Source organism: Cajanus cajan, chromosome 10 (assembly GCF_000230855.2).
Source record: "Cajanus cajan strain Asha chromosome 10, NIPB_CcT2T_4, whole genome shotgun sequence".
NCBI lineage: Eukaryota > Viridiplantae > Streptophyta > Magnoliopsida > Fabales > Fabaceae > Cajanus > Cajanus cajan.
The window spans coordinates 30,110,493-30,182,581 of record NC_138526.1 but is presented as its reverse complement, the minus strand read 5'-3'; the positions used below and the strand labels follow the sequence as shown (position 1 = coordinate 30,182,581).

The 72,089-nt window shown below is 33.8% G+C and overlaps 4 protein-coding genes across 8 annotated transcripts; 3 read left to right on the top strand and 1 right to left on the bottom strand.

The window, feature by feature from the left end:
* Window positions 1-17,759: 17,759 nt before the first annotated feature.
* Window positions 17,760-22,240, top strand: LOC145952605 (uncharacterized). 4 transcript variants are annotated; one of them, XM_083065348.1, is made up of 6 exons: window positions 17,760-17,934; window positions 18,023-18,094; window positions 19,424-19,557; window positions 19,660-19,721; window positions 19,892-20,008; window positions 20,815-22,240. In XM_083065348.1, exons 3-6 carry the CDS (start codon window positions 19,431-19,433, stop codon window positions 21,784-21,786), a joined length of 1,278 nt encoding a protein of 425 aa, XP_082921474.1. In that variant the 5' UTR covers window positions 17,760-17,934; window positions 18,023-18,094; window positions 19,424-19,430; the 3' UTR covers window positions 21,787-22,240. The 4 variants fall into 4 exon arrangements, with proteins under 4 accessions (XP_082921474.1, XP_082921473.1, XP_082921471.1 ...); XM_083065347.1 differs by having other exon boundaries at window positions 19,424-19,721; window positions 20,821-22,240; XM_083065345.1 differs by having other exon boundaries at window positions 17,761-17,934; window positions 19,424-19,721.
* A 3,616-nt stretch (window positions 22,241-25,856) lies between these two features.
* On the bottom strand, window positions 25,857-28,215 carry LOC145952606 (B2 protein-like). 2 transcript variants are annotated; one of them, XM_083065350.1, is made up of 3 exons: window positions 26,726-28,215; window positions 26,562-26,623; window positions 25,857-26,391 (listed from the first exon to the last, which is right to left on the bottom strand). In XM_083065350.1, the coding sequence occupies exons 1-3, from the start codon at window positions 26,850-26,852 to the stop codon at window positions 26,191-26,193; spliced, it is 390 nt and encodes a 129-aa protein (XP_082921476.1). In that variant the 5' UTR covers window positions 26,853-28,215; the 3' UTR covers window positions 25,857-26,190. The 2 variants fall into 2 exon arrangements, with proteins under 2 accessions (XP_082921476.1, XP_082921475.1); XM_083065349.1 differs by having other exon boundaries at window positions 26,562-27,993.
* Window positions 28,216-29,024: 809 nt separating this feature from the next.
* LOC145952422 (uncharacterized) lies at window positions 29,025-32,067 on the top strand. Its single transcript, XM_083064785.1, has 2 exons — window positions 29,025-29,427; window positions 29,618-32,067. Exon 2 carries the CDS (start codon window positions 29,623-29,625, stop codon window positions 32,065-32,067), a length of 2,445 nt encoding a protein of 814 aa, XP_082920911.1. The 5' UTR covers window positions 29,025-29,427; window positions 29,618-29,622.
* A 12,240-nt stretch (window positions 32,068-44,307) lies between these two features.
* LOC109818811 (G-type lectin S-receptor-like serine/threonine-protein kinase At1g67520) lies at window positions 44,308-49,777 on the top strand. Its single transcript, XM_020384338.3, is given in 8 exon segments — window positions 44,308-45,765; window positions 47,210-47,317; window positions 47,703-47,899; window positions 47,980-48,190; window positions 48,485-48,593; window positions 48,595-48,717; window positions 48,813-48,951; window positions 49,432-49,777. Coding segments are annotated over 8 exon segments (2,370 nt in total). The 5' UTR covers window positions 44,308-44,591; the 3' UTR covers window positions 49,741-49,777.
* The last annotated feature ends 22,312 nt before the right edge of the window (window positions 49,778-72,089 follow it).

Below are 72,089 nucleotides of genomic sequence, written 5' to 3'. Positions count from 1 at the left end.
AACACCCGAGTAAAACCTCGATCTTTCCGAGCAGGCGACTTGGTATGGCGGTTGCTAGGCGAAGCACGGAAAGACACGACAGATGGGAAGCTCGCACCCACTTGGGGCGGCCCATTCCGAGTTACAGAAGACCTGGAGAATAGGGCCTACCGACTAGAGGAGCTCAGCGGAAAACCTATACCGCGAACTTGGAATGCTACGCATCTCAAGTTTTATTATAGTTGAACTTTGTATGAATGAGCTGTGCACTCTTTTCCCGCCTCAATCTTTTGTCCCAAAAAATAGAAAGATGGGTTTTCACTGAGGGGGTTTTTAACGAGGCACATTTACATAATCAATAAAGTGACTCATTCCATTCAACTTACATCTTTTTCGCATCATTTTACGCCTAACCTCAAATGAAGGTCGAGTCCGAACCTCGGTTTATTAAGGTCAATTTTGAACCTTCACAAAAATCTAAGGTCGAGTCCGAACTTCGGTTTATTAAGGTCAAGTTTGAACCTTCACGAAAATCTAAGGTCGAGTCCGAACCTCGGTTTATTAAGGTCAAGTTTGAACCTTCACGAAAATCTAAAGTCGAATCCGAACCTCGGTTTATTAAGGTCAAGTTTGAACCTTCACAAAAATCTGAGGTCGAGTCCGAACCTCGGCCTCATTACAGTAAAATTTAAACCTTTCCATAACAAATATATATATATACAAGCAAAATTCCCAGGATTCAACACTTGAGCTCAAAGCTGAAATAAATTACGATTACAAAATTAGCCTACACAGAGGCATTATCGCTGGAACTATCCTCAATGTCATCCTCCTGGACCAGCTTCCCGAAGCGAACGACCTTCTCCACATGCATGCCAGAGAAGTCGAATCCTGGTGCAAGGAGCCTGGCCTGGCGAGCAGCCTTGAGGAAGCCCCTCTTATGCTCCACCACGATGGAGCGCTCGACCTCCTCAAGTCTCCTCTGCAATGCCGCCTTCCCGGCCTCCAGCGACGACAAGTCTACTCTCTGGGAAGCAATCTCCTGCTCTTTGCTGCCAATAATAACCTCGTCGCGGAGACGCTCCTTGGTTACCGACACCAGCTCGCCCTTCAAAAATGCGACCTCATCTTCCAGAGAGCGAACCTGCTCCTGAGAAGACATCATCTCGTCCCGGGACGAGGTAACCAGCTTCTGCAGCTCGGTTTCCTGCATCTTCGCTTCACCGAGGGTAGCAGTCAGAACCCCATTCTCCCCCTTCAGGACTTTATTCTCATCCTTCAGAGACTAAACAAGGCTTTTCAGCTTCGCCATGTCCTCCTGCTGCCTCGACCACTTGTGTTTCCAATAATCCACAATGGTAGTTCCTCGCTGAAGGAAGATCTGGGCGGCATCAAAACTTCCCAATGGCCCGGCCGACTCGATCATCGCTTGATCAGCCGTGCTCAATGACCCCCTCGGAAAGAACTTTTCTGGAGTCACCGTGGCGCTCCACAGAGAGTCGACCTCCTCCGACGCACTCAAGTGCTCCAGCCGCATGGGTGCGCCCTCTTGCGCATAGCGATACGTGAGGTACGACCGCTTCGGCCTGGGAACCGGACCAGGGGTAGGGAGCCCGGAGCTCGATCCCTCCCTACGAACCTCGGTAGAAGAAGGCGCAGATACCCCAGTGCCACTCCCCGCCTGCGAAAAGCAAGAGCACTCTTCTAAGAACAAAAGTATACAGAAGGGTAGAACGCCAAATACCACAGAAGGGCCAACGGCTTACCTCGCCAACAGGAGCAACAGGTACTGCACCCCGGACCACTTCCCCGGCGACATCCCCCGCCTATGGACACCAACCTCAAGTCAAAAATGACGAAAATAGAAACAAGACTAAGAAAAGAAAAATACTCACCGCGGCAACCCGCCCAATAGCCCGAGCCGGCACCTCGCCGGGTTGAACGACTGGCTCAACAGCCGGCGCCACCTCTTCGGTAGCCACACGATTGACCCCCTCCGACCGCAGACTCCCAGCAAGGTCCACCACCCCAGCCTCTACAACCTGGGAAGCAACCTCCCCTGTCTCACGAGGGGCCGAGGTCCCCCCGATCTCTCCCCCACCCCTCTTTCGTTTTCGGTTGACTTTCAGGGGGGAAACCTCCTCCTCTAGAGGCTCGGAAACCCCGAGCTCGGTCACGTCGAAGCGGGGCTTCAGCTTGAACCACAAGTATTTTCCTATAAGGCCTACAGACAGAAAATAAGGCACGTCAGCAAAGAAAGACTACACAAACCTCAACAAAATACCAAGATGTAAAATGCTCACTCTCCAAGCCCCTTTCCCTATGCGCCGAATTCTCGAGCGACAGGATGAGTTTACAGTCCAGCGGCCGGGGAAGTGCCTTAAGACCCTCAATGGTGGCTACCTCCAGAGCCGTCAGCTGCGAAGGGTCCACCCCGTGAAACCCGAACGGGTCGCGGCACCAATAAATAGGAAATCTTGGCAAACCGCCGAAGTGGAACACCTCATCCTCCAGAGGGTCGACGCCGACAAGGGCAACCCGGAAGAATCCCTGCCTGTAATTCTTGTAAGACTGGGAGTATAGGGTGAATAAGCCCCCATCTCTACCCCCGTTCAAAGAAAGAACGCCATAAGGCGGAGCACCCGCCTTCAACTAATAGAAGTGGAGAAAGACCCGAAGGGACACCTCTGTCCCTAGAACCACACACAAGACTTGAAACGCCCTTAAGAGACCCCAATTGTTGGGATGCAGCTGGCTAGGAGCCACGTTGACGTAATTCAGAAAATCACACTCAAACTGAGTGAAAGGAAGACGGACACCCAAGTCCCTGAAAAAACACTAGTAAACATAGAAATGAGGAGGGTCGGTAGGGCTCCCCATGTACACGCCCTCACCAGCCGGACAAGGCTCCAGCCGAATCATCCGAGAAATAGAGGGGTCACAAATTCTGTGTGTTCTCCAAACCGCGTTGACCTCTAAAACCGATTTGAACACACTCCCGACCTTAGCCATCTCACGCTTAACCCAGGCGTACCTAGGAATGCCTAGCTCCAAGTTCTCAGACGGAGGCGGGTCCGCCCTCTTTTCGGCGGCGGCTTTCCCGGTAGCCACCGCCTTACCACGCGCCTTGCCCCGAGAAGGCGCGGAAGGACCGGCACCACTTCCCCCAGCCATGGAAAAGACGAGAAAAACTCGAAGAAGGTCGGGGAAGAAGGAAAAAGAAGACTGTAGAAAGGAAACACCTGGTACTCTCCCTCAGAAATTAACCCTAACAACAAAGGGGTTACCGGAAACGGCGGCGGAAACGGAGAAGACGGAGACGGAAGACAAGCAAAAAAGCGAGAGCAACGGCGTGCACAAGAAGCCACAAGAATGGAAAAGAGAAAAGTGAAAAAGGCCAAGAGGCGCGAGTGAGAGAAAAGAAAAAACTCTCCCCCAGAATTTCAAAACGGTCACGACACGTGTCATCCAAGGGACACGCCTGACCACGCATCAAATGAGACCCATTATGACAGAGGAAGCCATCATTGCATAACCGTCATGACCACTAACGCGCGTTTCGAAATACGAAACGACCTTTGCACGCGTGGCATCTTGACAGGCGGACATACGCGAAGGGTCACTTCCCCCTGGCGAGCTCGGTCTTAACTCCTCGACTTACGGTCTTTGGAGCTCGGGGGGCTAGTGTACTGACCATACCGCGAAGCCGAGCTCCAAGCTCGGCATCACAGTGCAAGATGATCTCGGGCACGCGTCATACAACGTCAGCTCGGCATCTAGGTGAATCACAACTGATTCTCGAGGATCTCGCCCATACGAGATCCATTATCCAATCACTGATCACCGAAGATCTCGCCCCAGACGAGATCCGCTATCATATCTTATCTCAGGCCCAGAGCCCAAAAAAAACCTAATTCACTCCAAGGTACGTGCATTACATATACGAGACTATTACTCATACAAACCCTAACTTTAGCATCGGAGTCTCTTTTGCAGGTACCACCCCCATCTTGGAGCATCAGCGTACCAGTGAAGGAGGCTCACCAATCTTACTTGGAAGATCGTCCCTACGACAAATTCCGGTAAGAACAAAAATAATATACGCATTTCATTTTAACATTGTATTAAAAGAAAAAAATATATATAATAAAAATTGTGAGAAAAAGAAAATCTTAAATATTACCTACGGAAAAAATTATGTAGGTAATATTCCGTAGTTAACTAAACATTACCTATGGAAAAAATTCCGTAGGTAACTAAAAATTTCCTACGGAAAAAATTCCGTAGATAACTAAAAATTACTTACGAAAAAAATTCCGTAGGTAATATTTCGTAGATAACTAATTCTGTAGGTAATATTTCGTAGATAACCAAACATTACCTACGGAAAAAATTTCGTAGGTAATATTCCGTACCGTAGATAACTAAAAATTACCTATGGAAAAAATTCCATAGGTAATATTTCATAGATAACTAAATATTACCTATGAAAAAAATTCCGTAGGTAATATTCCGTAGATAATAACAGTTTTTCTTGTAATACTGTTTAGTTTGTTGGACAATAAAAATTATTAAATAAAAAGTGAGCCAAATACATTCAAAGGAAGTGGTTCAACATAGACACTATATACCCATTGTGAATACAAATTTTAAAACTAAGAACATTAAAAAATATTAGACAGTTAAGTGGGTAAAGTAAAAGAGAAAGAGAATGATAAGTTCAGTTAGCTAAAGAGATAGATATGGAGACTTTGGATAAATTTTGTTAATGAAATAGATGGAAAGATTGCAGATAATTGGTAACGGTTGGAAACAAAATGGATTATAAAAAGGACTCACATTGTTAGGGAGGGGGATTTTTTTATGCCTATCTAGAGAGTATACAAAGGTAAAGAGTTTTCTTTTGAAACAATAGCTATTATGTGCGATTGTTTACTGGCGGCTGCAATAAATCAATTTTGCAGCTTTGCAAACCTACGTAGTGCGTGGTTCATGGATTCATCTGCTATACATTCTAAGGTTTATTAAAGTTTTAGTTTTTCTTTTTAGCTATTATTCCTTTTATCTCTTTCACTGAGCCATGATTTGATTTTGTCAATAAAAGTATTATAATCCTTGACAAGTGTATACTAAATAATGGTAGTGTCGCATGATATTTTTAGTTTTCCCAATTCTTTTTATTTTATTCTTTCCAAAATTGATTACCTGCACCCGCATGAATACTTCACCGATCAATACTGGGTTTCAAATTAATTACTCATATACTATAAATAATGGTCTCGTAAAAGTTTTTTTTCTTCCTATTTTTATTGATTCTTACCCAACCTTTTTTCTTAATAAAGAAAATCTTAAAAACACTTTTTGGAATTCATCATATTAACTTTTTAATAACAAACATTAGATTTTAAATTACTATTTGTATTCAATAAATAATCTAATCCATTAATTTATTTGTTGATATATTAATTAAAAGTAATTTTTAGTACAATAAGAAATGTATGATCACAAATATGGATCCTGCAAACAGATAGCTTTATTTGCATGTTTTAGGAATAAAATAAAGAATTGCAAAAAATTGTTAGCACCGTGAGTAATGAGAGATTCTTATTGAATAAATATTGTTTTATTTATTGATTTTGATTATTTTATTTTGTTTTATCTTATTGTACTTTTTACTCTTTCTAATTCAAAAGTATAATGCTTTTTAAATCTTTAATTTGTATTTCTATTATATAAAATCAATCATGGTATTTAAAGTTTTAAATTAAATATTTACCTTAACTCATGCATTGATTTGTAAAATTGATTGAGTAGAAATTCTACCATTAATATCATTTAAATCACAAGAATTTATAGAATAGTCATTTGTTATTGTTAATTTTTATGCATAGAATAAAATAAAGGCATCCTCTTTCTCATTGGTAAATGGTAATTACAACAATAACAATTGAAATTTTTCTTGAATTCTTCTTTGATGTCCGATTGTGATCCCACCACTCAGGGTATTCCATGATTTCATAGCATCATTCCTTTGTGTGTCCATCCTTATTATACTAAGTACACTTGTAGTTACCTTTCTCATAACCTTTTGATTGTCTAGCTCGCTTCCTTGTCATCATAGCTGTGGAATCTGAATTGACATCTTTTATCTTCAACGTTGTTTGTTGGACTGTCTCTCGTTGAATTAAGGCATATCATTCTTCTAAATCAAGTGCTACTTTATTACGCAATATTTCTCCACGAACTTACTCAAAATCATCATCCAGTCCAACAAGGAATATATGTACCTCAATCTCTCAATTGACTTCTAATATATTTCACATCATCAGGGTCCTTCATGACTACTTTGTCACAATGGTCCAATTCCCTACAAATCTCAACCAGCTCCCCATAATATTCAGTTAGTGTTCTATTATTTTGTTTTATAATGAATGTCTTTGATTCAAGGCAAACACTTGTAGCTCATCACTTCCATCATAGAAAGCCTTTAACAAAGCATTCCAAATATTAAGGGCAATGGATAATCAAAGATACCTTTTTATGATTTCTGGTTTCATGGACATTAACAACCATCTTTTTACCTTTTGGTTTTTAGTATACCATTTTTTACATCCCTCATCCTTTTTCCCGCAGATATAAGATAGTTTTTCCTTCTTTACAATCTGCATCTCCATTAGTTGAGACCACACGTTATAGTTGGATTTGTTTAGGATGATGTCTACGTTGAAGATACCTTTAGATTGAACGGGTGTTTTTTTAGCCATCTCTCTAGCAAAGATCTTCAAAGGTTAAACGAAAAAGCCTAAGCTCTGATACCAAATCGAAAAACAAAATAAATTCAACAATTTTTATTCATGCTTTTGGTATACAAAATACTCCATTTTTATAGTATTTTACTCCTACAAATCAATAGCTAAATAAAGAAGTTAACCAATCACAAACAAAATTAAAGAAGTTCTAATTATACATTGTACAAATATGGAAACCTATATTAACTATTCAAATATCTTCATCTTAATACAACCAACTTCTCAACTAGAAGCAACAACTCCCTCTCAATTAAACTCTAAAACTTAGGTGGATGTTAAGTAGAAATTAGATCCTTTGAAAGTATACATAACACATCATTAGCAAAGTATACACATCATTAACTTATCACCTTTCTTATTTTACTTCATTTTTTCAATATTTTTTTATCTGTAGAATTAATAAATATGATTCCAATTTTTTAATATATTTTTTTTTTATCTCATTCTTTATATGGACGCTTTTACCTTTTTCCTTCTAATATATGAATTAGTTTTTATTCTACGATATTTTTACCTCTATTTATATATATTGTAATATTTATTTTATTTTATTTTATTCTAAAGCTGCTTATAAATAATTTTTTATTACTTTTTTTTACATTTTTTTTCCAGTTAAATTAAAGTAAAATATATATAAATATATATTATGTGATCTAGATTCGATCATCATTGTTATCTTTTATTTTTTTTTTGAAAAGTTAAAAATAAAACCCACATACAAACACGATTCACCTATGTTGCACATGTCTATATTCTATAAATCTATGATAAAAAATTATGGAAATAACTATAAAGAATTACTATATGTTCTGAAAAGCAACTAAAATAGTATTCAAAATTTTAAAATAAAGGAGGGTTCAAATGACACGGTGTAATTTTTACTAAGTATTACACCGTTTAATAACTTTATATTAAATGTGAATTTTATAAATATAACTGTTAGATTGAAAATTCACAACTCTTAGATCATATATACAAAATTTTATATTACTCCAAGATGATTTGATACTTCATTCTTATAAAACAAAATTGACATAATATATTCACTACAAAATATATATATGAACACTTTGATTACCTTCAAGTTGTTATTTAATTTTAACAAAATTTCATATACACATATAAAATGATATGAACTTTCAATTTAATGGTTGAATTAACAAAATTAACAATTAATATAAAGTTATTGAGTGGTGTAATACTTAGTAAAAGTTACAGTGGTGTCGTTTGAACCCTCCTCATTAAAATATTGATACTTTTTAATAAACTTATTATAAAATAATTATTTAATTTAATATTTTATAATTTAAATTATTTTTTTAGGGATTCGCAATAAGTTTAGGAATATATAGGCCTAGAAAGTGTGTATGACAAGCTAGCCTTAACCTAAGGTTAAAATAAACCATGGCATGGTTTAAGTTAACCTCAGGTGCCAAAATTTGAATTCAAATTCAAATTTTGGGGTTCGACCATGTGCTAGGCTCATGTGCATGTGATTTGGTGTGCATTTGAGTGGCATTTGAGTCATGCTATGTGCGCCACTCCCTTGGCCGGTCACATGGGTCAAATGCAATCTAAATATAAACTAAATTGCATGTAAATAAAGTGGCACATGTGGTTAACTAAACCTAATCCTAAAATGACCGAGAATTACAAGGCCCAAAATCCTTTGCTACTTGGCCAAAATACAAGACCCATAAACAAGAATTACAAGCCCAATGGGCTAACCCTATTCTACATGGGCTTTAGTGCACAACCCAACTAAAGAGCACTATGGGCTTTTCTTGATTATTGGCCCATTCTTCATTCATTCTCTTGACCATGTCCCTAGTGATTGGGCCCTTGGCCCATGGGCCTCCATCATGCCCTCTCTCTTAAAGAGGATTTAACCTCAAATCCATAAATGCATCCTCATGGTCATCAAACCTTGTAAAAAGAGAGAGATTAGAGATATTAAAACTAGGGCTAACTCCATATGATCTTGTGGAAGATCTAGGACATGTGCATTATTATTTATTCTCTTGAGGATTTGGAAAGGCCCATCTCCTCTAAGACTAAGTTTGGACTTTCTTTTAGAAGGAAATCTATCCTTCCTAAGGTGAAGCCAAACCTAATCCCCTTCATTGAAGATGACTTTGTTTTTCTTCCATTATAATTGTATTTAGTACACTTCTCCGTTTGAGATTGAACATGATCTCTAACCTTCTCATGCAACTTTTTAGTAAACTCTGCCTTAGATGAATCTTCTTTATGAATGAAAAAAGCCATATCAGGGAAAGGTAATAGATCCAAAGGGGTTAGAGGATTAAACTCATATACAATTTCAAAGGGAGATATTTTTGTAGTTTTGTGCACTACCCTATTGTAGGCAAACTCTACATGGGGTAGGTAGTCATCCCATGACTTTTTATTATTACCTTTGAGGATTGCCCTTAACATAGTTCCAAGAGACCTATTTACTACCTTAGTTTTCCCATCAGTTTGTGAGTGACATGTAGTAGAAAACAGGAGTATAGTTCCTAGCCTAGACCAAAGAGTTTTCCAAAAGTTGCTTAGGAACTTAACATCTCGATCAGAGACTATAGTCTTAGGAAACCCATGTAGCCTTACTAATTCTTGAAAAAATAATTTAGCTATATTGCTTGCATCATCCACTTTGTGGCATGGAATAAAGTGTGTCATTTTACTAAAACGGTCTACTACAAAAATGGAATCCTTTCCTCTTTGGGTGCGAGGTAATCCAAGAATAAAGTCCATGGATATATCTACCCAAGGAGAAATGGATATAGGCAAGGGGGTGTATAGTCCATGAGGTTTAGTTTTAGACTTAGCTCGAAGACAGGCTATACATCTAGAACAAAACCTTTGAACATCTTTTTTCATATGAGGCCAAAAGAATTTCTCTTTTAACATTGAAAGAGTTTTCTCAATCCTAAAATGCCCCATGAGTCCACCCTCATGACTCTCCTGTACCAAAAGTTTCCTAATAGATCCTTGGGGTATGCACAATTTATTTTCTTTGTAAAGAAACCCTCATAAATATAGTAACCTTGGTAAAGCTTTTGAACACATAATAGATAAAGGTTAGCAAAATCAGGATCTTTTTCATACAACTCTTTCATGTCATCAAATCCTAGAATTTGTGATCCAAGGGTATTTAATAAAATATGTCTTCATGACAAAGCATCAGCCATTACATTTGTAGGGCATTTCTTGTATTTGATGACATAAGGAAATTGTTCTAGAAACTCAACCCATTTTGCATGTCTTTTATTTAATTTACCTTGACCCCTCAAATATTTTAGTGATTCATGATCACTATGAATAACAAATTCCTTGGTAACAAGATAATGTTCCCAAGTTTGAAGGGTCCGAACTAAAGCATAAAACTCTTTATCATAGGTTGGATAGTTCAAGGCAACCCCATGAAGTTTTTCATTAAAATAAGCTATGGGGTGACCACCTTGTAACAATACAACTCCTATGCCAATACTTGAAGCATCACATTCTAGCTCAAAAGTTTTATTAAAATTAGGCAAAGCTAGAATAGGTTCTTGGGTGAGCTTTTGCTTAAGCTCTTGAAAGGATAAGTTATGTTTTTCTTGCCAATGCAAGACCACATCCTTCTTCACTAACTCATTGAGTGGTGAACCTAATGTTGAGAAGTTAGGAACAAATCGTCTATAAAAGCTTGTCAATCCATGGAAGCTCCTAACTTCACTAACATTAGTAGGAATAGGCCATTCTTGAATGGCTTTGATTTTCTCGGGGTCCACATGTTCCCCATTTTTACTCACTACAAACCTAAGAAAAATAACATTATCCACACAAAAGGTGCACTTGTCTACATTGGCAAACAAGTGATTATTCCTGAGGACTAGCAAAACTTTCCTTAAGTTTTCCAAATGTTCACTTAGGCTTTTGCTATAGATTAAAATATCATCAAAATAAATAACTACAAATCTATCTATGCAATCCCTAAGAACATGATTCATTAGCCTCATGAATATACTTGGTGCATTAGTAAGGCCAAAAGACATCACTAACCATTCATATAATTCAAACTTGGTCTTAAAAATAGTTTTCCACTCATCACCTTCTTTAATTTGAATTTGGTGATATCCACTTTTAAGATCAATTTTAGAAATATATGGATGAACCATGCAATTCATCAAGCATGTCATCAAGCCTAGGAATTGGGTGCCTATATTTTATGGTGATGTTGTTGATGGCTCTACAGTCACAACACATCCTCCATTTTCTATCTTTTTTTTGCACCAATAAAACAGGCACAACATAAGGACTTAAGCTCTTTTGGACCCAACCCTTATCCAACAAATCTTGTACTTGCTTCTCTATCTCTTTTGTCTCTTGTGGATTTGTTCTAAAAGTTGGTCTATTTTGTAGACTAGCTCCTGGAACAAAATTTATTTGATGTTCTATACCCCTAAAAGGTGGGAGGCCAATTGGTCCTTCACTAGGGAATACGTTATCAAATTCAACTAAAAGATTTTGTATTTCAAAAGGTAGAGAAGTAGACAAAGAACTTGTGGCAGTGCATGTGAGTGTTCCTCTACAGATGAGGACATATGAAGATGGTTCAATCAAGAGGGATTTCCTTAAAGATTGTGTTTCAAAATTTTCTCCTTGTTGAACTATCTCTAGAGAGGGAACACTAGACTTTCTAGAATCCTCACTACTTCTAATTTTTAGGTGTTTTTTTTTTTTACTTTTTTTTTTACTTTTTTTTTCTTTTTTTCGTTTGGCCTTCATTTGTACTTGATCCTCAACCACTTGTGAAGGTGAAAGAGGATGAAGTACAAATTTCTTACCCTTATGTGTGAAGGTTATTTTATTAGTAAGGCCATCATGAGTTGTTTGTTTATCAAATTGCCATGGCCTTCCTAATAAGATATGACAAGCTTCCATGGGAACTACATCACATGTATTTGTCTTTGTAGTTCCCAATGGAAAACTCAACCTCCACTTGTTGGTTAACTACCATATCACCATCATCATTGAGCCAATGAAGTTAATAAGATTTTGGATGAGGTGTGGCAGTTAATCCCAACTTTTCAACCATCCTAGTGCTACAAAAGTTGCACCATAAACCACTATCCACAATGAGAGGACAAACTTTATTAGCAATACTACACCTTGTATGAAAAATGTTCTCCCTTTGTGAGTTAGTGTCACTAGGTTTATTACTAAGGAGTCTTCTTACCATAAGAATCTCCCCATCATAAGGATAAGTGACCTCACATTTTTCTCTTACTTGTTTATTCTTCATCCTCGCTTGAAGATGGAGAAGTGGTAGCCTCATCTTGACTACTATAAATGTCTTGTCCCCTTAAGATCATGACTTTTTTTGTTAGGGCATTGAGAAGTAATGTGGCCTCTCCTAAGACATTTAAAACATTTTATCTCACTAGACTTGGTACTAGTGTGTGAGGTGTATTTTTCTTTTTCTTTTTCTTTTTCTTTACCCTTGTCTAGGTTCTTGGAGGAATCAAAAGAAGGTTTATTTTCAAAAAAATTTATCTCCCTCTTGTGTTCCTTTTTGTAATAAAGAGATGAGTAGGAGTTTTCTTTCTTGAAAGTTTTTCTTAAAATTTGTTGTTCAACCTTGATACAAAGTTGAACCAACTCATTCAAATCTCTATTAAAAGCTCCACCTTATCTCTTATTTTCAAATTAAGACTACTTAAGAACCTAGCAATGGTAAGGTTTTCTTCTTCCATTATCCCAGCCCTCATCATATATAGCTCCATGGTTTTTCTATACTCTTTAACACTCATGTGTCTTTGTTGGAGCCTCTGGAGCTTGTTCATAAGCTCCCTAGTATAGTAAAATGGTATGTGTCTCCTTCTTAATGCACTCCTCAATTCATTCCAATATTGAATTGGAGGATCATTATGGAGATGGCTATCCCTAACAAGGGATGTCCACAAATACATGGTGTAGCTTTGGAAGCTCAAGGTGGCAAGAGACATTTTTCTCTCTTCACTTACTTGGTGGTAAGCAAAGTTTTGCTCTACCTTTATTTCCCAGTCTAGGTAAACCTCAACACCATCTTTGCGATGAAAATAAGGGAGATCCACTTTAGATTCCCTAATCTTGGGTTCCTTATGAGACCTTTTAGGAGGGGGTTGATAATGATCACCTAATTGTAGGCTTTCTTCATGCATGGGTACCCCTAAGATAGAACTATGGGATTGGGAACTTCTACTCCTACTTCGATGCTTGTGGTGTAGATTTTCTTCCTTTTACTTTAATATTGTAATTTATTCCTTTAAATAGCAAGTTGAGCCTCTCTTTCAATTCTTTATTTAGCTTTTTGATTGACTTCTTGCTCTTTCCAAAGTTTTAGTGATTTCAATTCATGTGCTATTTTAGAAACATCTTTGTAGGCATTTGAATCACTATCACTTTGGTGAGGGGATAAAATTTTCATTATAGGCAAAAGTTTTTTTTTAATAAAAGATTTTCGAAAAGAAATTTTGAAAGGCTTAGACTAAGTACTTGGAGGACTAAGTATACAAATTGAACCTTGGAGAAAGCTGAGCTATTAAGAGCCACTTAATAATCAAGCCTCTTCTGGTAAAAATTACTAATCCCCTTGTAGTTAATCCTTGCCAAAAACATTTGTTTATGAAAATGATTTTCTTAATGACATGTGAAGATTATCTAGTCGAAAAAAAAGAGATTCAAAGTAAGCAATTGTAAAGTTTAAATCTACCTAAATAAATTCCTAAGGTGGAAGCTTAGTAAGTACCAATGACCTTCAAGGACCACTTCCACCAAGCCTAACGCAAGCCTAAGAACACTAGGGAGAGATGGTTGTGTACCTAAGACACTCTCAAAAGTCGTTTACAAAAAATTGAATCAAGAACAAGATACAAATTGAATCAAGGTGGCTTTAAAGTTCAAAAGAAAATAGCCATCGAGTTAGAGACTGATTTGGCGACGGATTTTGTGACATAAATTTGTGATAGAAAATTTCCATCTCTAATTCGGTCTCTAAACTTTATTTTCCATAATTTTTACAGTTTTCTCAAAATTTCTTTGTTGGACCAAGTCTGTCCAGTATGTTTCTCAGCTCCAAATTTGATTTGGCAGCAACCTTTCCAAGTGTTTAAGGTGGTATTTGAAGTGTTTAAGAAATCTAGCCAATAAACCACCAAGTATGAATGCTTCCACACATCTTCCTTAGTATCCTTTTGATGACCCTTGTAGTACTGACTTCTATTAAGAATGGTTAGTCCACATATTGTTCCTCACTTAGAGTTCCAAAGATGAAGTATAACATACCAAAGAATTTCAACTCAAAGAGGCCAATCAAATAGACAAGTTATAATTAAAGGTATACAAAAGAAATAGTAAGCACTCAAAAGAATTTTCCTATGATTGGTTCTATAATAGATGAATAAAACTAAAATGACTCAATGTAGATTAAAAATAATAGTTGCTCAAATTTTTTCAGCCACCAATTCAATCAAACCGAATGCTTTAAAAGAATTCAAACTCCTTTTGGCTCTTTTTTTTTCAAACGAATTGTTCTTTGAAATTTCTTTTAGATTTGTTTTTTTCTTCTTTTTTTTTTAATCACTTTTGTATATTCTTAGGAATTGCCTTTTTCTTCTTTTGAAATTCAAATAACATTTTCGGCCAAGTGACTATCCTAGGCACATCGGTTTTGGCAATTTGAAATTTTAATTGCTAAATGTAATGCAAATTGCCTTAAGGTGACATAAAACCTGTCATGCTTTTTTTTTGTTTCAAAATGTTCACTCCATGTGCCACGGTCTAGACAAATGATGTTCAGATTTGAGATTCAAATTTGAATTCAAATTTCCAGCAACTATCAACACATTATAGACAAAAATATTTCTAGAATTTCAAGAAAATTTTTGATGACCAAATGACATAATGGAAGCCTAACACTATAAGAGAATTACTAATGATCTAATAGTAATTCATGAACTCAAATGATTCAAAATTAAAAGCACCAAAGCAAAATTTAAATTCGGTCAAAAACAGAATTCATAACATACATCACACAATTTTCGGATCAACAAGCATATGCTAGGAAATATTAGACATGTAAGGACTCAACATAACTCTAAAGACAAAACCGAATAGATTCAAAAATTAAATAATCAAATAGATCATGTGACCGAATAAAATTCAAAATCAAGAAGACTCAAATAAATATAAAACGTACAAGCACATGAAACCTAAGGCACATTTGAATCATGATTCATATGAAGCAAAATATGAACCAAATGAAATTTTTCGGAAAATGAAACTAGATCTATCAATTTGATGGAACAAAAATTAGATCTAGGTAGCAAAATACTCTAGACATGTAAGCAAATTGATGTAGACAAAGAAGATGAATTCACCGAAAAGGATTAGTGAACTTATCTTAGGAGAACCAGGCTCTAATACCACTTGATGGAGTCTTGGATTGCCTAAACTCCATGAGAATCCGGAACACTTCTTCTTGAATTTTCCTTGAGGTGGTTTAAGGTTTGGATTCGCCCAAGAAGGAGTGAAATAAGGTTCAAGGTGAACTAAGCTTCTTAGGAAGAAGAAGCTCACGGCCTAGAACTACAAATAGGATAACTCAAGGTGATGAGGAGAAGGAATTCTCCTTGGTGACTTCGGCTAGAGAGAATTTAGATCTTAATGAAGAAGAAATTCTCATTCAAATTCTCAAAGTGATTACAAGTCACAGCCATAAGGAATATATAGACCTAGAAAGTGTGTATGACAAGCTATCCTTAACCTAAGGTTAAAATAAACCATGGCATGGTTTAAGTTAACCTTAGGCATTAAAATTTGAATTCAAATTCAAATTTTGGGGCCCGGCCATGTGCTAGGCTCATGTGCATGTGATTTGGTGTGCATTTGAGTGGCATTTGAGTCATGCCATGTGCACCACTCCCTTGGCCGGTCACATGGGTCAAATGCCATCTAAATGCAAACTAAATTACATGTAAATGAGGTGGCATATGTGCTTAACTAAACCTAATTCTAAAATGGCTAAAAACTACAAGGCCCAAAATCCTATGCTAAATGACCAAAATACAAGGCCACAAACAAGAATTACAAGCCCAATGGGCTAATCCTATTCTACATGGGCTTTAGTGTACAACCCAAATAAAGAGCACTATGGGCTTATCTTGATTATTGGCCCATTATTCATTCATTCTCTTAACCATGGCCCTAGTGATTGGGCCCTTGGCCCATGGGCCTCCATCAGGGGTCCTTGAGTTTTGATGAACCATCCTTTCACATAAGGTTTTTTCTTGCACGATTTGTCCCCGTTCTCTCATTCTTCTCCATGGTTTCCCTTTATAAATTTAGATGGTGTTCTCCTCTTTCATTGCAAACTTGGTTTCAATTTTTCTTCTTGTTGTAAGTACTTAAATTTTGTACTATAAAATTTAATATTTATTTAATTATATTTTAGATTGATTTTGTTTGTTATTATGCAGGTTAAAAAATAGATATATCAAGTAAGTTTAAAATTTTTATTGTTTAAATTTTATTATATATTGTAATATTAAGAAAAAAATTAATATTAGTTTAAACTATGTATAGATAATAATTTGTAAATTTTGAAATAATTATTAAAATAAAAAATGTGAAATATGATAATTATATAGTTTAAATTTTAAATTTGAAAAAAAATTTATAATTGAATATATTAAATGTTCGTATTTTGTTGAATATGTGTATTTATTTCAATATTAAAAAATTGACAATTTTACTAAATATTAAAAATGTGACAAACATAAATAATAGTAATAAAATTTAATTTTGCTTTATATTTTATCAGAAATGTCTCGTAGATGAGTGAATTATGTCATAGATAGTGACGAGGAGGAAGAGGTTGTTCGTACGGAAGAAGAACTAACAGACGAGCAAATGATGACATGGTGGAGAACGAATCAACTCAATAAGCTGCTGAATATACTAAACAAGAGTCATTGTCTCTGTTGTTACCCCCCAACTCTGAATCTTAGAGTTGATGGTAATGATGGGGATGATTCTTTTAGGCCATGTAACATTGACCCTCTTATTCTTAGACTTACTGGTGCAGTCCAAGTTGTGATGAGGAACAGGTAGTCTGATAGACCTTTACCAACGCAATAATTTTTGTCTGAAATTGACCGAGCAGCAAACATGATATTTAACAGTAACCTGTTAAATATCGTGAAATCTAGAGGTTTTTTTTACCATCTTAAAATTTGTGTGTAAATTTATTGATGTAATTAATATAATGGTTTGCATGTAATTTATTGATGTAAATTTATTTTTAATTTAATTTTATGTATTTTTATTTTTTAAAATTTATTTATGAAAAAGGCGTCTAATTTTTCATTTTTACAAAATTAAGCTAAAATTGAGAATATTGAAAACAACCTATTAATATTAGGAAAACTCTATGGTACTCATAGGATACCGGAACAGTCGAATATATATTTTTTAATTTATTGTAATTACTTGTTTTATTTTTATTTTAATTTATTATTTTTAATAATTTATCTTTATAAAAGTTTTTATATCTTTAAATTATTTTTATATTTTTTAAATTTTATCTTAATATAGCATCTATTATAATTAAATAATTTAATATTAATATTTTGTTAATATGTTTTAATTTTTTTTAGAGTTAATTTTTTTAATTTATAGTATAAATTAGTTTTTCAATTATATTATTTATTTATTTTTTTTCTTATTTTAATATTTTTATAATATTATTATATTTTTTGTTTTTAATTTTTTAATTCTATCACATATAAATAAAATTTGTTATGAAAATTAACTTTTTAATTATTTTTTTTGAATTAGTCTTTTTGATTGATTCATCTTCTACAAATTTTTGATCTAAAATTTATGTTATTTTAATTTTAGTTTTTAAAATTTATTTATTCATATAATTTGAGGTACCAAACCCTTCGATTATCGTGCGTATGATAGCAGTTCCCTTTGGAGAGGCATGGCTATTATGTAGGCATTTGAAGCACCACCACACGCATTTAACTGCCACGTCGCAACCTCTGAAGTCTGAACTCTGATGTGAGTGGGAAAACGCAAGAAAACCAGCGGAAGAGTAAACAACAGTAAAACGAAGGTAACAAACAAGTCTCCATCGCGCTCTCCAAAATTTGCGGTCATCTTTTCATTTCTTTCAAACTTGTTGAATGTGACTTGCATTGCAGGTAGCTTGCTTGGTTCTTCCCACTGTTCTTGGTGAGGTGTTACGACTTACGAGTCGCTGTTTTCTCTTCATGGTTAGTGCTTCATTTTCGCGCGTGAAGTGGTGTTTGCTCGCAAACCCAAGATTGTAGCCATGGTGTGGTTACGGACTGGCGGATACTATCTTGGTTGAATTAAAATTATTTTATTGTTATGCCGTTGTGTTTGTGACGTGTAATCTGTGGTTGGTTGTTGATTATGTCCTTTTTATTATTATTATTATTATTATTTTTGGTATTTGATATAAATTATAAATTATTTTTATACAATCAGGGCTTCAAATTAGATTAGTTTACGATTTTTGATACGTTGGCGTTACTTTGGCTTTTAAATGTGTTTTATATGTATATAATGTGTAACATCAACTGCTCCTTGAATAGTTGAATTATATGAATTTTTAGTCCCTGAATTTGGAGTTTGTCTCTCTCTCTCTCTGTTTATACATTCAGTTTTTGCTGAAATACCTGATAAGTTGTGGTTTTTTTTGGGTGGAATAAGTTTTTTATTTTTTGGAGTCATTTATTCACTTATAGGTTCATGATTTCTGCATATTATATTAGTGTTATAAATTATAATTATTATATATTAGTGTCATAATTATTATAGTGAGTTTTCTTGGAGTTGTCATATGCTGTTTACTATTAGTTACAAGTTCACTTGATTTGAGGCTGCACAACGAAGGTTGATGCCATTGTTGTACATTTGATGATATGACGCTTGTCTTGTAAGTTGCGAATCTCATTTTTCTTTTTAATTGTTGAATATCACACAACCCAAATTAAAAAGTTAAAAACTCGTGGCATTTGGAAGAGAGCTTATTTGAGCTTATGGAAGTGGTATATAACCTTCCTAAAAGTTCTTTTTACTTTTTAGTATATTTTTGTAAGCTTCACAGAGAAGCTTATCAAAGTAAGCTTTTTTTTAGATTATTCCAGTAAGTTTCACAATCAAACTTATGAATAAGCCCTATTTTGATTTGAATTTGTTGAATAAGTGCTTAGTTAATCTGGTTACCCAAAACATGTCCTTAATGGATAAAACACTTGACTCAAACACACAATTGAAAGTTCAGCAGTTTATTCCATCTAATTGAAAATGTCATTTAAATATGTATCATACAAGTCAAGACAATTCAGGTATTGTGCTAGTGTGATCTAGATTACACCACACTTGGTATAAGTGGATTATACTGTTTTTTATAACATATGACTTGTAATAATATCCACTGCCACTTTCTTGAATTAGCCTTTAGTCCTGTATTTGAAATTTGCTTGGCTCGTGCTATGTTTTAGTAGTGCTAGTTTGTTGGCAGGCTTGAGATTTCAATTTTAGTGTTAATCTACTTCATTGTTTTTTATTGTCAGCACAAAAATGGAGTCAGGGGATTTGTACCAAAGAAAAGAGGTGTCAGGACATTTTCCTGAGTATGGAGCAATCTTCATGTCAAATAGAAGTACTTTTAAAGAATGTTTGGAGAAGAGATTGCTTGGACTACCAGGTCCTTTCTCTAGTTTTGTTAGATGTGTTAAGGCAGGAATGATTTTGTTTCTATTTGAATTTGAAGAAAGAAAACTTTATGGGGTTTTTGAAGCAATATCAGATGGTGGCATGGACATTGTTCCTCATGCATATATTTCATCAGGAAGGAAGTTCCCTGCACAGGTAGTAATTTTTGCTTTCATATTTTATTTGCCTTATTCCAACACATTCCCCCAAATTTGGCATACATTGTTTTTTCTATCTGCAGGCATAACCGGTTGTTTCTATAAATTTGAATTTCATTGTTTAATTTGAGAAAAATCGAGAGTTTATTTGTTCTTTGTACTGACCAGGTTAAATTTACCACAATCTGGCACTGTGACCCTCTATTTGAAGATGAGTTTCGTGATGCTATTCGAGATAATTACTTCAACTCTTACAAATTCAACTTTGGTCTGTCTAAGGATCAAGTATGCTCTTTTCCACCTTTTGTTTGCTCATTTATACTCCATTTTTTCTTGATCTACAAGTGTATACAGGTGTTTGATGGGTAATGATGTGTAGTATACTCTAATGATGACGCCATTGTTAGTTAACATTAGGCCTTATAATCTGTTAGAATAGGTAATTAGTTTGGTTGTTATACACTTAGGCAAAAGATGATAGGGGGAAGTTAGTTAGTTGGTGAGAATTAGTTTTGGGTGACAGAAACTAGGCTCTTGAATTCCTGGGTGTTCATTCAATTGTTGTACATTTTTCCCATCATTGCTATGTTGTCACTATAGTTGATGCTGTTGAGTAAATTAGAGATAATGCAGCAACCTGATTGTATCAAAATGATCATTTACCAACTTGTCACACGTGGCCTTGGGGAGTAATGTCCTTCACCTTGAAGAAAAGGAGAGTGTTTGGGGGGGGGGGGGGTAATTATTAGGATGACCTTGTTGCTGTTAGTTATGTATTGTCAGGTTAGACATGAGAGTAGCCTTATAAAAGGTAATTAGTTAGGATAGTATGGATAGAGGAAGAAGATGCTAGTGGAAGAAAATTGGTGAGAAATAGTTTTAGATTGGGAAGACTAAGCTCTTAAATTCCTTGGGAGTTCATTCAGTTATCATTGTAGATTTTGCCCTTGCTCATTCTGCTATCATAGTGGTACAGATTGGCAATTAGGGTCTTGATTAATAAAATATCATTTCATTGTAGTTTCTGATTAAATTTCTATTATATAACCTGCATAATATATAGTTTATGGTTCTGATTGTTTTAATGCCAGATTCAGAGTCTCCTGTGCTTATTTAATTCAAAGAAACTTGAAATCCCAAAGTCTCTACATCAGAAGAAGAAAAGGAAGATAAGAATACATGATTACAAGTCTATAGAAGCTGGACTAAAGAATGAAAGGTTTACTGGGATCCAAATCTCCAAAAGGAAGCCAAACATGGATCATGACACTTCAGTTATTTCAGGGCCAGAGGCGGAAAGGTTTTCTTTGTCTTCTGTTTCTTGCAGAGTATCTGAAAGCATCCATTTTTCTGATAATGCTTATGATCCTGAACATCCTGGCTTCCATCGTCCAGAGGGATCTGGTGCTCACTCAGCTACTAGCCACAAATCACACGAACTTGTTGCATTACAACAGAAGGAAGGAAACTCCCATATTTCTGCCAAAGAATCTCAAGATTATATACCGTTGTCTTCATCGGATCATTCTGACTCTGAAGAAGAGGGTGTTGATTTCAGTGAGTGTTCAGTTGTGAAACAGATAGAGTCTTCTATCCCTGTACCACAATTTGCGCATGGAAATATCTTGAGTAATAAAAGATATAACAAGAAGAAAATGGAGCACTCGTTTGCTTCCACACATGGTAGTCCAAGCTACAGATTAGATGACTCTAGCAATGCTGCTCTTCCCTTGTCAGATACATGCAACTCCAAGTCCAAGGGTATGTACTCTGATAAATCAAAAGAAAGATCTAGTGTGTTTTCACGCTTAAATTTTTCTTCAAAGCATGTTGCTTCAAAAAATCAGAATGGTGGCAGTGGGGAATTGGCAAATGATATGTCAATAGTAAAGCATCGAAATCATAAAGAATGTAAAAAGAAGAAAAAGGTTACAAGACAGAAGCAAAAAATTGGAGATTGTAATACGAATAAAAGAACTAGTGTCTTCTTGCGCTTGACGGGTCCAGACAGACGCAGTTGTTCAACCAGTACATTGCATGATATAACTGAAGGAGGGAACTAGTGAGTGGAAGAAGAAGGGAAAGGAGAAAGGTAATTTGCAGAATGGAAATATCATTGCACGGTGAATAAATTTTTGAACCAATCCTAGGAAGTTCTGGCTTCAGAATATGATGTGGAAGAAGACGGCTTGAGTGAAAACTCGTTGAAATCCTGGGTAGATTGTGCCAGATACATGAAAATTGGATGAATATGGTGGTAAAAACAGATTTCCTTTAACAAGCAAATGAAGTTCGTAAAGTGGACAAGAAACTTCTTGTATAGTTTTGTGCTTGAGTACCAAACTTCTAGCTGTTTTCACTAAATGATTGTTTACTAGCAGGTCTGGCTACATCATAACACAGAAGTTGGAACTTTGCGACCAAGTAAAAGATAATATACATGATGGACTTTTTTGTTATTAAAATATTTCGAACGGGATTTATATGCATAATAGATTTTTTGTGTTATTGTTATTATTATGTTATATTGCTAGCAGAACATGCCTAAAAAAGTTATAATTGGTCTGAATCTCATAGTTTAGTATAGAAATAAAACTTAAAAAACTTAATTCACTAAAAGGATGTGTTAGATTAAAATTCTGAAAGACTATTTTAACATGAAAAAGTTTTATAGATTTTAGAAAACTTTGTAAAAATGTAATATCTTTTAAGATTTTTGTAAGATGTATTAAATTAGAATTTTAAAAGATTATTTTTTAATAAAAAAATCTTATAGTATTAATAGTTGACCATCAAAATTAAAAAGAATCAGAAATTCACAAATCATAGGTATTAATTGCGTTTCATATTGTAATTATTTTTCACCTGAGTTTAACCTATTATATGATATTGTTATTTGAATTCTAGTTTACCCTATGTTTGGATGAATTGAAGGAGAGGCAGATGATATATTAACCTTTGGATATATTATTTTATATTATATATTATTGCTAGAGTTTCGTAGGTATGCACCTATTATGGATAACATTAAAGAGTATATGGCTAAACCTTGGGAATATTCAACTTAGACATACTCTGAAAGATAATGTTGGTGCAGATTATTTGGGAACACTGGTTCCAAACTCTGATACTATATTGTTAGAGTTAGATCTTCCTCGTTGAGTTGCACCATCAGTCATGGAGTACTTGAAGATGTAAATTTTTCCTCTGTTTTGGTTTGTTCATCTTTGTTTAACACTAAAAAATATAAAATAAAATAAACAAAAGCTTAAGCCATCAACTGCCTTTGTTGACTTGTATTACTGGGATAGCTAGCATGCAATGAACACGTTTAATAAATAATACAACATGAGTACATGCTTCATGATCGATTAAAACACCCAAGATTTCTGGAAGTTTATCAACTCAGTGAATATCCAAATTAAATTTGTTATGATTCTTTTAATATATTTAAAAAAACTCTGGTGCTACAAAGTTAAACCTAATTCATTTTTTAAAAAATAGACTTGAGTAATATAAATGTCAATACAAGCTCATACAAATCACGTGCTTAAAGCTACATTTACAAGCCCCCTATAATATTAACATTTTATTTTATTTTTTGGATGATGAACATGCGTAAGCATCTTTCCATTCATTTCATTCATCCCAAATTAAAGAGGGGGGAAAAACAAGATTTTACTTGGAATTGGATGAAATTCATTCCATCATGTTCCATTCCATTTCATCCTATTTCAAACAATCCAAATAGTGAAACATTTAATGATTCCACTTCATTTCACTACATTCCACCCTTTTCATCAACTAATCTTGGTAAAATTTGCTTTGAAACACAAACTAACTTGATTTTTTCATAAAATCAAGCCTGGTCTTTTACCCAATCCAACTCAACTCATTTCTATACTAAACTATGAGATTCAGACCAATTATAACTTTTTTAGGCATGTTCTGCTAGCAATATAACATAATAATAAAAATAACACTAAAAATTTATTATGCATATAAATCCCGTTTGAAATATTTTAATAACAAAAAAGTCCATCATGTATATTATCTTTTACCTGGTCGCAAAGTTCCAACTTCTGTGTTATGATGTAGCCAGACCTGCTACTAAACAATCATTTAGTGAAAACAGCTAGAAGTTTGGTACTGAAGCACAAAACTATACAAGAAGTTTCTTGTCCACTTTACGAACTTCATTTGCTTGTTAAAGGAAATCTGTTTTTCCCACCATATTCATCCAATTTTCATGTATCTGGCACAATCTGCCCAGGATTTCAACGAGTTTTCACTCAAGCCGTCTTCTTCCACATCATATTCTGAAGCCAGAACTTCCTAGGATTGGTTCAAAAATTTATTCACCATGCAATGATATTTCCATTCTGCAAATTACCTTTCTCCTTTCCCTTCTTCCACTCACTAGTTCCCTCCTTCAGTTATATCATGCAATGTACTGGTTGAACAACTGCGTCTGTCTGGACCCGTCAAGCGCAAGAAGACACTAGTTCTTTTATTCGTATTACAATCTCCAATTTTTTGCTTCTGTCGTGTAACCTTTTTCTTCTTTTTACATTCTTTATGATTTTGATGCTTTACTATTGACATATCATTTGCCAATTCCCCACTGCCATCATTCTGATTTTTTGAAGCAACATGCTTTGAAGAAAAATTTAAGCGTGAAAACACACTAGATCTTTCTTTTGATTTATCAAAGTACATACCCTTGGACTTGGAGTTGCATGTATCTGACAAGGGAAGAGCAACATTGCTAGAGTCATCTAATCTGTAGCTTGGACTACCATGTGTGGAAGCAAACGAGTGCTCCATTTTCTTCTTGTTATATCTTTTATTACTCAAGATATTTCCATGCGCAAATTGTGGTATAGGGATAGAAGACTCTATCTGTTTCACAACCGAACACTCGCTGAAATCAACCCCCTCTTCTTCAGAGTCAGAATGATCCGATGAAGACAACGGTATATAATCTTGAGATTCTTTTGCAGAAATATGGGAGTTTCCTTCCTTCTGTAATAATGCCACAAGTTCGTGTGATTTGTGGCTGTTGTGCATCGAGGGTCACACATATAAACGTGTCTCCACATTGGTGAGATATTATCTGCTTTAGGCCCAAACCCTCACGGTTTTGCTTTTGAACGATGTGGGACTTTACTTGCATCCTAATCTCTAGTCGATGTGGGACTTGAATTTTTCCCAATACTCACCAGGAGGGGTTACCACACATATACACATGTCTAACCTGACAATACATAACTAACAACAACAAGGTCTTCCTCTGCAGGGGAAACTACAAGTATTATCGTATGGTGGCCCACAGAGCTCACTCTTAGAATAGTGGATTTAAGCCTAACTCAACCTTACAAAACCGGCTTGTAAGGTGAGGGTTGCTTTCCACTTATATACTATTTAATTGCCTAATCTCTAGTCGATGTGGGACTTGAGTTTTTCTCAATACACCCCCCTCACGTCCAGCACTATTGGGCTTGGTACGTGGATAAATGGTAGGTGACCCTTTTTTTAATGATCTAGGATTGGCGGGACTTGAATACACCCCCTCATGCCCATGGTGCATGTATCAATGAATGGTAGGTGGATGGTAGCCCACAGAGCTCACTCTTAGAATAGTAGATTTAAGCCTAACTCAACCTTACAAAACTGGCTTGTAAGGTGAGGGTTGCTTTTCACTTATATACTATTTAATTGCCTAATCTCTAGTCGATGTGGGACTTGAGTTTTTCCCAATACACTCCCCTCACGTCCAGTACTATTGGGCTTGATACGTGGATAAATGGTAGGTGACCCTTTTTTTAATGATCTAGGATTGGCGGGACTTGAATACACCCCCTCATACCCATGGTGCATGTATCAATGAATGGTAGGTGACCCTTTTTTAAGAATCTAGGATAGATCTGATACCATCTTAGAATAGTGGATTTAAGCCTAACTCGTCGGGCCGGTCACCTGATCAGACCATCGACTCTTATACTACTTGTTGTGCACCAGGGGAATTACCACACATATACACATGTCTAACCAGACAATACATAACTAACAGCAACAAGGTCATCCTAATAATTACCCCCCCCCCCCCCCAAACACTCTCCTTGTCTTCAAGGTGAAGGACATTACTCCCCAAGGCCACGTGTGACAAGTTGGTAAATGATCATTTTGATACAATCAGGTTGCTGCATTATCTCTAATTTACTCAACAGCATCAACTATAGTGACAACATAGCAATGATGGGAAAAATGTACAACAATTGAATGAACACCCAGGAATTCAAGAGCCTAGTTTCTGTCACCCAAAACTAATTCTCACCAACTAACTAACTTCCCCCTATCATCTTTTGCCTAAGTGTATAACAACCAAACTAATTACCTATTCTAACAGATTATAAGGCCTAATGTTAACTAACAATGGCGTCATCATTAGAGTATACTACACATCATTACCCATCAAACACCTGTATACACTTGTAGATCAAGAAAAAATGGAGTATAAATGAGCAAACAAAAGGTGGAAAAGAGCATACTTGATCCTTAGACAGACCAAAGTTGAATTTGTAAGAGTTGAAGTAATTATCTCGAATAGCATCACGAAACTCATCTTCAAATAGAGGGTCACAGTGCCAGATTGTGGTAAATTTAACCTGGTCAGTACAAAGAACAAATAAACTCTCGATTTTTCTCAAATTAAACAATGAAATTCAAATTTATAGAAACAACCGGTTATGCCTGCAGATAGAAAAAACAATGTATGCCAAATTTGGGGGAATGTGTTGGAATAAGGCAAATAAAATATGAAAGCAAAAATTACTACCTGTGCAGGGAACTTCCTTCCTGATGAAATATATGCATGAGGAACAATGTCCATGCCACCATCTGATATTGCTTCAAAAACCCCATAAAGTTTTCTTTCTTCAAATTCAAATAGAAACAAAATCATTCCTGCCTTAACACATCTAACAAAACTAGAGAAAGGACCTGGTAGTCCAAGCAATCTCTTCTCCAAACATTCTTTAAAAGTACTTCTATTTGACATGAAGATTGCTCCATACTCAGGAAAATGTCCTGACACCTCTTTTCTTTGGTACAAATCCCCTGACTCCATTTTTGTGCTGACAATAAAAAACAATGAAGTAGATTAACACTAAAATTGAAATCTCAAGCCTGCCAACAAACTAGCACTACTAAAACATAGCACGAGCCAAGCAAATTTCAAATACAGGACTAAAGGCTAATTCAAGAAAGTGGCAGTGGATATTATTACAAGTCATATGTTATAAAAAACAGTATAATCCACTTATACCAAGTGTGGTGTAATCTAGATCACACTAGCACAATACCTGAATTGTCTTGACTTGTATGATACATATTTAAATGACATTTTCAATTAGATGGAATAAACTGCTGAACTTTCAATTGTGTGTTTGAGTCAAGTGTTTTATCCATTAAGGACATGTTTTGGGTAACCAGATTAACTAAGCACTTATTCAACAAATTCAAATCAAAATAGGGCTTATTCATAAGTTTGATTGTGAAACTTACTGGAATAATCTAAAAAAAAGCTTACTTTGATAAGCTTCTCTGTGAAGCTTACAAAAATATACTAAAAAGTAAAAAGAACTTTTAGGAAGGTTATATACCACTTCCATAAGCTCAAATAAGCTCTCTTCCAAATGCCACGAGTTTTTAACTTTTTAATTTGGGTTGTGTGATATTCAACAATTAAAAAGAAAAATGAGATTCGCAACTTACAAGACAAGCGTCATATCATCAAATGTACAACAATGGCATCAACCTTCGTTGTGCAGCCTCAAATCAAGTGAACTTGTAACTAATAGTAAACAGCATATGACAACTCCAAGAAAACTCACTATAATAATTATGACACTAATATATAATAATTATAATTTATAACACTAATATAATATGCAGAAATCATGAACCTATAAGTGAATAAATGACTCCAAAAAATAAAAAACTTATTCCACCCAAAAAAAACCACAACTTATCAGGTATTTCAGCAAAAACTGAATGTATAAACAGAGAGAGAGAGAGACAAACTCCAAATTCAGGGACTAAAAATTCATATAATTCAACTATTCAAGGAGCAGTTGATGTTACACATTATATACATATAAAACACATTTAAAAGCCAAAGTAACGCCAATGATGTAATTCACTCCCATGAAAGGTTTAGTCCAAAAGACGCTTCACTTCACTGTCCAAAAATTGTTCAAGCCGTGATATATATTAGATTAAAATTTTGATATAAAAGATTATGAACTAAATTTACCTTCAAGTAATCTTTTCGTACTTCACCACTAATGGTGATCATCTTTGTAATTGGGTCTCACCTAAAATTAGAGTTGTTACACATAAATGTTGACATCTTGTTATATTGATTTTAAAACTATGTCATTATGATCAAATAATGATATTAAGTATTAGGGGATTTATTTTTGGCATTGAGACAATGTAGTATAACACTTTCTTCATTTTGTTTACTAAGCAACCCATTAGCATCACACAATCCACTATTTATAACATCCACCAAGAAGTACAACAACTCATTGGTATTCTTCATGGTTATTCAAGATTCACTGTTTTCTTTTTCATTACCTTTTCTTTGTCATTTTCTTGTGAATCTTTCATTTAAATTATTAATGCAATATATGTAAGAAATTAGTTATTTCACATGGATAATTTTTATATTAATAAAAAAACTCAATTTCACAAGAAAAAGAAAACATGAATAAAATCTTTTTTTTTTACAACACAAAAAAATAATATTAAAATTGATATTTAAAAGTAATATTATCAAATATATATATATATATATATATATATATATATATATATATATATATATATATATATATTATATTGTGATAAGGAAAGCAAAGAAACATTAAGAAGAAAAAAATCATATAACTAAAGCTAACTCATACGATATTTATAAGTTGGATGATTTTTTACAATGCGTCTCATCATACATCATACAAACACATAAAAACTCATAAAAAAAATCATACAAAGAAAAAAATACCTCCAGCAGCATGTAATTCCCATAAATAATAATAATAATAATAATAATAATAATAATAATAATAATAATAATAATAATAATAATATGGCCACTCCAACGAAGTTTTTTTATCGAGCACTTTTGATCCATATAAACAAACAAATATGTATAAGGACGGAGCCAAGGGGGGACCTACGGGTGCCACGGCCCCCCCAACAATTTTAATTTTTTTTTATATACATATATATTACTATATGGCACATTGGCACCCCCTATTTTTAATATAAACTCATATGTATAATTAAATGAATAACCCAAATTTATTTTTTTATTCAACTTTTGGACTTCTAGTACGGCCTGCTATGTGGTATCACTTTGGAATTTTTTTTTTTTTAAAAAAATGTAGCGCCTCATTTGATCATTCCAATTCTTGCCTTCTCAATTCTCAAGTAACACTGGCAATAGGAATAAGATTGGGTAGTGACTATTGACTAGTTAGCATCACAATTCACAGCTTGCACCACGTCAATCAATAATCATCAATTCGTCATTGATTCTTATTTCATAACAACACCTGCACCGCATCATTGGTTCTTCAATCTCTCCTTGGCTCCTTGCGTCTTCAATCTCTCTTTTTATTTTAGTTCTTCAAAAGGTAAATTAACACTTCTTTTTTGTTACTAATATTTTAATGAATGTTTTCTTTTAATTGTTTTAATATTTTCCCCTTTGCTATTATGCTGAAAACCCTTTTCCCCTCAATTTAATTAGAATTTGTTAAGAGTGTTACTGTGTTAGTGTTGTTGCCTATTTCGTATGATTTTTATAGTTTTAAATTCTTTTAGGTTCAATGAAGATGAGGAAGACAACTATTGAATCATTTTTCAAAAGAAAAGAGAGAGATGATGAAGAAACACTGTCTAATACACCAATTTCAAATTTAGATACAAATGTTGATGATGTTGCTGAAGTTGATGAGCAACAGCCACCTCCTCCCAAAGCTTTGAGGACTGAACAAGAAACAATTGAGAGTGGTACCTTGATTCGCGATCCTGGAAAACGTTTACAAATTTGGAACTATCCTATTAATCAACAAGATGATATTCGTAGGGCGTATGTGAAGTTTGGACCATATCAATTTTTAATGGATTTGTATCCACTTTCAGGTCTTGAAGATCATCCTCGCCGATTTCAAGCTCATTGGTTTAGAATGTTTTCTTGGTTAGAATATTCACCGGAAAAAGATGCTGCCTATTGTTTTCCATGTTTTTTATTTTCTAAAAAACCAAGTCCATTCACTTCGGCAGGATTTAGAAATTGGAAGAAAGTGAATAATGGAAAAGATTGTGCATTTTTATCTCACATGGGGAAAAATATTAATTCTGTTCACAATGCTGCTCTTAGATGTTTAGAAGATTTCAAGAATCAATCATGCCACATTGATAAAGTGTTGAACAAGCAAACTTCACAGCAAATTCTAAGCAATCGGTTGTGTCTTAAAGTATCCATCGATGTGGTTAAATGGTTGACATTTCAAGCTTGTGCTTTTAGAGGACGTGATGAGAGTTTGTGGTCAACAAATCGAGGTAACTTTCTTGAAATGATTAAACTCTTAGCTTCTTATAATAACGAAGTAGATCAAGTTGTCTTGGAGAATGCTCCTCAAAATGCAAAATACACTTCACCTACTATTCAAAAAGAAATTTTAAATGTTTTTGCTAGAAGGGTGCAAAATGAAATTCGAGAAGAGATTGGTGATGCAAAATTTTGTTTGATTATTGATGAAGCTCGAGATGAATCTAAGAGAGAACAAATGGCTATTGTTATTAGATTTGTTGATAAGAATGGATTTGTTAAAGAGCGCTTCTTGGATTTAGTACATGTGAAAGATACTACATCATCCACTCTTAAGCAAGAAATCTGTTTAGTATTGTCTAATCATAATCTCAACATTGAAAATATTAGAGGCCAAGGATATGATGGAGCTAGTAATATGCGTGGAGAGTGGAATGGTTTGCAAGCTCTTATTCTTCAAGAATGTCCTTATGCATATTATGTACATTGTTTGGCTCATCAGTTACAATTAGCTCTTGTTGCTGCATCTAAAGATTCAAGTGATGTTCATGCTTTTTTTCAAAACTTGAGTAGGATTGTTAATGTTGTGTGTTCTTCTTGCAAACGCAATGATGAGTTACATGATGCTTATGAGACTGAAATTGCACGTTTGGTTGCAAATGATGAGATTGAAACTGGGAGGGGAGCTAATCAAATTGGCACACTACAAAGACCTGGAGATACTAGATGGAGTTCTCATTTCAATTCAATATGTAGCCTTCTACGCATGTTTAATGCAACTACTTCAGTTCTTGAAGATTTGGTGGTTAATGGAACTGGCTCTCAACGAGGTGATGCTACTTATGCTTTCAGAGTATTGATGTCTTTTGAATTTGTTTTCATTTTACATGTTATGAAAGAAATTATGGGAATCACAGACAAGCTTTGTCAAGCTTTGCAGCAAAAGAATCAAGACATTGTGAATGCTATGTGTTTGGTTTCTAGCACAAAGTCACTAATTCAAAAGTTAAGGGATTTTGGTTGGGATTCTCTTTTAGAAAATGTTAACTCTTTTTGCAATAGCCGAGGTGTACCAATTCCTGATATGAGTGCTACTTACTCTGACATAATTCGAACTCGGCTTAAAAAGGATTCTGTGACAGTTGAGCATCATTATCGTGTAGATATATTTACTGCAGCGATAGATTATCAATTGAAAGAATTGAATAGTAGATTCAGCGAGCAATCAACTGAACTTCTTATGTTGAGTGTAGCTTTGGATCCTAAAGATGCATTCAAATCATTTAATGCTTGTGATATTTGTAGTCTAGCTAAGAAATTTTACTCTTCAGATTTTTCTGACCAAGAAATGATTCATATGGAATATGAATTGCAACATTATGAGTTTGATGTGCCAAAGGATCCCAAATTTCATAATTTGTCAACTCTTGGTGAATTATGTCAAAAACTAGTAGAGGTTGGCAAATCAAATGTTTATCCTTTAATTGATCGATTGATACGACTTGTTCTTACTCTGCCCGTGTCAACAGCAACTACAGAACGTGCTTTTTCAGCTATGAAGATTATAAAAACAAGTTTGCGCAGCAAGATGGAAGATGGTTTTCTTACTGACTACATGATTGTTTATATTGAGAAGGAGATTGCACGAAGATTTACAACTGATATGATAATTGATGATTTTTACTTCATGAAACAACGACGGGCACAACTTAAGAAATAAAGGTACATACTTGAATAACTTGATCTTGCAATATGTTCGATATATTTATCAAATGTAAATATGAGAAATAATTTTTATTAAATTATGTTAATTATTATCTAGTTTTGTCAGATAATATGCTTTTGATACTTTAATTTTCATTTATTATAAATTATATATTATTTATTCTCGGCCCCCCAGTATTGAAATCCTGACTCCGTCCCTGTATAGCGATCAAAATTATAGAAAAAACGAACATTAATTATCATATTTTTAACGATTACAAATAAAAAAGCTATATATATATATATAAAAGGAGGGTTATAATAATACTGATATAATTTTTACTACGTATTATACCGTTTAATAATTTTATATTAAATATAAATTTTATAAATTCAACTGTTAGATTGAAATTTAATATCATTTTATATGTTTATATCAAATTTTGTTAAAATTGAACAATAACTCGAAAATAATCAAAGTGTTTATATTTTAATATATTTTGAAATGTATATATTACGTTAATTTTGTTTTTATAAGAAGGAAATATCAAATCATCTTGAATTAATATAAAATTTTGTATATATAATTTAAGAGTAAAAAATTTTCAATCTAACTGATAGATTTATAAAATTCATATTTAATATAAAAGTTATTGAATGGTATAATATTTAATAAAAATTACACCGATATTATTATACCTCTTATATATAAAGAGAGTGAGGTTTATTAGTTGATTGTAAGAGAGTAGAAGAGAATCCGTTGAAAAAGGTACACAAGTATTGTACCAGCATTTGTATTACCTTTAAGAGAGAAAAATTCTGATGAGAGGAATAAAAGTATAGCAACAGCAAAAAGAAAGGAATGAAAGAGTTGAAAGGTCTCATGCGTTTGGGTGGGTTTATTGAAAAGGTATGGTATTTATAATTTTCATTAAAGTCACACAAAATTTACTGTGATAGAAAAAAAAAAAACTTTAAATGAATATGACCAAATTTGATTACCATTTTTAAAAGATCATAATTGTCTTGATTATATATTTTTACATTTTTTTATATTATTTAAAAATCTTGATTAAATATCATAAAAACTTTTATAAAAAAATATTTTAAAATCTTAATCTAATATATTTTTCTAGGAATTTATCGAGATATATCAAATATCTTTATTTGTGTTTAAGAATTATCATCTGAACTATCCATTTTTTTTTGTAAAGATAGGAAAGATTACAAAGATGATAGAAATAAGGATTGAATCTAGGTCCTCATGTTTCTAATTACCTCAACCCCTCCCCACCTAACTACTAGGCTAACCCTAGTGGTCGAACTATCCATTTATATAAACCTATATATTAATATTACAAATATCCTACAATATTAACATTAAAATAAAAATTACCATATTTAATTTCATTAATAATATTAAAATTTAGTGTTTTATTTCCTTTTATAAAATAATATATTTAAAAATCTACAATTTTTTATTTAATAAAGAGATATAATTCTTTTTCACATAATCAGCTCTTATAGAGACACTACAAGAAATTTCGCTATTACAGACGGCCAGAATCCGTGGGAAATGCCAAAAATCTGTGGGTAATAGTGCATTTTCGACGGATTACCGACGGAAACTAATCCGTCGGTAAATTGCTCGTCTGAAATATTTACCGACGATTTTTTATTCGTGGGTAACTTTTCGACGGATTTTCCCACGGATTTATCTGTGGGTAATTTTACCCACGGATATATCCGTGGGAAATTTCCCACGGATTTATTCGTGAGAAATTATAATTTTTTTAATTTTAATAAATTTATTAATGTAACATGTAACACCCTATTATTTTAATATTATTATTGAGTCTTTTCGTAAATTTATTAAGTTTTAGGGGTATTTTTGTAAATATTAATGGCATTTATGCAATTTTATTTAAGTTTGAGGGGTAAATGGGTAACTTGGAACGGGCTGTTCCAAAGTTGGAACGGGCCGTTCCAAGCAATAAAAGGATACTGAAATTTTAGGTTGGGAACGGGCCTAGAACGGGCCGTTCCAACAAGGAGCACGGGCCGTTTCAAGGGGAGAACGGGCCGTTCTGCTGAGATTGAGAACGGGCCGTTCTGGTTTTAGAACGGGCCGTTCCAGTTGAAAAATTTGCACAGATTTGAAGGTTCCGGAACGGGCCGTTCCGAAATCAGTACGGGCCGTTCCGGGTAACCCAGATTGCCTATAAATAGGAGGCATGGGGGGTGAAAAATTATAACTGTGAAGGGTGAAAAATTTTAGAGAGAGAGAGAGAGAGAGAAAAAGAGGAGTGAGAGAAAGAGGAATCTTGAGGAGAAGATTCTGCCCTAGTTTCGGTCCTTGTTTAAGGAGAGAAGTGGAGGTTCTGCCCTAGTTCCAGTTACTGTTTAAGGAAAGAGAGGAGGAGGTTCTGCCCAAGTTCTTATTTATCCAGGTACGGGGAAAAGGGGATTATTTATATGTATAGTACATGAGGGAATTAGGTAGAGGAAGAATTCCTTAGGATTAAGATTAATTTTACAATTATTTGATTTGGAGAATTATTGGTTCTATTAAAATTATCTGTGTTGAGGTTTATAAATATGCCTAAGTGTAGGAATGATGATCTGGGAAGAAGAATGAATTGTAAGGAAAATGCGATGAGCTAGATTTTGGAATAATGAGGGGTTTTACTGTTTATACTAATTACTCTATTGATTATTATATTAATGAAAGTTATTGCTATATGACTTGTTAAGAATGAATGATATTGATGTGAATTGCTTGAGGGGTATGTAAACCCTATTTTCTTGAGCTTATTGTATGAATGTGATTTTGATCATGATTGTGGTGCCTCACATCGATGACTAGGGATGGCACGGCCCCTGGGTAAGTGGTGCTACAGGGAGGGCGTGACCCTAGCATGGTGTGGAATGAGTAAGACAGTTAACACCACCACTTATGTCGTTTATGGTAGCCCTGACATAGGGTTAATTGCAAGAGATTGTAAACCCTATTTTCTTGAGCTTATTGTATGAATGTGATTTTGATCGTGATTGTGGTGCCTCACATCGATGACTAGGGATGGCACGGCCCCTGGGTAAGTGGTGCTATAGGGAGGGCGTGACCCTAGCATGGTGTGGAATGAGTAAGACAGTTAACACCACCACTTATGTCGTTTATGGCAGCCCTGACATAGGGTTAATTGCAAGAGATTGTATTGATTGTAATGTGATTGTGTTTCCTCACACCAAATGATTAGGGATGGCATGGCCCCTGGGTAAGTGATGCTACAGGGAGGGCATGACCCTGGTCTGGTGTGGGTTGAGTGAGGCAATTAACCTGTATCACTTGTGTCAGATGTGGCGAGGTCTTGGCATAGTGTTAATTGTGAAATTGGCATGAATTATAGATGTTGAAATAATTGTTATATTGATGTGAATGAGGAAAGGTAAAAGTGATAATGTTAAAATCTAAATGGATTGTGATGGATTGATAAATTATGGTACATGCTCGTAAATATTTTATTAAATAAAGAAATATGATGAGATTTTAATATGGTGTGTTTGGATGTACTTTGCATATAGATATCTTTTTTTCTCACCGTATAAATTGTGGATATTTTAGGTGGAGAGGATCCGGTTGCAAGTGGCATATAGGATGCCAACAGTTTTATTTTGGGAAATGCTCTGATATTGTGACATCGGGGCAAAGGATTTTTAGGACGAAATATTCATGTGAATTTGGTACTGTAATATTATTTTGAAAACAATTTGTAAAAACTCTTGTGTGTTATGTTTTATATTTCTATTAATGTGGTTGTTCGAAGTTTCTCATGTGAACCCTTTTACTGTAATTGAAAGATTTATTACAATATATGTGTTGGGGTAGTAAGGGTGTCACATAACAACCCTCATATTTGGCCTCTCAAGGGTTCTATTTCACGATATTTCATTGTTTAGTGTATTTTATCCTTATTTGTGCAATTTCTGGGAAATTTCCCAGAAGGTCACCCATCCCTCCAGGTCAAGCACGCTTAACTGTGAAGTTCTAATGAGTAGGCTACCGAAATGTATATGTATATTATCAGTATAACTTGTACAAATTAATTCATTTAAGTCATCCTCAAATATACAATCTCATATTTGTACTGTAATAATAATATATAATAATTTTATATTACAAATAATAATAATTAATAATAATAATAATATATTTAATTATTATTTATTTATATGTACTTACTTTTATAATTAACATCTACTTATTTTTATTTAAAATTATAATTTAAATTATTTAATTTTATAATTTATAATGTTAATATAATTTATAAAATTATAAATATTTATTTATTACATACTTATAAATTAAATTTTAATATTTTAAATAAATTATTAATTAATTTAATATATTTATTTACCTTAAATCAAACATATAAAATACAAAAAATGTATTTATCCTTGTTTTTTTTTCTAATTATCAACTATTAATAAAATACTAACTTAAAATCTTATCTAATTATATATAATATTCTCATATCAAATTTAAAATCAGATATTAGTTATATAAAAATATTAAGATCATATAGTAAATTGTCAATAAGATTTTAGTTAAATAATTTAAAATAATTAATGTTTCAATTATATTGTTAATTAGCAAATAATTTATTCAAAAACTAATTAATTTTTTATATTAATTATTAGTAAAATTTAATAACTTTTAATTTAACAATTAATTGGATCGATAAAATTCAACACACGCCATGAGCTATTGAGCGGAATAACTTTACCAAGAGTTATTTTGTAAGTTATCTTTAATCAAACATATAAAATTCAAAAAATGTATTTATCCTTGTCTTATTTTTTAATTATCAACCATTAATAAAATACTAACTTAAAATCTTATCTAATAATATCATAATATTTTCATATCAAATTTAAAACTAGTTCTTACATTTTCGACAAATTTATATTTGTCTGAAATATTTCATCAATAATATAATTTTTCCTACAAAAATTTTCTCATCGAAAATATAAATTTTTCGACAGATTTAATTTTGTTTTATAAGAAATCATCTTCGATTAATATAACATTTTTTATATATGATTTAAGAGTAAAAGATTTTTAATTTAACGGTTGAATTTACAAAATTCACATTTAATATAAAGTTATACGTAATCTTGTAACTGATTTTATCTAAAAAGTAATAGATAATCATACCCTTAACTGATTTTTATTTTATATATTCTAATTTTATTTGTAATAATATGATTATATATTTAAATAGTTTAATTTTAATAATTTTTTAAGTATATTTTTGTCTTTTCACTTAAATTATTTGAATTTCTATATTTTAATTTGAATTATTTTTTAAGTATATTTTTGTCTTTTTGTCTTAAATTTTTGAATTTCTATATTGTAATTTTAATAATTTTTTATTTCTATTATTTATTAATTCTTTTCTTTTTTTAAGTTTTAAATAAAGAAGATTTAATCTAGAAAAAATTCCATTAACCCCTACTTGAAGTTTTTCTCAATAACGTCATACGTATATCTCTTCTCAAATTTTTATGTGAGTATTAATTTTCTTATTTATTTATTTAAGTGGCACATACAACTACTTATATAAGATAATACTATTTATATACTATTAAGAGAAAATAATTTATTAGTACAAATATCAATAATTAAATGAGATTTGATCTCTTATTTCATTATTTCTTTTTTGAAATTTATTTTAAATATCATGAGCACTGTGATTTAAAATATATTAAATTTAAATAATAATTTTAAAAATGAATTGAAAAAAAATCTTATTTTCAAAATTGAAGATCAATGAAAGTTTTCATGAAAATAACATAGTATTGGATGTAATTTAGAAATAAATGATAGATACATATATATGATTTGTAGAACATAATTTAACTTTTTCCCCCTTATTTAATTAATAACGTTATTTTCAAAGAGATGAGTGATTTTTAAAAATTAAAGAAAAGATATGTTATTCTTAAATTTGGACTTCATGTGTTGGTATTTTTCAAGATAAGTAAAAAAAAAACACATTTACGCTAATTAGTTTATAATTTATAATAACCTAATTAAACATATAATTATATATAGGTAAGTCATACCTCACTCACTCCGATTTATATTTATCTTATTCATTACAATATATTTATATTTTGAAAACACCATATAATAATGAAAAATATTATATAGTGCATTGTTGTGTGTATCGATGGGATCAGGATTGCTTGCATTTGAAAAATAATTGGCTTATATTTTATTTAATAATTTCAGACGGATTTAAATCCGTGGGAAATTCCATCAGAAATTTCAGACGAATTTAAATCCGTCGGAAATTCCATCAGTTAAAATTCCGTCAAAAATTCCATCGAAAATTTTTGACGGATCTAAATCCGTGAAAAATTACTGACGAATTTTTGTCCGTGGGAAATTATCCGTCGGAAATTTAACTTTTTCTTGTAGTGAGATAAAGTGATACTAATTATACATTGCTAAAATGCACATGATACAAAAATAAAAATAATTAACTAATTGTTATGAATAATAATTAGTGGTTTAATTAGTGGATGTCAATATTCATTATCAATCATTACTATTTTCGTATTATTCCCTTTATTGTGTAATTGTTCAGTTACTACATGTTCTTATAAATAGGTTAGTCCTCTTCCAAGGATAATACATCAATCACATTCTTTTCTCCATCTCATATTGTCTTATTTGTTCTCTCTATTTTTCTTTCTTTTATAACATGTTATCAGCACGATAGTCTTTCCACTATTGGTGTTGCAACTGAAAAACATAGCTATGAAGAATTTTCATGAAGAAAATCATATTTTTCGAAACAAATATTTCAAGGTTAGTTATTCATCTTCTACAATAAGAATTTTATCAAATATTTGTATTGTTTACATTTTTATGTATTAAAGTAGTCTTGAAGACACTATAGTAGTCCTGAAGACACTATTAAATTAAAAAAAAAAATCCTTAAAATGTGTCTGGAAGATGCTATCAAAAGAGAATATTCAATCTCTTTTAATTTATTATTTTTTCTCACCAGAAGTGAGAAATATCAATATTTCATTGACGTAATATATTTTGTCATTATTATGCAATCATGTTTTTCATATTATGAATTTGATAGAATATTTGTATTTTTAAGATTGTGAAATTTATTTAAATACAATTTATTTTAAAGACAAAATAAAAAAAAATTATAAAAATATTTTTATAATGGTCTAGAAGACATTGTCAAATAAAGACATTTTAATATTTTTTTCTCACTAGAAGTGGGAAAATTATGAAAAAAAATGAAAACGAAAGAATAAATTTTCTCACTAGAAGTGAGAAAATAATATGAAAAGTGAAAAATAAAATAAATTTCACCAGAAGTGAAAAAAAAAATTGATATAAATATATTACATTGTGTTTGATTCTTTGATATAAATGAGGTCACCACCGGAAGTGGAATAATTTTGCCAATATTATAATGTTGAATGATATTTGAGACACTTATAAAAATTATGACTAGCGAAGTGTTTCCTTAAGCCTATTTAGGTTTTGTGTGATTTCTTGAAAATATTATGAGTTTTTCTACATCCGTAATTTGATATTGTTCATGATTAAATTGATTGAAATAAGCAACTTGTCATGTAATTGAACTCATGTGTTACGTTATTGAATCTTAAAGGGTTTGGTTTTAAATCCTATTGATATAATTGATATTATTTGTTTTCATATTGTTATAGATATCATTGAATTATAATTTGATTGTGATTTGTAGAAAAATATAGAATTTAATGAAATTATGATCAATGTTTATTTCCTTAATTTTTTGATACATTTATAAGGAGAATTATTTCCCTAAATATATTTTTATTAGATGATTTTTTTTAATAAGTATAATGAGAAAGACTCACTTGTTTTTTTTTTCTTTTCTTTTTATATAAAGAAAGACATAAACAAGTTATGATTTTTTTTCAAATGAATATATGATTGTGTTGTATCATTTATTTCTTAAAATGATAAAATAAAGTGTTAGTGAGATATGTTTTTAATATTTTGTATGAAATATTTATTTGTAGATAATATACATGAGATGATATAAAAATTAGTGTAGATTTTGACATTAAATTGATGTCTAAAGATACATAACAAAAATGTCATTTTTATAATGATTTCTCTATTTGAAAAATATATTATATTTTTCATATATCTATTTTACTCTGGAAGTAACAATATATATTTTTTTTAAAAAAAGGATTAAGAAATATCCTTAGTTGGTTTATTGTCTCTTGAAGACTAAAACAAAATATTGAGATTTTTTTATGCAAGAGACTATTTTAACTAGCATTATTTCATTCCCTGAAGTGAATGTTCTAATGTATTAATTTTTATCTTTTCATATTCAATAATGTGAGAAATTAATGTTATATGATACTACAAATATAATTGAAGGCTCCAGAAGAGCTAATATATTATTATTGAAAGAAACAAAGATGTATATTAAAAATGCATTATATTTTTTAAGTCTTATAGAAACTTATTGAGTTTCAAGGATATTCGTTTAAATGGGTTTTATATTAAAACAAACAATGAAGGAAATGTAGAATATCTTTATATGATGAAACTCCACTTGAATAAAAAGGAAGTATTGAAAAAATTATTTGCTTTTTCCTATGGATTGTATTGCACGTATATTAATACAGTTGAAACACATACTACTGTAAACCAGAAGTATACAAATCAAACTAAATTTGAGGTTTGACATGACCGGTTGGGTCACCCTAAGACTATCATGACGCGAAAAATAATTAAAAATTCATGTGAACATTTATTGAAGAACCAGAAGATTCTTCAATCAAATATTTTCTCATGTAATGTTTATTCTCAAGGGAAGTTAATAATCAGATTATCACCAGCCAAAATTGGGGATGAATCTATCTTATTTTTAGAACGAATACAAGGTGATATTTGTGGACCAATACACCCCCCATGTGGATCATTTAGATATTTTATGATTTTAATTGATGCATCAACAAGATGGTCACATGTTTGTTTATTATCAATTCGCAATCAGACGTTTGCAAGATTATAAGCTCAACTAATTAGATTAAGAGCTCATTTTCCTAACTATCCAATTAAAAAAAATCGTTTGGATAATGCTAGTGAATTCACATCTTATGTTTTTAATGAGTTAATTTTCTCAATATTAGGGGGATAACACAAATAGCTAGTAAAAGATATTAATTGGAATGAATTATCACTATCTCATCTTGATCCTCGTACAAAACAATGTGAACTAGAAGTTCAAAAGATAATTCATTTGCAAAATCTAGCCAACCAATTACAAATGTATTCACAGATCCAAAAAGGGTGACTAAATCATATGTACCAATGGCTAATGCTCCAATAAGAGTCGAAGTCCCTATTGGACAATTTAATACTACAAACGAGTCACAAATACGCTTGAAGCGTGGTAGACCAATTGGTTCCAAGGATAAGAATCCTCAAATAAAAAAAGGGAGCTAAAGAGCAAAATGACTAAATTGAGGATGTAAAATCTCAAAAAGATTCCTCTGACATAACTAATATTGCAGTTCTAGAAGAAACTCAGGTACATGAAACTATTGAAAATGAAGAGATCTCAATAAATTATGTCATGAATGGAATACGATGGAATCAAAATAATGTCAATATTGATGACATGTTTGCATATAATATAACGCTAAATGAAATAAATGATATTGAGGATCAAGAACCAAAGTCCATCAACGATTGTCGACAAAGAAATGATTGGCCAAAATGGAAATATGCAATTGAGGCAAAATTAGACTCGCTTGCTAAACGAAAAGTTTTTGGACCAGTACTACATACACCAAAAGGTGTAAAACCAATTGGATACAAATGAGTTTTTGTGCAAAAACAAAATGAAAATGGTAAAATTGTGAGATACAAAGCAAGACTAGTTGCTCAAGGTTTTTCACAAAGACCCAGTATTGATTTTGAAGAGACATATTCACCTGTAGTGGATGCAAACACTTTTCGATATTTAATTAGTTTGGTTGTACATGAAAAACTTAATTTACATCTAATGGATGTAGTTACAGCATATTTATATGGCTCTCTTGATGTTGAAATTTATATGAAACTCCCAGAAGGATTTAATTTGCCAGACGATGCAATTTATAGAAAAGATTATTCGATCAAATTGAATAAGTCCCTATATGGGCTAAAGCAATTAGGTCGTACGTGATATAACCGACTAAGTGAATACTTGTTACAAGAAAGATATAAAAATGATTCAATTTGTCCGTGTATATTTATAAAAAGATCTGAAAACGAATTTGTCATAATTGTAGTTTATGTAGATGACATAAACATTATTGAAACTCCTGAAGAGCTTTCAAAAGCAATAGATTGTTTAAAGAAAGAATTTGAAATGAAGGATCTAGGAAGGACAAAGTTTTGTCTAGGACTGCAAGTTGAATACTTAGAAAATGGAATTCTTGTGCATCAAGAAACTTATATAACAAATGTGCTTAAAAGATTTATATGGACAAATCACATCCATTGTGCACTCCCATGGTTGTAAGATCTTTAGATGTTAACAAAGATCCATTTAGACTCCAAGAAAAGGATGAAGAAATACTTGGTCCCAAAGTACCATATTTTAGTGCTATAGAAGCACTAATGTACCTTGTTAAATTATACACAACCTGATGTAGCATTTGCTGTTAATTTGTTAGCAAAATATAGTTCTTCACCTACACGAAGACATTGGAATAGAGTTAAACAAATCCTTCGTTATCTTAAAGGTACAATGGGTATGGGGTTATTATGTTCAAATGTTTCCAAATCAGAACTAATAATGGTTATGCAAACGCAAATTATTTGTCAGATCCTTATAATGGTAAATCACAAGCAAGATATTTGTTCACAAGTGGTGGTACAGCCATTTCATGGCGATCTGTAAAACAAATCATATTAGCCATTTCATCTAATCATGCTGAAATTTTAGCATTACATAAGGCAAGTCGTGAATGTGTTTGGCTAAGATCTATGATTCAACACATACGGGAAACTTGTGATTTATCTTCTGAAAAAATGACATTGATAGTTATATATGAAGATAATGTTGCATGTATCGCACAATTGAAAGATTGATACATAAAGGGAGATAGAACAAATCATATTTTACTAAAATTCTTTTTTACTCATGATCTTCAAAGGAATAGTGATATAAATGTTCAACAAGTCTGCTTAAGTGACAACCTAGCAGATCTCTTTACAAAGTCACTTCCAAGAAAAGTTTTTGAACAATTGATACACAAGATTGAACTCCATCATCTTAAAGATTGTATGCATGAGGGGGAGAAATAAATATTTATGAATGATGTACTCTTTTTCCTTCACTAGGTTTTTATCCTATAGGATTTTTCCTAGTAAGGTTTTAACGAGATACATTCTAAATATTGGACATCCAAGGGGGAGTGTTATGAATAATAATTAGTGGCTTAATTAGTGGATGTCAATATTCATTATCAATCATTACCATTTATATTTACATTATGTATTATTCTCTTTATTGTGTAATTGTTCAGTTACTACATGTACTTATAAATAGGTTAGTCCTCTCCCAAGGATAATACATCAATCAGATTCTTTTCTCCATCTCATATTATCTTATTTGTTCTCTCTATTTTTCTTTATTTTATAACACTAATGAGATTTTTTTTTATTTTTATAATCATGTTATTGTGTGAAATAGACATTGACTTATTGATAATTAATCTTTGTTGAAAAACTTAACTAAATTATTTTTAGTTGATTATCTTATTTCAATCACATTTTTTCATTCAAAAAATTTAAATTTGAGAATTTATTTAAAGAGATTAAATTTATTTCTTCCCAATTAAATAATTAGTGGTAGATATTATTAAGAGAGTTATAATAAACTTTGTTTAAAGAGATTAAGTTTAGTTCTTATCTGTCCAAGAATTAGTGACATATATTAGTTATAATAAGAGTAGAAGAAAAATCGTTATGTTAAGTTACAAAGTAAAGGACAAAAGTATTCTTTGTCCCGTCCCTCAAACAACAAAGTCAATTATCTGCATCAATCTTAAACACCACCACTTTTTACTCCCTTTATATTAATGGTCGACTAGATACAATGTTAAGAGAGGTAGAAATCTAAAGCAGCAGAAAAATAAATTAAGAAAAGGCTCTTGTTACTTTACGTCACTTTCTCTGACAAGTTTCTACATCTTAGTGCTCCACTTGCTTCCTCCATTATAGCACACATTACAATATCATTACAGCAAAATGTAGCAAATCATGCTAGTGTGGAATGATGAAGTCCACAATGATGTTCCACCAAAGAATAGTATATATAAAATTGATTTTTTAAACTTGAGTTTTAACTTACGTTCTTCAAAGAAATAATCCTCAACTCAAGTTCTCTGCATATATCTCATGGTGGCTAGCTGCTATCTTTAACAAATCTGAAGTCTACAAAGATGTTTCATATGAATGATGTTAAAATGGCCATGATAGTTACTTTGTTATGGTTGTGTCTGCACACTATCGCTTATGCATTGGTGAATAACAGTTTAAGGCCAGGGGAGACATTAGATCACTCAACCACACTATGCTCACCAATGCACAGGTTCTGTTTGAAATTTGGACCTCTTCAATTTGACCCCACTCATACCTACTTAGTGATTCGTAACACACGCACTCCAACCGGATATGCTGATTGGATTGCCAACAGAAATGACCCTATTGACAACAATTCTGGGGTGCTTCTAACACTGAATCATTCAGGTGCTTTAACCATCACAAGTCAAGGTGGGAACCCCATAACTCTCTTCTCACCTCTTCTACCTACCAAAAGAAATGTTGCTGTCACACTTTTGGATTCTGGGAACTTGGTCCTTGGAGAATATGATGCTAGTGGATCCATGAAGCATGTGATGTGGCAAAGCTTTGATCACCCTTCGGATGTGTTGCTACCTGGCATGAAGTTAGGGGTTAATCACAAGACTAATCATACATGGTTGGTTGTGTCATCTTTTTCTACTAACAACCCTTCTTCAGGTTCCTTTGCTCTTGAATGGGAGCCAAGGAATGGAGAATTGGTCATAAAGAGGGGAGGGAAGATATATTGGACAAGTGGTGTTTTGAAAAACAATAAGTTTGAGAATGTTCCAGGGCATATGCAGGTCATGTATGAGTACAAAATTGTCTCAAACAAAGATGAGGAGTCCTTTAGTTATGCAAGTCACAATGATCACTCCCAGTGGGTGCTGTTTAGTAATGGGAATTTGCAGGATACAGAAAATGGAGATATAGCTCAGACTCAAAATTGCTATGGCTACAAAACCAAGGGGGGTTGTGAGATATGGGAGGACCAACCCATGTGTAGGCATTTTGGTGATGTATTTGAAGTACAATCAGGGTACTTTGAGTTGTCTCAAGATAATGATTCTTTGGCTGAAGACAGGAACATTACACTGACTGAAATTGATTGCAAGGATTTTTGTTGGAGCAATTGCAACTGTGTTGGGTTCACAACTTATTTTCCCAATCAGACAGGGTGTAAATATTATTATGGAGGATGGGTGCCTACTTATGTGAAGTATGCTGGATTGAGTGTCAACATTCTTGTAAAGAACAACCAAAATCACAAAGGTATCACTTTTAGATTTTGTTTAGTTAGAATTTGTTTAAATACAAGTTTAGAAGTACTTTAAAGAGCTTCTCTTTTTGAAAATACTCTTTATTTTTATTAGAGAAATTCAAAAAAAAGGTTTCCAACTTATATCCAATCATACACTTAATTTGCTTGTCAGATATAAACCGTACTTTGCTAACGGGTGCAAATGACTTCAAATCGCTAAAACTTATCATCTGGATATTTTAAAGTTAGATAAACTTGGTTTATAGAAGAATTAGATTTTGAATAATTGAACACAATTAAGATGTGCGTTCAAATTAATTTCACTAACAAATTTATTGTTAGGGTTATTTTATGGTACTTGTCTGATTGTCCGTTTTGGGCCTAAGCCCTCACGATTTTGCTTTTGAGACCTAACCTTTCATGCAGCGGAATCCGAATCCAACCTACGGCTCTGATACCAAAGTTGGGGTTATTTTATAGTATTTGTTTGAGGGGATATTTTATGAGGGTTATTTTATAAGGTTATTACACAAACATACTCCACAATGATGAGATATTGTCCGCTTTGGGACTTAGCCCTCACGGTTTTGCTCTTGGTTATTACCCAAAAGACTTCTCTATCATTGAAGTATGTTTGTATTATATAAGTTGTTACTTTTTGTCTTATTTTATCGATGTGGGACTTGTTTGTATCCCAACATTTATTTACGGTGCATGGTGTAAAATAGTCAGGCTCTTAATCTTCGAGGAGAACTGGTTTGGTCTGTGTATTTCACATAATTCAGTAAAATTTGAATACCAAGTAGAGTTTGCAAGTGCATTTTCAAGATTCTTGTTAGTGATATGTCCTTATGGTTTTACAAGTGACAATGGACAAGCTAGTTTCCTATATCCTATTCATTCCTCAGACTAAATTTTTACTTCAGTCTTGAAAAAAGTAATAAACACATTAAGAAAAAATAAAACACACCAACATGTTAGGTCAAAGAAAACATGAAAGAAAAGCTGAAAAGACAACTATTAACACAAGTTGCTCTTCATCATTTTTCTTGCTCTCAATTCTTAATTTACAATTCCTACCACTCAATTTCATGCTAGATTAGAATATGTCTTATCAAAGTCAAGGAAAGGTTAAAGTGTAACTTCTAATGCTTTAACTTCGAATTTCAAACTTAGATGTCAATTTGATTCAATTTCATAACCAGTGTCAAATTTCTGAACACATCATCCTGAGCAAAAGGACTAATGAAGATAGTCTAAATTTAGAAATACTCCATATCCCAGTTATGTTTTTTAAAAGAGTATTTATTAAGTGATTGTGTGGCATTATAACATCAAAACATTGTAGTATAATACTTGCTACAGAAAATGTAATTCAAGATCCTGAACTCTAAACAAAATCACTGATGATATATATTAAATTAATTTATGATTGGTGACGTTGATATAATACAGATATGAAGAAGTGGATTATAACTGGTGTTGGTGTAGGATCAACTTTACTCATAATCGGCCTTGGCATTTTCTGTATAAGAATAAGGAGAAGAAGAGCTGCACGTCAAGGTACTTACTTCCAAGGAACAATTTTACTTATAAAGGCACTTTTTGTTTGGATGAATTCACCATAAGCACTTATAGGAGAAGAAAATATGAAGGAAAAATGAAATAAGCTTTTTCGTAGATTAAAATTAACTTATGTATAAGCTAATTTGTAAAAATTCTCTCATATTAATTTCTCCAAAAACTCTTTAAACTTGTGCATAAACTAATTTAACCTTATAAAGAAACTAATTTCATTTTTCCTTTCTCATCTCTTCTCTTATAATTTCAATTTTACTTGTGGAAAAATTTATCCAAACATGTCCTAACATTTTTGAGTCATGTTTCAAGCACTTGTTTTTCTTTGATCATAAATAACCTCATTTTGCCACGTTTTTGTCTCAAACAGAGAAGAGAAGCATAAGGGAGAATGACATGCTTAATTTCATGGTGTGTGAGAGATCTAACAGTTTAGCTGAACATCAAAATGAAGTGAAAACTGGGAATGCTTTAAGAATGTTCAGTTATGCATCAATCATGGCAGCTACAAAGAGGTTCTCAGTGGAAAACAAGTTAGGAGAAGGAGGCTTTGGACCTGTATATAAGGTGATTACTTAATATCCTAAACATTTTTCAAGATTACTTCCTGAAAAGAAATCAATAATATTTGTTGAACCTCCTTTTAGGGACTGTTAACCCAAAGAGAAGAAATAGCGATAAAAAGACTTTCAAAAGGTTCAGGGCAAGGGGACATTGAGTTTAAAAATGAATTAACTCTCATATCAGAACTCCAACACATGAATCTTGTTCAGTTGTTGGGCTGCTGCATTCATGGAGATGAGAGAATGCTAATATATGAGTATATGCCTAACAAAAGCTTGGACTACTTTTTATTTGGTGAGGAATTATTTTTCTCAGTAAAGCAAGAACATACTATTTCAATCCTTTTTTTCTTCATAGTCTTGCTAATGAGTGCCCTTAAGGCATTGATTAAAAAATCAATGTGTAGAAAGTTTCTACTGAGAACTATAATAAAGTTATGAAAAGAATGTTAGATACATTTTTCAATAAAAATTTTCTACTTTTGATTACTTAACCGGTGTCTTTAAGGACATTGATTAGCATTTTCCTTTTTCTTATATTTTTTATTTCTTCTAAAACACTAATTATTTCCATGTTAACAATGGGAAGATTCAACACAAAGCGGAAAATTAGACTGGAGAAAACGTTTCAACATAATTGATGGGATTGCACAAGGACTTCTCTATCTACATAAGTATTCAAGATTGAGAATTATACACAGATTTGAAAGCAAGTAATATTCTTCTTGATGCAAATATGAATCCCAAAATTTCAGATTTTGGCATGGCTAGAATTTTCACACAAGAATCAGATATAAATACTAAAAGGATTGTTGGGACATAGTGAGTAAGCTTAAAGTATCCTATTGTTACTTTTACCAAGTGCTTTGTATTCATTTATGATCTAAAATCATTATGTCCTATGTGATATTATGCAGTGGTTACATGTCACCTGAGTATGCCATGGAAGGAATTTTCTCTTTCAAATCTGATGTTTATGCTTTTGGAGTCTTGCTGCTTGAAATTATAAGTGGAAGAAGAAACAATGTTGAATGGCCACTTAATCTAGTAGGACATGTATGTTCTCCCTCTTAACTATATTTTTTTCAAAATTATGTTATTGGCACAAAATATTTATTAACTTTGTCGATAATTAATTTTTATCGGAGAACTTCATTGGCCACGTTTTAGTGGAAGATATTCAATGAGTTAATCACTTATATACTGTCCGTGTAAAAAAAATTTACACTGACAACTAATTATATCTTTTTATTGTGTCATGTCACTGTTAAAAATAAATGTGTTTACAGTAGCATGGCACAATTAAAAGATATAATTGGTTTCCGGTATAAAAAAACTTTACACCAGCAGTGTCTAAGTGATTAACTCATATTCAATACTTGAACTTACGACCTTATTTAAAGAGATCGAATCTAATTTCATTTGGACCAGTAAATTATTAGTTGATTACTGTTGCTATTTAATCAAATTAAAGCGGGAATTCTCTTTTATTATGATTGGCATATAATATGTTCTTTTTTTCTTCTATTGACATAGGCTTGGGAGCTATGGAAACAAAGTCATCCACTAGACCTGTTAGATCCAACTTTAAGAGAATCATTCAATGAAGATGAAGTGTTGAAATGCATTCATATTGGTCTTCTATGTGTAGAAGAATGTGCAGCTGATCGTCCAAACATTTCAGAGATAATAGTCATGTTGACAAGTGATATTGCCTCATTTCCATTACCAAGAAGACCAGCATTTTACCGTGGAAGAAAGCTGGTTGAGGAATACAGTTCTTCTCTTGATAATGAAACTCTTTCGGTGAATGGTTTAACTGTTACAAGCATAGGTGGAAGGTAAATCTATTAATGAATGCATAGATTCAAAAACTTTAGTACTTTTTACTTTCTTCATAGATTAAATTGTTGACAAATGTATTCTAAATATTTTATTGTCCAATTCTCGTTCGATCAACTTTTAAGTGGTGCGACTCTCTTGAAAACAAAATATAAAAAATAGAAGTTTATGATTAAACAAAATATAATGGTTCAGAGTAAAAATTTGTAGCATCATAAATATAAAATGAATAAAAATTGATTTGATATATTTGAGTTATTAACTTAATTTTTACACCTAGTGACAATGTTTACAACAAGTATTTAAATATTAAAATTGATTAACTCTTAATTAGATAAAACAAATAATAAAAATAAACATCATTTGTTTATATAATTTATTTTTTTAAAATATAAATAATTTTTAACCAAATTTACAAGAGAAATAGAAAACTATAAAAACTTTAAAATATGAGTTAATCACATATACACTGTCATTGTAAAAAAATTTACACTAGCAACTAATTATATCTTTTAATTGTGTTATGTCACTGTTAAAAGTAAATGTGTTTATAGTGATATGACACAATTAAAAGATATGATTGGTTACCAGTATAAAAAACTTTACACTGACAATGTATAGATAATTAACTCTTAAAATATTTAATTATGAGAATGAAAAAAACTCAAATACCAACAGATTCAACATCATCACATCTTGTTATTTTCTGTTTTTAACAAGAGAAAATTCTTCGGCAGGGTTTATGGACATCCACGTGCATAGGTAATCGTTTATTTTGCATCCCCATCAACATAACTGGTATCAAGATTGTGGTAATATTCTATGCACGAATGCATACCAAAATTTGAAATTTGATTTCAAAGTGCTGATGAGATATTAGCATTCAAAAAAAGTTGACTTAATATAATACTTATCAGTGAAAATCATATTTTATGAATAAAGGTTAATTTTTATTTATCAATTTTGAGACAATAAATTATGTTCATACAACAAAAGATAAGAAGAGTTGAGTTATGATACTTTAAAATTTTGATAATTGATCATGGTAAACCACATGCAAACAAAGGACAACCATTATATATATTAATAATTCTATAATTTTAAAATATATTTATATACTATAATTAGATTCGTTATTCATGCTATGTTCGAACTATTTTGATAACCCATATAATATAATATTTAATCTTCTTTTCATTGCAATAATTATTATATAATTTGTATTAATTTTTATAGGTTATATAACATAAATATTTTAGGCGAATTATTAATGCAAATGAATAATTTTGTATACACACACGTATGTATATATATATATATATATATAATTTTTTATAATTGGTAATAACATTAAAACATGAAAATAATTAGTAATAAGTAATAATATTAAAATGAAAATCTAATAATAATAATAATAATTAGTAATCATTTACATTATAATCAGTAAATAAAAAATAATTATAATTATTAAAATGTTTTTTTATCTAAATTTTATCTTTTATTTTGATAAATTTGTTTTGATATATTTATTTTTTAATTATTTTCATTAATAATTTATTTTATAATATTTCAAAAATCTAATAATAATTAGTAATTATTAAAATATTTTTGTCCAAATTTTATCTTTTATTTTGATATATTTGTTTGTTTTTGACTATTTTCAGTAACAGTTTTGATATATTTATTTTTAAATTATTTTCAGTAACAGTTTATAATATTATTTTTATATAAAAATATTTAGAAGAAAATTATTAGAGAATAAATATTTAGAATATAATTATTGAAGGAAAGTTTATTAGAAAAAATTATTAGAAGAAATTATTGGAGAGAGATTTTGGAGGGAAGAAGTTATTTCTTTTATATATACTATAGATAATAATGTTATTAGTATTAAATTATCAATAATATTATTAAACAAAAATATATAATAATTTTTTATTTAGTAATTGGTCACTAATATATGTGTAATCTTGATTTCTTTTTTTTAAGATATAAAATGGTTATTTAATCTTATTATTTTAGTGATCAACTGTTGTTGTCTTGGAGTTAAGGGTAAGTGGTTAAAATCTCTTTTAACAGTTTTTGTGATTTTTTTTTATTGTTTCCTATTTTTACAATTATAACAGATTTTTTTTTTTTAATTTCTTTAACCATCACAAGTCAAGGTGGGAACCTCATAACTCTCTTCTCACCTCTTCTACCTACCACAAAGAATGTTGTTGTCACACTTTTGGATTCTTGGAACTTGGTCCTCGGAGAATATGCTAGTGGATCCATGAATCATGTGATGTGGCAAAGCTTTGATCACCCTTCAGATGTGTTGCTACCTGGCATGACGTTAATTAGGGGTTAATCACAAGACTAATCATACATGGTTAGTTGTGAAAGATTATTTCATGATATTTGTTTAAGGAGATATTTTATAAGAGTTATTTTTATAAAATTATTTCACACACAATTTCACAATGATGAGATATTGTCTATTTTGGGGCTAAGCCCTCACAATTTTACTTTTAGTTATTAGTCAAAAGATTTCTCTTACATTGAAGTATACGTGTGTATTTTATAAGTTGTTATTTTTTTTTCTTATTTTATCAATGTAGTACTTATTTATATCTTAACAGGTTGTGTCATCTTTTGCTACTAACAACCCTTCTTCAGGTTCCTTTTGCTCTTGAATGGGAGCCAAGGAAAGGAGAATTGGTCATAAAGAGGGGACGGAAGATATATTGGACAAGTGGTGTTTTAAAAAACAATAAGTTTGAGAATGTTCCAAGGCATTTGCAGCTCATGTGTGATTATAAGATTGTGTCAAACAAGGATGAGGAGTCCTTTAGCTTTGCAAGCCATAGAGATCACTCTCAATGGGTGCTGTTTTGTAATGGGGACTTGCAAGATGCAGAAAATGGAGATATTGCTCAAGCTCAAAGTTGTTATGGCTTCAAATCAATGAGGGTTGTGAGGTGTGGGATGACCAACCCATCTGTAGGCATTTTGGTGATGTGTTTAAGGTTGTATCAGGATATTTTGAACCTTTGTTGTCCCCTCCAAATAATCCTTTTCTTGCTGAAGACAAGAATACCACACTAACTGAAATTGATATTGCAAGGATTTTTGTTGGAACAATTGCATCTGTGTTGGGATCACAAGCTATTTTCCAAACCAGACTGGGTGGAAATATTATTATGGAAGATGGGTGCCTAATTTTGTGGAGTATGATGGACTGACTATCAACACTCTCGTAAAGATCCACCTAGATCACAAAGGTATCACTTCTTTTGTTTAGTTAATGAATTTTAATTTGTTTAGATGAAATTCTTAAAAGTATTTTTTTAAAATAATCAGTAAAAAAATTAAAATATTTTTTTATAAGATAAAACTAACTTATATATGAGTTAAAAATAAGATTAGACAAATTTAATAAAAAATAACTTTTACAAATTAGTTTATGCATAAGTTAATTTTAATTTATAAAAGAATTTATTTATTTTTTTTTATTTTTCTTTTCTAAAAGTTTTTTTATAGAAGTTTATCTAAGTAGACCCTTTGTCAAATACAAATTGTACTATGTTTATGAGGACTAAATACTTTAATTATCAAACAAAGGCATGTTTGAATAATTTTTTCCACAAATATTTCTACAAGAATAAAAATAAAAAAATGAAGTAAATTTTTTCATAAACCAAAATTAGGTTAAACATAAGTGTTTGTAGAAGTTCTAAAAATTTGTTTTTAACTTAAGTATAAATTAGTTTTAATTTATAGAAAAATATATATTTTTTTCTAAAAGTACTTATAGAATTTAGTCTCATTTGTTCCAAAGTTGGGTATAGCTAATATTAATAGAAATGGATTTTTGAATCATTAAATGGAACTGAAAAATCCATGACCATGGTAGGACAAAGTTATACCGATGAAAGCGTGAAAACAAAATAAGAAAAGTTGATACTACGTACGATAAATGTTATACAATAATATATAAAAAAAAGTCACTAGTATATATCTATTTGCATATAGTTACACATAATTTTAGTGTCGATTTTGAATGTAATTTAATAACATATTTTGTGTATCATTATAGTTTATATATACATTTTTTAACAATATACCAACATATATTATATATATTGTGTGGATAAAAGTAGTCTTTAATAATAAATATTGTTTTCTTATAAAGTGTGTGTCACTATATGATAATTTTTGTATAGTGTGAAAGATAACAATTAAAACAAGCTTTTATATATATATATATATATATATATATATATATGAGTAGGGTTCAAACGACACCGGTGTAACTTTTACTAAGTGTTACACTGCTCAATAACTTTAAATTAAATGTGAATTTTGTAAATCTAACCGTTAGATTAAAAGTTCTTGAGCGGTGTAACACTTAGTAAAAATTTTACTGATATCGTTTGAACCCTCCTATATATATATATATATATATATATATAACTACTTATAAAACAAGTTGCACTTCGTTTGTCATACTCGCGATGTTTTCATCTACAATTCCTACCATGTAATTTTATGTAGAAAAGAATCTTATCGTTATTTCTATCAAGTTTTTTTTATATTTTTTTTCTGATCTAAAAGATAATTTGTCTTATACATATATAGAGGAGAAATCTGTTTACTCTAGGAATAAGTCTATCTACACTTACTTTGTTCAATAACTTATGTTTTACATCAAATTTTAACGATCTAACTGTTGAATTTAAAGATTTTAATGCATAAATCAAGTATGCAAATTTTTAAAAAATTTGAAAACCATTTGATACTTCGTTTCATTAATTCAAAACAATGTATAAAATGATTTTATGATTATCCATCAATTTCAATTAATGAAATGAAGTATCAAATGATTTTCAAATTTTCTAAAAATTTGCAAATTTGATATATGCATTAAGAACTTTAAATTCAACGGTTAGATCGTTAAAATTTGATTTAAAACATGAATTATTAAACGGAATAAGTCTAAGTAAATTTACTCTTGAAATAAACGGACACTCCTTATATATATATATATATAGCAATTGTTACATGTCACCCAAATATGTCATGGAGGAAATTTTCTCTTTCAAATCTGATGTCTATGCTTTTAGCGTCTTGCTACTAGAAATTATTAGTGGCAAGAGAAATAATGTTGAATGGCCACTCAATCTAGTAAGACATGTAAATTCTCTTAAGTTATTATTTAATTATTATCGTTATTTAAGATTTGTTTGACTAAACTTCTCTAGAAACACTCTTAATAAATTAAAAAAAAGGAAAGAAAAATAAAATAAACTTCTTCATAAGTTAAAATTTGTTTATACATAAGGTAATTTATAAGAATCTTCTTCTATTATTTTCTCTAAAACCTTATTTTTAGTTTATAGAAAAATTTATTTCAATTTTTCTTAGGTTCTATTTTTTTTCTTCTGAGTGTTTCTGTAAAAATTTATTCAAATAGACTCTTAATCAAATTAAAGTAGAAATTCTTGTTTATTTTGTTGGCATTTGATACAATGTTTTGTTTTCTGCTTATGAGCTAGGCTTGGGAACTATGGAAACAAGCCCTTGCACTAGACATCTTAGATCCAACTTTAAGCGAATCATTCATTGAAAATGAAGCATTGAGATGCATTCATGTTGGTCTTTTATGTGTAGAAGAATGTGTAGGTGATCGTCCCAACATTTCAGAGATAATACCCTTGTTAACCAATGAAGCTGCAACATTTCCATTGCCTAAAAGACCAACATTTTACCATGGAAAAATGTTCAATGAGAAATACAATCCTTATGATATTAATGAAATTTATTCAAATAATGGTTTAACTATTTCCGACGACATAGATGGAAGATAAATGTATAAAATGAATGCATAGTTATGGGTGTTAGGGTTTTTTCTTTAACTTGTTTGAAATAGATATACTTATCAACAAAAGTTTATATATCTTGTATATTAGGATATTTTCACATGTATCTCTACATTGATTTGATATTGTTCACTTTGAATTTATATTCTTATGATTTTGTTACCTCGAGTTCTACTTCTATCGAATGAGAGGTCTAAATATTGTTGCTTTTTAATATTTTGTTAGGATCCTTCTTTTATCCTTAGCCCTTAGGTTGTATTAAGCCTGATATATATTGATGGAAGGTGGCTTAGTTCCATGCACGCCCTTGATCTTGGTTCAACAAGGAGACTCCAAAATGGTGGAAGAATGGTGGTGATGTTGGCGGAAGCACAAAAGAGGATGGTTTGCTCAAGGTTGTTTCATCCAAGTGTAGGATGAAACCTATGTAGGGTTTTGCTCTCTTAGGGTGGAGATGGGAGGAGGTTAGCCAAAGGCAACCTAGAAACTAGGGAAGAGTGGGTGTTTAGGGTGGTGGTGGTCACGCTCAAGGGGAGGAAGGTGTTTGGTGGGGGTGTTGCTCCTTTTGGCTAGCTCACTTCACTAAGGAGGGTGAAGGCCAACCAAGGAAGGCCAAGCTCAACTCACTCATGGTGGTTAGGGAGGAGGAGAAAGGAAGGGCCGTGGAGTTCCTAGAGACTATGGAAGAGAAGTTGAGGCAAAAATGCACACTCAAATTCAATATGATCCAAAGTATGTACAAGGTGATAGGCTAGGGTATAAATAGGAGTGCTAGCATCTAGGGTTTCATTTGGTGTTGCATTGGCCGAAATTCACCAAGCCAAATGCACACTAAATGAGATGCAAATTAACCCTAGATGCTACTTGGTGGCCAAGTTTGGCATCTAAGGGTTTAGGTTGGCTACAACAAGATGCATGATAAGTCTATGCACCTTGGCCCTCCAATTGGGCCTAAGCCTACCTAACACCAAAATGTCCAAACAATGCCACTAAGTGTGCGTCACCCTCCTAATGGACACGCCTAGCCCATTTTGAAATTAACCTAAGCATCTAAACACCCCAAAATACAAGGGCAAAAATGGGAAATACAAAGAAATAAACCCTATGACTAAAATACCCCAAAATACAAGGGTAAAATTGGAATAAACCAAATAAATCCTACACTACTCAAAATTAGTCATAGCATTGGACCATGTGATGGGTTTCACATGAAGTACCATGGATGGTCCTCCATCATATATATATATATATATATATATATATATAGTGTATCCTTCTACAAAAAGTGTGAATGAAAATTTTGAATGGTCTTTCTATTGTAGTTTTTATCTTCTTCTTAACTCTAATGATAACTTTAGACTATTTTACATTAGTATAGATATTAGCTTTTCTATCAAATGATACTTTCATCTAGCTTACTCTACCTCCCATGAGTACAAATAGTCGCCAATACTTAGGGGTTCATTTCAACAACCTCTATCACCATTGTTATGGTGGTCGTCACCATTGATGCCACCACAACTATTGCCCTACCTCGTAACTCTACACCATCTTTCTTACTTGTGCAACCCCAACCCTACTCATGACTGTCATGACCACATTCAGAGTCACCACTACCATACCAACATTTACTGATGAAACCATGCCTAGTGACCAAGTCCAAAAGGAACTAAGAGGAGTGGGTTAGGCTTTAAGGAAGAAAGTCCAAGCTTTTATTGAGTTGTGAGTCATTTTTTACTTTTAGTAGTCTACTTTCTCCTATTAGTGTATATTTTTATTTATCAATATTTTCTTAATTTTGACCTTATATTTTTTACAAATAGTATAGGAATCTATTTTCTTATAATTGTTTAAGGGTGTAGTAAGTAATTTATGGGGGTGCAACTAGTATTTAGAGATATGCTTATTGGTCTTTCTTAAACCATTAGAGAGTGGAGCATGTTGGCCCATGAAGTGGACGTCCACTTCTAGCCCACCCACTTCTGTCATTAGTTTAAACAAAACCAAAGTCATATGTTTGACACACTAGTCACACTTTTAGCACCTTGCCATGTGGTTATGCTCTCATGAGCTCTTCTATATGTATGATATTGACATCTAGTCATACCTTACACACCTTGTCATGTGACATGCTCTCATTGTATCATTTAGGTCTAGAATGGTAACATTTTTAAGAAGGAAATTCAAATTCAAATTGTAACTAGAGTTAGATGACTTGAGTACAAGTTAACCTAACATTGATTACATGTAATCATAGTTAGCCCAACCTGCACCAAAAGCTACTAAACTCCATATTTACATCTCTCTTGTGTAACTTGTCACTTTTGATGTGAATAAGAATTAGACTTCTAAAATTCTCTCTTCAAAAGCTTAGTTTTTCTCCGTGGAGAACTTCTTCTTTAATAAATTTTATCAAGGAATTTCACCTTATGGCAAGTTCAACCTTCTTGTTTATCCTTCACTTGAAGGTGGCGCATCATCTCTTTGACCTTTCCACCATTTTTCATTTGATGATTATGAAGCTTGAGTGCATAGATGAAGATCGGAGGATCAATGGAGATAGTTGATGAGAGAATTCAATTTCCACCTTATCCACTAGATTCATCATTTATACTACCTTCTAGAAAACCCTTACACATTTTTATCCATCCAACCATTTTTTTGCAAACCCAGTATACCTCCCAAACCTTAACTACCACAACAAATTTTCACAACAATCGATGGAGAAGAAACTAGCATCTATGACTGCTCTAGTGGAGAAGTTGTTGTCAATGATAATGATCGTTCTCGATAACAAGACTTTGGCCATATCACGTGCTTCAGTGAAGAAACAGTTGAAAGTAGCACAAGAGTTATCATCGAAGGGGTTCAACATTTCTATATGTTGGTGGTATTCCAGAGGTGATATTGGCATCTAAGACTCAAGGGATTTGCTTCCTACAAAATTATGCATAATTCTGCATAAAATTTAGAATAAAAGGAAGATAATTTGGGGTTGAATTGCTCTCTATTTTTATATATTTTTTCTACTATTTTCCACAATACACTCATAGATATTTATGGACTGAAATAACTCATAGAATGCTATAATAGGTACAAATGTAAAAAGTCATATGAATACTATTAAATGCGACTTGAGAGCACATGTAACATCACATTACGACAACACTAAACACTTATGAAAAAATATTACTTAACATTCTCCTCTTTAATATGTAGTTCTTGAACTCCTAAAGCTTTATTTATCTTTGAAACTTGTTGGGAAAAGACTTTGTAAAAACATCAACAAGTTAATCACTTAACTTTCAAAACTCCAATTTCACTTGATTTGAGTTGTGTGATTTTTGCACTTCGTTGTAGTGAGTTTTTCCCCCCAAGGCAACAAATGACACTCCTATGCACCACATTGCATGTCCATGCAACCAAAGTTGAAAGAGTATCGTGCTAAACAATTAGCACGAGACTGCACCCTCTTACACACCTGTACAAAAGTCTTAAATGATCGAATTAGATTTTGATGTCTTCATAAGAGTTGTATTCTTAGATGTTAGCATTCAAATTCCATTGGAATCACCTAAAAAGGAGGTTTATAACTCAATATGATTTAATTTGTGAGAAGAGGTTAAACTATTAGATTTAGGTTGAAACATTACAATTTTGTAAATTTGAAAAATAGTAGATGGCAAAATTAACTATTAAGATAAGCATAAAGGTTATAGATAATTGTATTATATTTTAAACAAAATTGAGATCAACTTGGTATCATATGTATAAAACTATATATTGCATTTAAACCACACAATGTGATAAAAGCTTGAGATAAGGGGAAACCATTTGAGATTTGTAATAGTGAGTTACTTAGAGAGTGTCGCCACCGGCCCGAAACGGGCTTTCGGCATTCGCGAAGGATGGTTGGACTCGTTTTATTTGTTTGAAAATGTGGATTGCTAGAATGACTTATTCTCAAACTGAGACCTCGTCAAACGAGCAATTTTATTAAAAGGCTCACCAATCCATATTAATCCCAAGCGGGACCCTCCATGGATTAGTGGTTTTCGTAAAAGGAGGGTTCGTGGAGTCGCCACCAATGTTTTACTCAAAACATTGGAAAAAGGGATAAGGCAATTGATTTAAAAATCAACTTTGGCCATTACAACCAGAGTTGGGTAAGGGAGTCGGTTACGCGTGGGGAAGGTGTTAGCACCCCACGGCGCCCCTTTCGGGTTCCCTATGACAGATTATTTTCTAAAATAACAGCGTAAAATTACTAAATTACCCCTATTTATTCTAAACAATTATGAATTGACTATCTACATGATGACAGTTTAAATATGCACACAGAAAGCAGTAAAAGGAAGGATTGAAGGGAAACCTCTTGAAGCGTGCTTTTTATAAAAAATGAACTGGGAAGCGTTTTGGCGTTCCCTCGCTCTACAAGCCCGCTCCTCGCTCTCCTAGAACAAAATTTTAACTAAGGGAGTCAAAGAGATTTCCCCTCGACTAGGTTCGATCCTCAAGCAAAATGGCTCGGGGCTCAAGAACTTCGTCGGATCAACTCTCCGAGTGATTTCTAGGGCAGAACACTGCTCAAAAACCCCAGAATACTCAAGGAGAGGGTTCAAACTATGTTGAAAAGTGTCGAATGACGTCCAATTGACGTCATATTTATAGGGAATAGGCGCAATACGGCCTACAGGAGCAATACGGCCGTATTGAAATTTTTGAACTTCAATACGGTCGTATTGAGTTCAATACGGCCGTATTGAAATTCAGAAATTTCAATACGCCCGTATTGGTTTCAGTACGGCCGTATTGAAGTTTCAGAAACTTCAATACACCGTATTGAGTTCACTGCGGCCGTATTGAAGCTTCAATACGGCCGTATTAAGTTCAGTACGGCCGTATTGGGCTTCATTCCCTCCACTTCCTTATTTTGAGCTATTCTAAGACCTCTAGACCTACAGAGAACCCTCCTAGGGCCTTCCGGGAGTCCTTCTGGCTGATCTTCCTTCAGTCTTCGAGAGTCTTCAAGCTTTATTTCCGACCCGGACAATTTTAGGGGTCTACAGCTGCCCCCCCTTTACTTAGTCGGACGGCCTCTTGGTGTATCGGCTGACAAGTAAAGGAGTTGACCCAATTGTCCGGGTATTGTGCCGACCTTCTGACTTGTAGCGTCTTCCGGTGGGAAAATGTTGAGTAGCCTCTCCAGGTGGGTGCATACCTCGGCGCTTCTGACATCCTCGGTAGCTGAGTTTACCTTCTCCAAGGCCAACTTCACTCGACGCCCGAGCCGGAAGTTGGACATCAACGCGCCTCTGATGACGCTGATGGTTGAGTACCGCCTCTCCAGGCTTAGCTTCACTCTTTGTTCGAGCCGGAAACCAAGCACCTTTGCGACGACGGTGAGCAGTGCGAGTTTTGCCTCTCCAGGCCTTGCTTTGCTTGTTGCCCAAGCTGGAAGCTGTGAGTACCGTCTCTCCAGGCTTAACTTCACTCTTTGTTCGAGCCGGAAGCTAAGCACCTTTGTGACGACGGTGAGCAGTATGAGTTTTGCCTCTCCAGGCCTTGCTTTGCTTGTTGCCCAAGCTGGAAGCTGTAAGTACCGTCTCTCCAGGCTTAGCTTCACTCTTTGTTCGAGCCGGAAACTAAGTACCTTTGTGACAACGGTAGGCGGTGAGTACCCTTTTTCAGAGATAGCTTCGCTCATTGTCCGAGCCGGAAGCTGCATACCTCCGTGTTTGTGACGACGGGGTAGCGTGAATATCTCCTTTCCAGGGATTCGTGATGATTTTGTCTCCACAGTCCACGATGCTGCTTCGACGGTTGTTTTTTTGATTTTTGTGCCGCTGAGGGCTGGATAACGCAGGGATCCGTCTAGGGGATGTGCAGTCATTCACAGGTTCTTGTGCCCCAACTTGCATTGCATTGTTGGTACCCTTGGGGAATTTCTGACTCCTTGGGGTATAGACACAAAGATGCTCTTTCTGATGTGAGCGGTGCCTTATGATTGGCTGACGTCCTTTCGACGTTGGTGGAGTATCCCGGTTATCCTTGTTCGGGTGTCTCTTTTGGTTTTCTGATTTTTTGCTGCCTCTGTGTAGGCTGTTATCCACTGGGGGATTTTGTCGTTGATTTTGATTAGCCTCTTCTGTTAGGCGTATCAGCTTGACGTTCAATGATTGGCTGAGAGCCAGATTCCACTTGGGGAATGATTATTGATTTTTATTTTCTTCTCCTTCTGCAGGGATGCCTCTTGAGTAGGCGACTGGGGATTTGGGGATCTTATGTATCCCAGAGTATTATTTAGGAAGCCTCTACAGGCTTAGCCTCACTCGACACTTGAGTTGGAGAGCTATCTTCACTGAGGAAGTTTAAGTCCTTTGACTTGGATATTCTGCTTGGGTGATCGTACTTCCATCGGGAATGTCGTCGATCTTGCTTTGATAGCTCTTGCTGGGGATTTTGAGTCCAAGAGCGTGAGTTGAGGTTTCTCTGGGGAGTATTATTTCTGCGAGCCTCTCCAGGCTCAATTATTTTGAGATGTGGGGGATGAGGAGTATTGTTTCGGCAAGCCTCTCCAGGCTCAGTTATTCTGTGCAAACTGATTGTTGGATTTTCTGAATCTTTGTATTTTGCTTGCTGCTGTCATACACAAGCAATTTTCTATTTTTCTATTTTATGCAGTTTGCCTCATGATAAGGTCTTTGAATGTGCAACTAATGTGTGTGTGATGCACAAATGCAATTCAATTTTTTGTTCATTTAGTTAGAAAAGTGAGTGGCTCTCCCTGTCCTCTTCTTCTTGGAGGACTTTCTGTCATTGACGCGAGGGAGTATTTTTTGTGAGCCTTTATGCAGGAGATTATGGATTTTACGGGAACCCCTCCAATTTTCTTTTATTGGCCGATTATTAAGAGTTTCGTACAATTTTTAGAAACATCAATTTAAAGGCATAATCACATGGTCAAGAGAGAAAAGAAACAAATGGATATTTTATTGATATTCACAAATGTTCATACAGAAAGATTTACAAGAGGAATTTCTGAAGAATGGCTGGCCAAGGTAGGCTATACATTTTTGGCTTAAACAATTATATCTGTAATTGCTGCTCTTCCCGTTTCCCTAGTTGTTTCGGGTGAGATGCCTGAGCCAGGAGTGTAGATACTGCAAGACGCTTGCTTTGAGAAGATTATCACTTGAACCGCCTTTTGGTTTTCGGTTCAAGTGATCGTTGCTTGCTTTGTTTTTATATCTTATTCTTTTGCCCCTAATTTTTGCCTAGGACATGTCCTAGCGGGGATAATTTTGCCTTTGTTTTGCCTAGTACCCTTGTACTGGCGGGCTTTTTGTCTTGCCCTAACTTTTGCCTAGGATGCCCTTTTTGGGTTTTCATCCTAGCGGGCTGATGCAAGCAACGTCTTCAAGCATAATACTTCTTTACCACGTCAGCGTTGACTGGGTATCGAAGTTCTTCTCCGTCCATGTCTGTGAGAATCAATGCTCCTCCGGAGAAAGCTCGCTTCACCACATATGGTCCTTCGTAATTTGGGGCCCACTTTCCGATCTTGTCCTTTTGAGCTGGTAGCAATTTCTTCATCACCAGCTCTCCCTCATGGTAGGTTCGAGGATGGACTTTTTTGTCGAAAGCTTTTTTGATCTTCCTTTGGTAGGCTTGACCATGGCATATGGCGTTCAGTCGTTTTTCTTCGATAAGGTTCAATTGGTTGTATCGACTTTGAACCCATTCTGCCTCGGAAAGTTTTGCTTCCATGATTACTCTCAGAGACGGTATCTCGACTTCAACCGGCAGAACTGCCTCCATTCCATAAACAAGGGAGAATGGAGTAGCTCCTGTGGATGTACGTACTGAAGTCCTATAACCATGGAGAGCGAAGGGTAGCATCTCATGCCAGTCTTTGAATGAGACAACCATCTTTTGTACTATCTTCTTGATATTCTTATTGGCTGCCTCGACTGCCCCATTCATCTTTGGTCGATATGGGGAAGAGTTATGGTGCTGAATTTTGAACTCTTTGCACAGCTCTTCCACCATCTTATTGTTCAAATTGGATCCATTATCAGTGATGATTTTATCGGGAATACCGTATCTGCATATGATATTCTTTCTGATGAAGGATGTTACCACCTTTCGGGTCACATGAGCATACGATGCCGCTTCTACCCATTTGGTGAAATAGTCAATGGCCACAAGGATGAACCTATGTCCATTGGATGCCTTTGGCTCGATGGGTCCAATAACATCCATGCCCCACATTGCAAATGGCCATGGTGAAGCCAGAACATTGAGTGGCGTTGGTGGGACATGAATGTTGTCGGCATATGCTTGACACTTATGGCATTTCCGGACGTATTGGTAACAATCCCTTTCAATGGTCGACCAATAATATCCTGCTCTGAGGATTTTCTTAGCCATTGCAGGCCCGGGAATATGGGTACCGAAAACCCCCTCATGTATTTCTTTGATTACATTTTGAGCTTCGACTTGGTCTATACATCTCAACAAGACCGAGTCATAATTCTTTTTGTAGAGGGTTTCTCCAATCAACAGAAATCCCATGGCCCTTCTTCGGATATGCTTTTTATTATTATCACTAGCCATATCAGGATATTCCCCTTTTGACAGATATTGTTTGATGTCATGGAACCATGGATGATCGTCAACAGCTTCATCTATCAGTAGGCAGAACGCTTGCTTATCGTGCCGCCGGATATTGATGATGGGCATTTCATGCTCCTTATCCAATGCGAACATCGATGATAGTGTAGCAAGGGCGTCAGCAAACTGATTCTCCTCCCTTGGAATGTATTCAAAGATGACACTTTGGAAAAATTGTGTCAAATCTTTGATATGCTCAACATATGGTATCAGTTTAGGATTTCGGACTTCCCAGTCACCTCGCAGTTGGTGAATGACTAAAGCCGAATCTCCAAATACTTTGAGCTTTAGGATACCATTGTTGATTGCTGCTTGGATTCCTAACGCGCAAGCTTCGTATTCGGCCATGTTATTTGTACAGTCAAAGTTGAGTCTTGCTGTTAAGGGGATATGCTTTCCTTGTGGGGAAATTAATACTATTCCAATCCCCTGTCCAAGCATGTTGGAGGCTCCATCGAAATACATGGTCCACGTATCGTCTTTTAGTTCTTCATGTTGTATACTCATTATGTGCTCGTCGGGGAAATCATCCTGGAGGGATTGGTAATCATTGGTCGGCCCATGTGCTAGGTAATCAGCTAGGGTACTGCCTTTGATGGCCTTTTGTGTGACATGTATGATGTCGAATTCTGATAATTGCACTTGCCATCGGGCAATCTTCCCAGTGATTATTGGTTTGTCGAACACGTACTTAATTGGGTCCATTTTGGAAACCAACCAAGTAGTATGCCTTATCATGTACTGCCTGAGCCTTTGTGTTGCCCACGCTAACGCACAACAAGTCTTTTCTAATGGCGTGTAGCGAGTTTCATAATCAAGGAACTTTTTGCTCAGGTAGTAGATAGCTTGTTCTTTCTTTCCAGTTTCGTCCTGTTGCCCTAGCACGGCTCCCATGGACTCATCAAGCACTGTCAGATAGAGGATTAATGGCCTTCCCTCGACAGGTGGCACCAATACTGGTGGATTGGCCAAGCACTGTTTGACCTTGTCAAAAGCTCGTTGACAATTCTCATCCCAAGTTTCGGAATGATTTTTGCGCAACAGCTTGAATATTGGTTTGCACGTGTCAGTCAACTGTGCGATGAACCTTGCGACGTAGTTTACCCTGCCGAGGAATCCTCTAATTTCTTTCTCAGTTTTAGGGGGAGGCATTTCTATTATTGCCTTTACTTTATCGGGGTCCACCTCTATGCCTTTTTCACTGACGATGAACCCGAGAAGCTTACCCGACCGAACTCCGAAAGTACACTTAGCCGGGTTTAGCTTAAGCTGATACTTACGAAGCCGATTGAATAATTTTCTCAAATATTGGATGTGGTCCATTTCGTCTTTTGACTTTGCGATCATGTCATCCACGTATACTTCAATTTCTTTGTGGATCATATCGTGGAATAGTGTCACCATCGCTCGTTGGTAGGTGGCACCCGCATTTTTAAGTCCAAAAGGCATCACCCTGTAGCAGAAAGTCCCCCAGGGTGTAATGAAAGAAGTTTTCTCGCGGTCTTCTATATTCATCTTGATTTGATTATACCCCGAGTATCCATCCATAAAGGAATAGAGTGTGTTTGTGGCAGTGTGATCCACGAGTGTATCAATATGTGGCAAGGGAAAATCGTCCTTTGGACTGGCGCGATTCAAATCCCTATAATCAACACACACTCTAACCTTCCCATTCTTTTTGACAACTGGCACAATGTTAGCCAGCCATTCGGGATACTGGGATACAACCAAGAATCCCGCGTCCAATTGTTTTTCTACCTCCTCCTTAATCTTTAACGACCATTCGGGCTTGATTCGTCGAAGCTTTTGCTTAATAGGTCGAAACCCCTCTTTTAAGGGCAACTTGTGTTCGACGATGTTGGAGTCCAACCCGGGCATATCATGGTACGACCATGCAAATACGTCCTTGTATTCCCTTAATAATTGAATTAATTGCGTTTTTATTCCATCACTGATACGGGTCCCAATATTGACCTCTTTCAATTCTTGACCCTGCCCCAAATTCACGGTCTCCAATTCTTCTTGATTCGGTTGGAGTAGACGAGCTTCTTGATCTAGCAGTCTTTGCAGGTCCGGAGAGATGGTCTCCTCATCACTGTCCGACTCAACCCATTCACCCTCGGCTTTCGGATCCCGGTCAGAGCGAGCAATCACAGACATAATTATTTATTGGTTCTGTTTAGGTTTAGAGTTTATTAATATTAATGAGAGAGAGAGAATAGAACAAAATGAGAGAATAATTGTGTGAAAAATGCCTTTTTATTGATATATGAGTGTAAAACTGTACAAAACCCTTTATTTACATGAAAAGGTCCTCATGATCTCGGGTACTGATCATGAGTCCCTAAAAGAAAAATGTGGAGGGGCCCTATCATGGCTTGCCCTTCTCTCTACTCCTGCTGCGGTAGAGGATTCTTGCTCACGTCGGGCGCCGTCGAATCGAAAGTGACCCACCCAGCGTCGATAAGGTCTTGGACCTTGTACTTGAGAGCTCGGCAGTTCTCCGTTGAGTGCCCCTGTGCCCCCGAATGGTATAGACATTTGTCTTGTGGATTGTACCAATCGGGGTAGGGTGGATTCACCTTCTTTGGTGGAATGTAAGCTATAAGGCGCGCCTCCACTAGCTTCGGCAGGAGATCGCTGTAAGTGGTCGGAAGTCTATCAAACTTCTTCACAGAGTTGTTTTGCGATTTGCCTGACTTCGAAGCGGAAGAAGACGGAGCAATGGTTACAGCGTTGACTCCTCCTTCTTTCTTCTTCCCAAAGGCCTTCTTAGCTTCATATGATTGGGAAGGCTTAGCCAGCTTCCCACTTTTAAGTCCTTGTTCCACCCTTTCTCCTATGGTGATGATGTCCGAGAAGAGTGTCGTTGTGTTCCCTATCATTTTATCGTAATAGGGACCAGTCAACGAGTTGATGAATAAGGACACCGTCTCCTTATCCGACAGCGGGGGCTCTATCTGTGCCGCCAACTCCCTCCAACGTTGGGCGTACGCCTTGAAGGATTCATCGTTCTTTTTACTCAAGGCTTGAAGATCAGACCTATCGGGTGTTAGGTCGATGTTGTATTTGTAGCGCTTGAGGAAGGCGTCGGCCAACTGCCTCCATGTGTGTACTAGATTTCCATCTAGCTGCATATACCAGTTGAGTGCAGTTTCAGCTAAGCTCTCTTGAAAACAGTGGATCAAGAGCTTTTCATTTGTGGCATATGCAGCCATCTTGCGACAGTACATGGTGAGATGACTTTTAGGGCAAGTCGATCCCACGTACTTTGGGAAATCTGGCACTTTAAATTTAGGAGGGAATTGAATGTCCCTCACCAAACACATGTCGGCGGCATCCTTAATGTCAAAGTCATGCCCCTCCATAGCCCTTAGCCGATCCTCGAGGGCATGGAATTGTTCCTTTGAGACCTCGGGCTCTTTTATTATAATTCCTGCCCCAAGGGGTACGGCGTTTGGAGGATCTTTTTCATGCTCTTCCTCCTCTCCCTCATGATGGGACCCATGATCACTATGATAAGAATCATGGATGTTGTGATGACGCATGAGTTCCATCATTTGCGCCATCTGCTCTTTAAGCTGTGAAAGCTCGGTTGTGAGCTTCTTGTTTTGCTCCTCCAATGCTTCCATTTTCTTGATTTTCCGTGCGCGCGTAAGGATAGAGAGATGACCAGCCACTTTCTAAAATGAATGTTTAGTTAGTTTATTTTATGGAATGAATACACTCTTTAACACGAGCTTGATAAACCTCCATCTTTAAGGCGCTGCCTTTTTAAGACGGAAGTTTACCACCCTTCTTTATCTATGATTTCTCCCCAACGGAGAATCTCTATAGTCATGGGTCTCTTTCACTCATGTCAAGAGGTATTGGTGATCCTAAAATGTATGTTTTCATGAGGATGCATGATGTCTTATTGGTAATGATGTACATGCTCCTCACTTTTATTATATTTTCACACATGGTCTTTCCTCTCATGTCATGGTTTTTTATGCATGGGGATTATTTTTAGACCTTATCACGAGGTTATTTATTAATGCACAAACAATGTCACATAACGAACGCACAAACAATTCACTCATCCACGAACAGTCACGAGCGAATTACGAGGTAGGGGTCTCCTGCAGAAAAGTGCATATTCAAGGAGGATCTAACTGTTCTCACTTGGTCAAAGGCCCCCAAGGTGCCCCCATTATAGGGACCCAATTCCTCTTGTCGTAGGTCGATGGAAAGCTCCAACGCACCGTCGGACTCAAGTTCATGGTTATCACCTTGAGTGATGCTTTTCGACAACGGTCTCATAGGCTCCTATAAACCCATCAACCGGCCGTACTAACATCCACTCCCTATGGATTACCACTCATGCCCCCGGGTATAGAGGGAACTGTTGTGTGCAAAGGTTTGTGTGCAATTTTATTTCAAACATTTGCGGAAAATTAAACATACAACAGTTATTAAAGCCAAATAGATAAACATGTTATCATACAAGTGAGGGGTAATAAAGTAATTTTAACTATTTGTTAAAAATAATCTGTCACTAAATGGGACTGACTCTCGAGGCTTCCCCAGTGGAGTCGCCATCTGTCGCCACCGGCCCGAAACGGGCTTTCGGCATTCGCGAAGGATGGTTGGACTCGTTTTATTTGTTTGAAAATGTGGATTGCTAGAATGACTTATTCTCAAACTGAGACCTCGTCAAACGAGCAATTTTATTAAAAGGCTCACCAATCCATATTAATCCCAAGCGGGACCCTCCATGGATTAGTGGTTTTCGTAAAAGGAGGGTTCGTGGAGTCGCCACCAATGTTTTACTCAAAACATTGGAAAAAGGGATAAGGCAATTGATTTAAAAATCAACTTTGGCCATTACAACCAGAGTTGGGTAAGGGAGTCGGTTACGCGTGGGGAAGGTGTTAGCACCCCACGGCGCCCCTTTCGGGTTCCCTATGACAGATTATTTTCTAAAATAACAGCGTAAAATTACTAAATTACCCCTATTTATTCTAAACAATTATGAATTGACTATCTACATGATGACAGTTTAAATATGCACACAGAAAGCAGTAAAAGGAAGGATTGAAGGGAAACCTCTTGAAGCGTGCTTTTTATAAAAAATGAACTGGGAAGCGTTTTGGCGTTCCCTCGCTCTACAAGCCCGCTCCTCGCTCTCCTAGAACAAAATTTTAACTAAGGGAATCAAAGAGATTTCCCCTCGACTAGGTTTGATCCTCAAGCAAAATGGCTCGGGGCTCAAGAACTTCGTCGGATCAACTCTCCGAGTGATTTCTAGGGCAGAACACTGCTCAAAAACCCCAGAATACTCAAGGAGAGGGTTCAAACTATGTTGAAAAGTGTCGAATGACGTCCAATTGACGTCATATTTATAGGGAATAGGCGCAATACGGCCTACAGGAGCAATACGGCCGTATTGAAATTTTTGAACTTCAATACGGTCGTATTGAGTTCAATACGGCCGTATTGAAATTCAGAAATTTCAATACGCCCGTATTGGTTTCAGTACGGCCGTATTGAAGTTTCAGAAACTTCAATACACCGTATTGAGTTCACTGCGGCCGTATTGAAGCTTCAATACGGCCGTATTAAGTTCAGTACGGCCGTATTGGGCTTCATTCCCTCCACTTCCTTATTTTGAGCTATTCTAAGACCTCTAGACCTACAGAGAACCCTCCTAGGGCCTTCCGGGAGTCCTTCTGGCTGATCTTCCTTCAGTCTTCGAGAGTCTTCAAGCTTTATTTCCGACCCGGACAATTTTAGGGGTCTACAGAGAGTTGTCAATAAAAAAACTTAACACTTTTTCCGAAATAGTGAAGTAGTTAAAAAGTCTTATGAGTGCAAACGAAGAGTTAAGAGAAAATAATGCATAGTATTTTTATACTGATTTGTCTCAACCACCAAGACTACATCCAATTCTTGATCAACATGATCAAGTTCCACTATCTTTTACAAAGATACAGGTATTCTTTCAAAAACCACTTCTAGCTCAGCCTAAGTGTTCTTTGACTTGTCTCTTCAAGCAACTACCCAAATATTGTTTGAACACAAAGCCTTTCCAGGCTTCAACAACCAAGTATTCTTTTATAGTTAAGCTTTTTCATGTTCAAAGAAATAACACAAAGTTAAAGTTAGGAAATTTCATTGTTATTTTTGTATTACTATCAAGACATGATATAACCAATTAAATACAAAGCTTTTATAGACAGAATGTATAATTTTTTTTACAGTTGTTATTCTCTTTTTGTATCTGTGTGTCTATTCTTTCCAAATCTTCAAGCTTCTTTATATAGGTGCTTTATGAAGATGATTGTTGAAAATCCTTGAGCATCTCTCACAAGTTTACTTTGTATATCTTCATCTTCATTCCTTGTGAAGGAAAATGTCCATTGGTGCATTAAATGTAGACACTAAATAAGTTTCACCAAATTTTCACTTCTTATATGGTAAAGGAAGCTACTTATCACCTTTAAGGTACCAAAAGAGAGAAATTGTTGCATGTGTCAGTTAGAAACAACTTTTTTTGAGACTTCGCATGCTTCCAGGGATTTGTTTGTCTCTTCTCTAACGCAAAACATATCTATGTTCCTTTTTGTGGTGCAATACTAAAGAAGATTTTTGTTAAATGTTTTTGCCTTATTGATGAAATAATTTGTCTACGAGATAGTGACAAAATAACCAATCATTTATTATTATTTTTCTTATAGTAAGATCTAAAAAGTTATATTTCCATCAGTTATTCTCTTGAAAAACGTCTAAGTTTGTTATTGTAGATCAAGCTCAAAATGAAGATATAGTGGTTTTAGTTTTGATGATTACAAATATACACTTCTTGAAAGAAAAAAAGTATAAATTGTATATTGTTTTTATGTGTTTAAGCCTCTTGAAAGAAAACAGTGCAAATTATAACTTGTTAAGTATTTAAAGCTTTGTTGCTTGTGTGTTTTGTAGATAACTTAACCTTATATATTTTAGATGATGATTGATGATTAAAATAAGTTTTAAAATTGATTTGAAAAGATAATTGGTGAGAAAATTTGAGATATTATGTTTTCACTTAAAATAATCAATTATCTTAAGTAATAATTGATTATTTACTCTATTTTTTAGTAATCTGAGAAGTAGTTGCTGTAATAATTGATTGTTTAGTAAAATAATTAATTTTCATAAACTAGTTCCTAGAATAATTAATTATCACTCAAAATAATTGATTATTTTTAAAATAATCTCTAAAAACATTTCTTTTTGCAAAAAGAAATTTGGTAACCTTTGTGGAAACCTCAAGAAAGAGTTCAAGAATTGAATTGATCATCATAGACTTATAGGGTAAGCTACTTTGGATTAATTCACCTACTTTGATATGTTCTATACATCACGTGAATTTGTTCCTTAACTTTTGTGTTTTGTTTTCTTAAGTAGGTTTCTTGTAGGAAAGAAAATCTTGTAGTCGGGTGCTACAAGTAAGTGCTTCTTGGAGGGTGTAAGAAGTGATTTATTTAATAGTGTAAAAATGTATTGCATATGATATTGTGATTGTAAAACGTCTGATATTAAAAATTAATAGAAAATATCAATTAGGTTGATTAAGGATTGAATGTAGGTCACACGTGGATGTGACTTAACTAGTATAAAATTGTTGTGTATTTTTCTTTATCCCTACACTTGTCTTCAAATTCTTGCAAATATGATTTTATACTTGATGTTATGTGGTATGAAACATGATTATTGCATATAGAACTAAGTGAATTTGAATTTGCATAGAGTCTCAACATCATATCCTCTCTCTCTCTCTCTCTATAT

Coding starts and splice junctions, on each gene's coding strand:
- LOC145952606 (XM_083065349.1), bottom strand. CDS start 26,852: ATGGAGTCAGGGGATTTGTACCAAAGAAAAGAGGTGTCAGGACATTTT. Junction 26,392..26,561: donor GAAGGAAGTTCCCTGCACAG/GTAGTAATTTTT, acceptor TGTACTGACCAG/GTTAAATTTACCACAATCTG.
- LOC145952605 (XM_083065345.1), top strand. CDS start 19,431: ATGGAGTCAGGGGATTTGTACCAAAGAAAAGAGGTGTCAGGACATTTT. Junction 19,722..19,891: donor GAAGGAAGTTCCCTGCACAG/GTAGTAATTTTT, acceptor TGTACTGACCAG/GTTAAATTTACCACAATCTG. Junction 20,009..20,814: donor TTGGTCTGTCTAAGGATCAA/GTATGCTCTTTT, acceptor TTTTAATGCCAG/ATTCAGAGTCTCCTGTGCTT.
- LOC145952422 (XM_083064785.1), top strand. CDS start 29,623: ATGAAGATGAGGAAGACAACTATTGAATCATTTTTCAAAAGAAAAGAG.